This window comes from Mus caroli, unplaced genomic scaffold, assembly GCF_978045245.1.
Source record: "Mus caroli unplaced genomic scaffold, Mus_caroli_1 scaffold_14, whole genome shotgun sequence".
NCBI lineage: Eukaryota > Metazoa > Chordata > Mammalia > Rodentia > Muridae > Mus > Mus caroli.
In genome coordinates, this window is record NW_028227269.1 from 48,304,060 (window position 1) to 48,376,148 (window position 72,089).

Sequence of the window (72,089 nt, forward strand, 5' to 3'; positions counted from 1 at the left end):
TCTTTCCAGGAATCCAGCCTTTAAAAGGCTAATAACAAAAAAACAAAAACAAAAAACAAAAAACAAAACCAACCAGCCAAACAAACAAAAAAACCAATACAAGGACGGAAACCATGCCCTTGAAAAAGCAAGAAAGTAATACTTCAACAAACCTAAAATAAGACAGCCACAAGAATAGAATGCCAACTCTAACAACAAAAATAATCGGAAGCAACAATTACTTTTCCTTAATATCTCTTAATATCAATGAACTCAACTCCCCAATAAAAAGACATAGACTAACAGACTCCCTACACAAACAGTACCCAACATTTTGCTGCTTACAGGAAACCCATCTCAGGGAAAAAGACAGACACTACCTCAGAGTGAAAGGCTAGAAAACAATTTTCCAAGCAAATGGTCTGAAGAAACAAGCTGGAGTAGCCATATGACAGTATATATAAGTGACCCTAAAAATTCCACCTGAGAACTCCTAAACCTGATAAACAGCTTTGGTGAAGTAGCTGGATATAAAATTAACTCAAACAAATCAATGGCCTTTCTCTACAGAAAGAATAAACAGGCTGTCAAAGAAATTAGGGGAAGAACACCCTTCTCAATAGTCATAAATAATATAAAATACCTTGGTGTGACTCTAACTAAGGAAGTGAAAGAAGTGGGAGTGGGTGGTTGGCGGAGTGGGTGGGGGAGCGTGTGGGGGACTTTTGGGATAGCATTGGAAATGTAAATGAAATAAATACCTAATAAAAAAGAACGTATTATTAGAAGTATAATTACGGAACAAAAACCATAAAATATAAAAATTTTCCAAGAAGTAAAAGTACAGTTCATTTAATATCATAGGAAAACAATTTACAAGAGGACAATAATGTTTTCTCAATAATAAGATGCACTGTGAATAATAAAGCTTAGTATAGGTTGTTACACACACATAAATGGGCTAATTTTTATGTATAGGTATTCTTTTAATTTTGTTTCAAATTGCCATCAATATAATACAACCATAGAATATCTACTCTATTTTCATCAATAATTATCTAATGTGTTATTTTATGTATGAAATTACTTTGTTATATGAACTTATTTTTAAGATTATTCCTACTTGAGATATTGTACAGTGCTGTGGTAAGATCTTTTGGAGATAAATAGTATACTTAACAAAGAAAATGCTAAGTGATAAATTTTTGTTCAAAAACCATTGAGGAGTGAATGTGAATACAAACGCTACAGATTGTAATGTCATTCATTCAAGTTTAAAATGGCTGCATAGAAGTTTTAACATTTTTCTTTAATATTACATTTAAGTGTCTGAAATTTTGCGCTACTATAAAAATGAATAAAAACTACATCTTTCCGTATATGCTATCTAACCTATATCCTTTTCATAACAACACTGTGAACATTCTTTACTAACATTTTAATAGAAAACATTTTTTGTATAATATATTATGATTACGGTTTCCCCTCCCCCAATTCCTTTCAGATCCATCCCACTTACTTGCCCTCCCAAATCAGCTCTTCTTATTTTATTCCTCATCTGGTTTAAACCTGGGCAGGCCTTGTTAACACTGACATAGAGCTCAGACATGAGTTTGTATGTATGTGCATCAGTCCTGGTGTATCCAGAAGGCTTTGCTTCCTGGGAGTCTTCCATCCCCCTGACTTTTATAGTCTTTCTGTCTTCTCTTCCACTGAATTTCCTGAGCCCCGAGGGGAGTGATTGATGAAGTATCCCATTTAGGACTTGGCATTTCAAGAATATTTTAGACATCAACAGGCCCAGGGAATCTAACAAATTCATGAAAAGAGTAGAAACTAAGGCACAATCCAGAGACAACAGACTTTTACCTATTGTCTTTCTTGTCCCTCTGTGTTTTTCAGAAGGTGCTGTTCATTGTTTATGGACACTTATAAACATACATTAATCATTCTTCACCAATGAGATGAACCCAGTGGAAGTCAGTGAATTCTCAACCATCTAAATGGAGGAGTATGGTAACTTTGTACACAGTTCTTAAAAGCAATAACTCCTTACAGGGATTTTGTTTGTTTGTTTTTTTACTTTGTTTTTCACAGCTTTTTCCCAAGGAGAAACATTTGTCAAAATTTAAGTGAACCTTATTATTTTGCCATTTACCTTTCTTGTAATAAACAGAAATAGTCATTATTTATAAAATTCATGCACCATTTAAATTAATTTAATACTTTTGACACTATTCACAGATATGAAGGAAATAGAAAAAGTAAACATTTAGCTCTCTATGATTTGAACCATTATTATAATAAGGTTCATTACTTAGAAAAGAGACAAAAGGAAAGGATACCAGAATATAGCACAAAATTTTACTGGTATTATTGGATAGGAGAAAGGGTTTTAGCTTGTGATAATGGTACATTAATTCATTTTGAGTGCCAATCATTTTTATAAGAGTGCAGCATATTTATGGAAGAAATATAAAATTCTAAAAAATAATTGTGGAGAAGAAACAAAACAGAATTCTCAGTTTTAAGTGGTCCATTGTGCTTTTTAAATATAATATACAAGTGGTTTTATAGAAACATTAATTTATCTTCCCCCTATTTTACAGAAATAAATAACCTTTATGTATAAGAAGTACATCAATACAAGACTCTGAAATTGTTATTTTCATAAAGATATTAAAAGGTAGACACTGCAAAATATTAAAGAAAACAACACAAAAGAGTATACTTTTAAAATACAATTGCTAACCATATTTGAGGTTTTATAATTTTCCATATGTGTGTGTGTGTGTGTGTGTGTGTGATTTCCTAAATGATTATTTTCATTGTTGCCTATCTTAGTCTATCCAGATAGACTAACAACTCTCCTTATTATCAGCTTAAACGTTCTTCCCTAAAGCGTTTTTAGATCTCAAAGTTAATTGAGCTTCAGAACAAAGTCATGCAAGCAATTCTAATTTACAGTGGATTATCTACAGCATGCTTGATGATGTCTCCCTGGAGACAAAGCATCAGGTGGTTTTGTCAATCAAATCAAAGTCATCCTGTTCCATTCTAATTTATTATAGATATTTATGTGTTTACATATGTCTGCAAGGGAGATTTGATTATGAATTATTTACTGTTGTTACTTACTTGTAATGCACCAATCACCATATCGAGACCAATTTAGAAATGATGTCTGCAAATTTCTAGATAAAAAATACTAAGCAATTTATGTGATCAACTAATAACACCATAGAGGTGAGAATTGCTCTACCTAAAATCTTTTCTTTATATTACTTCTAAATATTGCTACTAAGAGGTCCCTCTTCAGTAACAAATTATTTCTTTGAATATGCCTAATTCTTGCCTATATACAGTTTCCTATATTTAAGTCCCAAATAGGATGGGAAACACATAATGAAAAGGATGATTGGTCTGTTTTCCTCTAATTATATGCATTATACTTAGAAAGCATTGTATAATTACAGGGGTCAAAAGAGATTTGGGTGAATTAATTGACTAAATAGTTCAACGTAGATCACATGCAATACTGGTTCAAATTTTTATTTTTATTTTCCTTTGTCTATATCCTTTGCTACACAACTTATAGGTAAGTACTATCTCTTGGCTTCATTTGCAAATGAAAACAGCTAAAGTAGTGACACTTTTGTGATCAGTGCACTAGAATATGTGATTGCTGAGTACTTAGTCTAAATGAAAGACATGGAAGAATGCTATGAAATGTCTCTTGGATATGGTGGTCTGGTCTTCGTACTCACAAACTCACAGCCTCTGTGCTTCCTGCATAGGATTCAGACAAGATTCCATCAGTGATGGGAGAGGATCTTGAAAGGCTTCAACCTTTCCTGAGGACCCGTTGACAGAGAGGGGCTGCTGGGGAGGGCAAGGCACTGTCTGCAGAAATAAAGTCATTAGTAAGCTGTCCATTGTCTAGTAAATCATTCCCAACTCATGCTCATGTAAGCAATCCTTATTAAACTCAGTAGGCTCTGTCTCTGTCTGTCTTCCCTCCCTTGCCCAACACACACAGAAAACAAGGGTGCAGGGAGAGTGAATGAGAGAATAAGATGGAATGGGAACAAGAAGATATGGAAAAGGGATCAAGTGGTCAATATGAACAAAATACATTATATATGTATATAGGTCTTTCAAAGAGTAATTTTTAAATGTATTATAAATGGGTTGTAAAGTGTATAGTCTTTTGTGACCAACTCCTCCAACTAAGTGTAGTGCATCAGAGATTTAATACTGTTGTCAGTAATTTGTAAAACTTTATTAGCCATTTTTTTATTAAATAAATCTAACATATATTTTGCTACAACAACAACAAAAAAGTGTTTTCCCTTGGAATGGGAAAACAGGTAACTTGCTTAAATGTAGCCATATTTATGTACTGGTCAATTAAATACTATCAAATGTGTTATCAACAGGATCCAGGATTACATATGAGCCATCAAGCAAGATCAGTATAGCATCCCAAGAGACTAGTCAGGATGCAGGAGCAATAAGTCCTTGCTGTGCTATGTTATGCCACAGGATTTCTGTGATCATGTAATATAGAATATGTTTGTGATGATAGATATTAATTCAAAGACTAATACGATCACATTAAGAGGGTCTACAAAGTACAGGTGTAAGAAAGAAGGTATAAAGTTTACTGAAGGGGATGGGAATATTTCAGTCAATAAAGTGCTTGCCACTTACTCAAGGGGTCTGAGCATCAGTGGTCCACACCTGTAATCTCATTGTTAGGAAAATGAAGACAGGAGGATTCCTAGAGCTGCTGAAATTTGGGGTAGCTGAATTATTGAGCTCTGGATTGTAGGAACGACCTTGTGTTCAGAGCAAAGATAATGAAGAACTGAGGAAGACACCCAGTCAAACTGGTCTCCACATACACATGCACAAATATGAAAGTACACACACACACACATACACACACACACGGGGTGGGGGGAATGGAGAGGGAGAAACAGAGAGAGGGGGGAGGTAGGGAGAGAGAGAGAGAGATTTAGCACTAGCGAAAAAATGACATAGTTTCTATATTTAAATAAGTCAGTGACTTTTCAGTATTAGAATATGATTTATGTTGTGATAATTTCACGTCTTCAAAAGCCATATGATACATACAACTCAAATCATACCACTCAACATTTTTTCTTAAATATATTTGAGATATCAAAATAAATTTTGTTACTAGGTAAAGGTAAATATGAATCTTGAACAAAGTCTGGAGTATTAGGCTAGCTCAAAGCAACATACAGCATTAAAATCCTTTTTAGACGTGATAGAATTTGTATCTTTATTTAGTAAATGATGAAAATTTATTGTAATTAGTTTTTTAAAGAAAAGCGACTTGAGAAGGTTTCTATATTTTGGGCTTAGGTCAAGTCTATGCTTGGATGCAGTGCAGAGATTGGCAGATCACAGGAATACCAGGCCCAGCTTATGTATCTGCACCACAGAACTTGTATCTATTGCTCAAGAAAAACCATGAAAGACAGAGTGGGTTGATTGCAAATCAGCATAACAGACATTTGTTATGTGACTGCTTCTCCTAGAGAGGACTACATAAGAACCAAACAATCACAATATCAATAGACACACTAAAACGTAAAAAAAAAAAAAAAAAAAAAAAAAAAAAAAAAAAAAAAAAACCAACTCACAGGGCCCCAAGGAATTTAAAAAAAGAACTAACGTCACTAATGCCTGAGAATTTGCCTCTCCCATAGAAGAGTTTCTGATTAGTAATTCAGTACAAAATGATTATCTCTGAGACCATCTGTGCATAAACAACAAAAAGTGGACTCAGGAAGTTGCGTTTGTGTATTTGTGCATATATGCATATCTGTGCAGCAATAACAATTTTAAAAGTGTCTATTAATTTACGAGGAAAGGGCACTGCACTGAATAGAGAAAGGGGAGATGGGAGGGTAGAGGGAGCAAAGGGAAAGTAACGTGAAACAATTATATTTTAATTCAAAACAATGATAAAATGTAAGGAAAGATTATGATAAACCAAGGCAGTCAGCATTATATGAAGGATGCCTAGAAATTAAAAGAAAATGTACATAGTAAAGAATATAAGATGGAAGGTGTGCAGGCAAGTAAAAGCTTTTGGATTAACGAAATGAAATGGGATATGAAAACATGCTTTTGGAAGTGGAAATATAGGTGTTGTTTGAACACTACATGTGTCATGTGTTTCCATTGGGGAGAATATGTACATAAGTTGTAATCTGGAAATGAAAGGTTTGCAGTGATAGATCTGGTAGAATTTGGTACATCTTCATATAGAGTTGAAATGTGGGCGAAATTAAGATGTATATTGTGAGGAATTGCAGGCTGGTATCCAGTTGAGCTGAGGTCTGAACCCCGATGGTATTAATTCACCTACCTGACACGACACAGTAGGCATTCCCTCTTGCTCCTGGAACTCTGGCCCCTGCCTAAGGTAACACCTCCCACAGCCCCCACAAGAGAAGCATGGTCAGTAGTCATGTAAGCAATGGCCCAAGCTTCTGATCTTCAGGCTAAACTCCTCCCCAGTTACCTAGCAACAGTGAAGACCATAAAAAGAGGTGCTCAGCTCCTATCGTGCTCTCTTACTCTCTCACTTCTCTGTCCTCTCACTTCTCTCTCCTCTTTCTCTTTGTCTTGTTCTTTCCTCTCCTCTCTCCTTCTCTCCTTCTCTCCTTTCTCTCTCTTTCTCTCTAGCCTTTTCTCTCTCTCTCTCTCTCTCTCTCTCTCTCTCTCTCTCTCTCTCTCTCTCTCTCTCTCTCTCTCTCTCTCTCTCTCTCTCTCCAACCTTCTCTCTTTCCCCTGCACTTCTGTAATAAAACTCTTAAACCATCAAGGCCCGCTGCACACTCTGGTGAGTGTTGGGAACTTCTTCCCCCATTCCCTCTCTCCCACAACCCTGGTGGCTATAAAAAGTAGCTCTGGGGGGTCCCCAGGCAGGGCTGCCCCTTGGCCACCCCATGAAGAGTGGGTTAGAGGAATGCCCACCCAGGGATGAGTGGATAGGGTAGATAGCAGCCCTCCCACACACGACTGACATGAGAATAGGGAAACTCTGGCAGGGCGTGGGAATCTTTTTCCTATCCCACTTCTCCCCGGGACCCCTCCCTTTTATTTTTTTCCCAACAGAATATTTCCTAGTTTGCTATTTATTGTTGAGATAAGCACCATGACCAAAACCACCTGATGGGGGAAAGACTATTTTAGCTTACAAGTGATTTTAAAAAGGAAATAAAAAAGGAATAGACATGGCTGATGGTGGAGAAGAAAATTTGTTATAGATAAAAGGGAGAACATAGTGAGAAGCAAAGACATCTGAGAGAGTCCAGAGTTCAAATGGCCAGACTGAGCTGAGCCATGAAAGGAAAGAATGGGAAAGAGAGCAAGAAAGGAGCCACTGACAAAGAGGGACAGCCTTAGTCAAGAGACTGGCTAAGAGACTAGGATGATAAAGGGTTGACAAAAGACCAGATAACCAAATGGCTGAATTACATAGAGGAAGGGACTTTTGTGGGGAAGGGTGGCCCAACCCCTGGGCTGAGGAGATCTGGGGTAGGGGGCATTGTATGCCAGCTATATCCTGTAACAGTTAGGAACTGAGGGATGTTGGAAGAACCTCGTGGCCAGGTCCACTTTGATATATTAAATAACCTCAACCACTTGTGCAGGGTTTGAGAAATAATAATAAGTTACAGTCCATTAGGACAAGAGTTTCAGCAGGAACATGGAGGCAGGAACTGAAGCAGGGAACATTAAAGAATGTTACTTAGTGGCTTGCTCTCCATGACTTGCTGAGCCTGCTTTCTTATGTAGCCAGGTATCATGTGCCCAGAGGTGATACCATCCACAGTAGTCTGGGCCCACCCACATCAGTAATTAATAATTAAAAAAAAAACTATAGACATGCCCATATGTAAATCTGATGGAGGAAGTTCTCTAATTGAAGTTCCCTTTTCTAAGGTATGTCAAATTTGCAAAACCCAACCACTCAAAATGAAGACAAACTCCTACTAAAATATTCAAGATAAAATCCCATTTCTGTGCAGTTGTTGATTGATGAGCCCATAAGATGCCAATGACTCAAACCAGTCATCAAACAGGTGAATTTGGTTAAACTCAGTTACAAAATACATTTTAAAAGACAAAAATCTGAGAAAGGTACTTACAGAGAGGAAAAAGTTAATAAGTATAGGAAGGAGAGAAGAAAGAGCATGGGGGGAAGTAACCAGAATGTATTATGTGTTATGTGTGCATGAATTATGTGTGCAAGTATTATGTATGCAAACAATTGTCAAAGAATAAAACTCTGAAGATTACTTAAGAAGATTCCATGACAGGATAAGAGCTACCATGAAGAAGGTGGTTAACGTACGGTCCAAATGGTTATGTGGAATGCAGATGAAATAAAATTGAATGATAAAGTTTTCTTGACTGTGCAGGCAACGTTTGGTTGAACAATACATTATAAATTGTTCTACTTCACTTAGAAATCAGACATAAAATGGTCTAGAATCTTGAGGCTAAATATATAGATTCTTAAATTATAGGAACATTAAATTTATAAGAAAAAATTGTGGCATTTTCTTTATTTTGCAGTCCTAGCTAAACCAAGATGGGATGTGTTCTTTGCAGCTGAAATTTCTTGGCAGTTTTGATGAGTGTGGCAGATTGTATTTTCCAAAAATGGTCACAGCAATATTTCCAGTTCTTCATGCTTCTCCAGCAGAATGCTGCTCTGCAGGAGTGGAAGGGCAGTGCTCCTTCTCCCAAATTGAACAAAATATGGCAGGAGAGATTTTCTGAGACCCGGAGAGCTAGCTTATACCAGAGATGGAGTTTCCATTGGCCCTGGGAACCATGCCACTGCTTATTTTTTTTAAAAGAACTCAGACCACATGCAAAAGCTACATGAAGATGTTCTGTCCAACAACCACAACTGTGATGTGTAATGGGAGCCAGCATCTAGACATGTTAACACACCAGCCATCAGAAAAATCCCATCTCCATGTCTTGGTCATGTACCAAATGATGCCAAGAAGAACTGAAATGAGCTATCTCTAGTAAGTCCTGCCAGCTCAACATTCTCTATGGCGGTTACTGACATCTTAAATTCAGCTCATCTTTCAAAAGAAATCACTGTCTGATGCTATTTTTCCTTATTCTGATCATTCTTGTAATAAAATTTTACTCATCACTTCAGATCATAGTATTCTACATGATTTTATATAATACTGGGCTTCATAAAGATTTTGTTTTTCAAGTTATCATATCCCCCCACCCCCCGCAACATTGCCTTTCTGCCCTTTAGCTAGTCCCATCTTCAGACAGTCTTCTTGGCTCCCATACTGACTCTTCTGCATTCAAGTCATACCTACAATTGTATACGTAATATATGGAAAGATGATGGGTGGATGGATGGATGGATGGATGGATGGATGGATGGATGGATGAATATAGATATGTGTGGCCTTATGAATTGATATCTCAAGTTCCATCCATTTTCCAGCAAACGTCATGTTATTCTTCTACCTTTTTTTTTTTCATGTTTGCTCTCCTTTCTCATCAACGTAATCTTCCACTGTTTCATAGGTCTCTATTAGAAGTGTTAGCACAATAGCTCTTTGTTTCCTTTTGCGTCCAGTTCTTCTCTTATACACAGCATCACATCTGCCATTAAAAGAATATATTCTCGTAAGGCAAGTCCTTAAACATTTTCCATAAGTTTGTCTCAAAATATACATGAAATAATGCGTGTATTTTTGCTCTACTGTTACAGGACTCAGATAGGTTGTTTCAGCATGCTCTTGTCAACGTACAGAGAAATAATAACCATTGAATAAGCAAAGACTTTCTATCCCCTCATTCTTTGGTCCTTTTACTCTTTCTTTCTTCTGCGATGGAGTGCTATCTCCTATGACAATGTATGTTTAATTAAATTCAATATATCCAGATACTGTGATTTTTTATGTATGATTTTTTAATGTAAGAACTTTCTTGATTCATTTAACTAAACAATTATTCATTTCTCTCAATGCCTAAGTCATATGACATATAAAAATGAAACATCTTTGTTTTTATGTACCTATTGATTGTTCACTATATAAGATTTGTATCTTCATGATCATGAGTCTAACATGTTGTATTTAAATAGTTAGAAAATAAATCAGCACTCTAAATTGAGCCCCCAAAAAATGGAAAAGAAGAAAGAGAAAGATAAACTGTGACAATTTCTCATGAAACAGATTTAAGTTTTCCATTTTCATAAAGCTATGCTACTTTCAAATAGCGCAGGTATCATACCAATGAGTCCTAGTTGTTTATCTATAACTTGGCATTTCCTGCCTAAAACCTGGTTTAGCACATACAATGTAATGTACTGAAATGAAGTTTTGAAAATTTACTTTTAAAAGAAAGAAATCCCAAGGGATAATTTCAGTCAAACCTATGGAAAAGACTTTCCTAACAAATATTTTAAGTAATAAAATAGTCAATTTTAGTTTAATTTGTGTCTTATTTTAAAATACATATTGTACAGCTATTAAGTATGAAATAATAGCAGTAACAAAACTGTAAGAGTGATGAGTCATACAGTGAGCAACTGTTGTTGCCAAGAAAAATATTAAGCAGTAAATTATGAATATCACCTGTACAATCTCCTTTAAGACCTATAGAATTCTGAGGTGTATATTTTATACTAACTCCATTCTACATATAGAATATGGTCCATGGACATTTAGAGAAATGGCAGAGCTTGGATGATGAGAAGAGTGAGATTTTTCCTATTAGCTCATGATGGCAAGTCTGGGAACTTAAAACAGGAATTCAAAACCAATTTGAATGTCTGCTTACTTCACCCCATTAAATCTGTCAAATTATGCTAATAGTAAATTATATCTAAACTAAGACAATGTACTATTTATAACAATGGGAAGGTACCTCTGATCTGTGCTCTTAATGGTCACTCAAATTCCAGGCATTTTTACATAATGTAAAGCTAATCAAAGAAATATTATATATCTGAATATGTAACACGATGTTGCATAATTTATCAACTAATATACTTCAGTAATTAATAAAGTGAAGCAAAGCACAATTTGAAGGTATAAAGTCTCTCCATTGAAATCCAGACTTTCTCGATTGAGTGCATGTCCTTCAAGGAAGGATCCTAACTAGAGAATGTACCCAAGGAGCTGAAGGGGTCTGAAACCCTATAGGAGGAACAACAATATGAACTAACCAGTACCCCCCAGAGCTCATGTCTTCTGCTGCGTATGTAGCAGAAGTTGACCTTGTCAGCCATCATTGGTAAGAGAGGCCCCCGTGTCTTGCAAACTCTATATGCCCCAGTACAGGGGAACACCAGGGCCAAGACGTGGGAGTGGGTGGGTAGGGGAGCAGGGCGGGGAGGGGAGAGGGTATAGGGAACTTTTGGGATAGCATATGAAATGTATATAAAGAAAATAATAAATAAAAAAAAATTAAAAAAGAAATTGAAAAAGAAAGAAATGTGTTTTTAAACCTACTTTTACCCAGGCTTGAGCTACTCAGCTATGTATCAGCAACATTTTTTTTTAATAATCAAAAAAAATTTTGCAGCAACTACATAGCATCAAGACTTTCCATCAGGAACTACCCTGCATGCATCTAACTAGGGCAATGAGCAAGTCTCGATCCAAAGATTTACAGTTTTTAGTGTTTGCAATAACATTTATTACTAGTGATGTGATCTATGATCACAGATTTTCAAATACTTACCATGTCTTTACTGTTGAGAACAATCGATGGAGATAGGAAGAAGCACTACCAAACAGGGCAGAGGGAGTTGGAGTCACACCCTCATCCACAAGCACAGGAGATAGGTGTGGCTGAATAAAATGAGAAGAAAACAGAAGTAGCAGAAAGGAAGCCATTGGAATCAGAATTGTGGAGGTTTTATTATTCTAAGTAGCTTCAACTCCAAAGTACAGTCATCAAAGAGATGACTAGTGTCTATAGCACTCAGAGTTAATAAGTCGTTAGCTAGAGTTCAAAAGTGCTGTATGCATGGACAAAGAGTTCAGGAGATGATCATGGAGAAAAGGAGGTTGAATCAGTTGCCAGAATCTTTTTTCATGACCCTGTGCATTTACAAAGGCTGCTTCTTCTGCCTGGAATATCTTTACAACCACCTATTTGCCTGTCAATGTTCTATGCCTTTTTTCAAGTACCTGCTCAAATCTCAACCATTCTATGAATCACTGCCTATGAATCATGTCAAATTAATCCTTCCAAACTCTGTGATCCATAGCATTTTATTCTCACCTTGATTATAGCATTTAACATATTGAACTGTATCTATATTTTCAAAATACTTTTCTCCATTGCACTGTGAACTTCTCAATGGTAGCACCACTCTGTACTCTCCAATAAGTTCTATAACAAAAAACACAGGCTATATAGCCAGGTCTTATCCATATGGCTTTTTTTAAAGAAATAATGAACAAATAAGTAATAGATCCCATGAAAATATATAAGAAGACAATTAATTATTATACAAAGGCTGAAGAGTATGTCACATAAAAAGATTCAATTGTAATAGATATTTAAAAGGGAAAGTTTCCGACTGTGTGAAAACTTTAGGAGTATTTGGCAAAGGGTGAATTGTCTGTTGTACATTAGTGCATTCTGCTAGTTTTTATTCTTTCTTCATAAAATATTAATTTTAACAAATACCTATAAGATTGTGATACATTGTTGCTGTATGGCTGTATGATTAAGGAAATATTCTGCATATGCATATATGTGTGTTTTTGGAGAAAAGGTTTGATTTGACTCAGGTTGACCTTGCACTTGGCCACACAGCCAAGAATTGAACCTTCAGCCTCCCATCTCCCAAGTGCTAGGGTTGCAGAAGTGTCCCCTTGTGCCTAGAAATATATTCTTCACAAGAAAGAACAACATAAAATTATTACTCAATATGGGACTTTTGTTGCAGAACTATGTACCCAAACCTGAAGAAACATAGAGAACAAATAAAAACTCATTAGGCAGAGGGGTTCCCTGAGGCTCTAATAGAGTGGTGGTTCTCTGATAATTCTACGGTGGAAAAGGCAAAGGTCTCTTCAACATGAAGGCCTCAGTGCTGTTGTACTGTGGAGTACCTCCTTCCAAGCTAAAATACTACAAATGGCATTCCCTATACAATAGTAAGCTGATAAAAAGCTTTTGAACTAAAAAGGCTCCATGAGGAAACCTATTTAAGAAAGATAAAATGCAGGTGCTTTAGTGGAAGTCTGAGCCGAATGGAACCATATTTGAAGTAGAAACCACTTAAGAGATTCACTACTCAAGTATGCAGCAATGGATAGGGAAAACGTATTACAGACCATCCAGATGATTCAGTGCGCATGAGCTTGCTCTGTAGATCTGATAGCCTGAGTTAAATGTCAGGGACACACAGAAGAAGGGAGAAGAAAAGAACTGACTGTACATATTGACCCTCTGACCCCCACATGTGTGTCATGGCCTTATCACCCACATTTACACATACAACACAAGAACAGCAACAATAACAATAACTAGATTTCTCTTAATATGGAAGAGATTTAAAATGGGAAACAAGATTTTAGCCCCTAAGTGATGCCAATTCATTTTAAATTATTTAAAAATTAATTAAAACAAGAGATAAAATAACCTAATTTTACCAATAAACATTTTAAGGAGATATTTCTTGTGGTTGAGAATTAGTGTGGTAGAAAATGAAAGAGACACAAAAGACAAAGATCTGTTAAGAATTTATTACAGCAACAAGCTATATCGATGAGTCACACTAGAATTGTGCAAGAGAAAGCAAAGTCAATAGAGTCAGAAACAGAACTATGAATGGTAGGGAATGTCTTTCACTTACATGGCAAATGTTTTCAAATATTATTTACCAAGTTCTTGGCTTGGCACAAAGAATTCAAAGTGAACATAATCAATATCCATTCCCAGAACACAAAATGTAACAATAAATATTTAAAATGTAATACTAAAAGTAGACTACTATGTGCAACTTCAAAGGTGTAGAGAGTGGTGCAGAGATATATACCACCAGCCCTTTAAGTAGTCACAGCGTAGAAGTTTACGCTGAAACCTAAAGAATAAATGGACAAGCTCCAGTCTGAATCATGCACAGAAAGGAAATTCTGCATAAGGAGAGCTGTGTTTGGTGGGGGTTTTACTGTAGTGAATGACAGAATTGAAAGCTGGGAGAGTGAGGAAATCAAGAATGCAATGGAAGTATGTTATTCAAGAAATTTGGCTGTTTAAACAGATGGTTTCTTCAGATCAATATGGAATCAAAGCAGAATTTCATTTTTCTTTCTTTCATTGAGTTATAATTTACATACAAGAAAATCACTGATGTCAAGTATACAATTATAATAATTTGAAAAATTGCTCTCTCTTTATAACCATCACTTCATCCGAGGTATGAAATATTTCCACTGCCCCAGAGAGTTCCCTCACGTCTCATTCAAGTTAACCTCTTAATGAACTGATTTTCATCACTGTAGATTCATTATGTGTGTTCTGGGATTTTATATTAATGGAAGCAGATACTATTTTTATTCTTTTTGTCTAACTTTATGAGATTTGTTTATTTGTGATGTCTATCAGCAGTTTGCTTCATTTTGGTTCTGACAAGTACAGAAACACCTTGGCTTACAAAGGGAGTACCTAGAGATTATAGCATTAATGAGAAATGTCACAATCAACATATAGTTAGCATGCCTAGTATATTGAACACCTTATATTATCAATGCAATATGTTATAGAATATCGGCATAATAGTCCCTGAACGTCTGAGGCAGGAGGATGTATTGTTTGTGGTCAGCCTGGCCATTTTATAAAGCAAACTCTCAAGCCCTTTGCCCCAGTAAAATCTAGTATACTGTACAGTGTTGCTTTTCTGTTTGTAAAACTCTGTGGATAACTGGGGGCCTAGGCCCACTCTATCATCATGCAGTATGCTAGCACTTGCTAGCGTGAGGTAAATAAGAATTCAAATGTTCAAGTCTTGTTCTTTCCGAACACCATTTTGTAAGGCAAAAGTGGTTAAATTATCAAGATTAAAGTTGAGAGTCACCTGCATTTTTCTTTCAATTTTTATTATTTTATTTCATTTAAATTCCGGTTGCTGCCCCCACCTCTGTCCCCCCCTCCCACACTTCCTTATCCTATTCCTCCTCCCCCATGCCTCCCAGAAAGTGCTCCCCGTCACCACCAGGTGTCCCCCTTCCCTGGAGCCTCAAGTATCTCAAAGATTAAGCACATCTTCTCCCACTAAGGTCTGACCAAGCAGTCCTCTGCTATATTTGTGCCAGGGACCTCAAACTGGCTCTTGTATGCTCCTGGTTTTTCGCTCACTTCGTGGGAGTTTCCTGGGGTCTGAGTAAGTTGAGATTGCTAGCCTTCCTATAGGGTTGCTCTCCCCTTCAGCTTCTTTAAACCTTCCCCTGATTCAACCATAGGCTTCTCTGACTTCAGCCCAATGGTTGGGTGTAAGTATCTGCTTCTGCCTCAGGCAGCTGCTTGTGGGGTCTCCCAGAGGCAACCATGCCAGACTCCTGTCTGTAAGCACATCATATCATCAGTAATATTGTCAGACTTTGGTGCCTTCCCTTGAGATGGATTCCAAGTTGTCTGGTCATTGATCATCTTTCCTTCAGTCTCTTTTCCTCCATTTTTGTCCCTGCAGTTCTTTTAGACAGGAACAGTTCTGGGTCTCTACTGGATGTAGGCTCTTTGAGTCCCCTCTCCCCAGTGCTGGACATTTTAGCTAAGGTCATCCCCATTGAGTCCTGAGAGTCTCTCACTTCCTTGGTCTCTGGTTCTTTCTAGAGGTCCCCCTCACCCCACTCCCATTCTCTTGACCCTCTGGGCTTCTTTCCTGTTCCCCCAATCTGATTCTGTTCCCCTTTCCCCCTCCCCTTCCCATCTCCCATTCAGGTCCCTCCCTCCCTCTGCCTCCCATGATTATTTTCTTCCCCCTTCTAAGTGGAATTGAAACATCTTCAATTGAGCCTTTCTACCTTTTACACTTCTTACAGTCTGTAGGTTGTGTCCCAGATATTCTGTACTTCTTGACTAATATCCACTAATCAGTGAGTACATACCATGTATGTCTTTTTGGGTCTGAGTTACCTCACTCAGGATAATATTTTCTAGTTCCATCCACTTCCCTGCAAAATTCATGTCATTGTTTATAATAACTGAATAGTATTTCACTGTGTAAAGGAACCACATTTTGTGTATCCATTCTTTAATTGAGGGAAATCTGAGTTGTTTCCAGCTTCTGGCTATTACAAATGAGGCTGTTATGAACATGATAGCACAAATGGTCTTGTGGTATGATGGGGCATCTCTTGGGTATATGCCTAAGAGTGATATACCTGGGTCCTCAGGTAGATCTATTTCCATTATTCTGAAAAATTGCCAGATTCATTCCTAGAGTAGCTGTCTCAGCTTGAAGTCCCACCTGCAATGGAGGAATGTTGCTACTTCACCACATCCTTGCCAGTCTGTGCTGTCACTTGATGTTTTTTGTCCTAGCTTTATCTAATGGTTATTTTTGTGTTTCTTCCTCCTCCCTTCTTCAAAGCCATCCTCCCTCTGCCGGCCTCTTCCCATCAAGCTGGACTAAATTCTCCTAGTTTCCTCTCCAAAAATCCCCTATTTCCCTCCTGCCTCACCCTGCTCCCCAACCCACCCACTCCTGGTTCCTGGCCCTAGCATTCCCCAATGCTGGGGCATAGAACCTTCACAGGACCAAGGGCCTCTCCTCCCATTGATGCCCAACTAGGCCATCCTCTGCTATGTACACAACTAGAGCCATGAGTCCCAACATGTGTTTTCTTTGATTGGTGGCTTAGTCCCAGGGAGCTCTGGGGGTACTGGTACTGGTTGAGTTTTTGATAGTTGCTATTCTGATTGGTGTAAAGTGAAACCTCAGGGTCGTTTTGATTTGCATTTCACTGATTACTAAAGACTTTGAATATTTCTTTTAGTGCTTCTCAGCCATTCAAAATTCTTCTGCTGGGAATTATGTTTAGCTGTGTACCCCACTTTTTTCTATTGGCTTGTTTGGTTTGGGGGAGGTTAACCTATATACTATGTCACTCTTTTTCTTATTTGACTGTTAATACCTATGTTTTTCTTTTTCTTTCTTAAACTAGTTTTTATGGACACCATATGTACTCATTCTAGAACTACTAGGTATATGATTGGTGCATATTTGATGTTATGAGAAAATTCTAATCTGTTTTTCTCCCAGGTGGTTGTTATCACTTTGCTTTTCCATCCTCAGAGTTCACTACCAGGTCCTTCCCAGGAATCAATGCATTTTTACTTTAGTAATTCCAGACCATTAAGGTTTGATTTATATGCAGTACCTTTGTAGCTAATTATGTAATCTTTACTTTATGGCCTTAATAGTTTTCTCTATGAATGTGATGAAGAGCCTGTTCAAGAATGTTAACAGCAAAGTTGCGGGTCTTTAAATATGAAAAGCCAAGAATCATTTGTGAGTGAGAAGTTCAAATATAAATGAGAAAAAATAATGTACCACTGCATATAATGTCTCTTGGGAATGTTAGATTAGTAGCTTAATTTTTAAAATAATGTTGGGGCTGCAGACACAGCCTTACATTACTACTGATAAGAAACCTTTGGGAACATTTGGTTTGCGTTTTGTTTTCTTTTGTTTTGTTTTAACTATACATCATCCTTTCCTGATTTGGAAACTGCAAATGATTTTGTATTTGTTCTAAAGGTTACAGTTGTCCTATTTGTAACAGGTACGATGATATTCAGATGGATCCAAACTAATGGGGTATAAAAAGCAATGGAAATGAGACTACTTATATTCATTTAGTGAAGTAAAACTAAGTCAATTTTCTGTGTCAAAACAACTTGCTTATAAAGGCATAGAATAAGAGGTCTAGGCCCGATGGTAAACTCCTCCCAGTGCAGGCATGAGGACCTAGGTTTGAATCCACCCCCAGCACTCAGATTTCAGTCCAGGCATAGTGTTGTAGTGTTGTGCACTGTAACCTTGGCAATACAAATGAGGAGGCATAGGATCCTTTACTTGCTAACCAGTCAGTCCAACCAAACTGGTAAGCTCCACGTCTTTAAAGTATAAGGAAGAAAGCAATTGAAGAATAAATAAAATATCAACCTTTAGGTCTCCATATTCACATGCGTGGAGTGTGTGTGTATGTGTCTGTGTGCAAGCACGCACACACACACACACACACACACAATATATATATATATATATATGCATATATATATAGACACACACATATACACACACACATCCCATGTACCACATGTTTATAAAAGCATGAATATATGAAAATATATGTTTAATGATTAAGACTATAAGAAATATGATATTTGCCAGTATTTCATAGATGATTGACCCTTGTTGAAAGGCAAAACACCCAAAATGGTAATCTTGCATTTTAATAACATATATATGTTCCACTTTAAAATAGCTGTTTTCTAGTAAAGATATGAATATTTATAGGGACTCCCGTCATCTAAGAACATTTGGGTTGTTTTTTTTTTATTCTTTACAGGGTCTTAGTGACAATGTAATTGTATGTAATACAGTCCACAACTAGTTGATGTATGCAGAGGACAAGGGAAAGGCTTGTCTCTGTTAGAGCTGACTTTTCTGGGAATGCTGTTTCAGTCAGCTACTCATCCACAGCCCCATCCATGGTCCACTGGCCATGTGTTACTGGTGACCCTTTCAGCTCCCCTGTGGACTGTAAGAAAGTAAAGTTTCATGAGGACAAAGTTCGGCTGCTTTCTCATTCCTTCCGTCTGTTGCAATGATCCTTCTTTAAATCAAATGAATAAAGAAGAGAATTATAGTCTGTATTTTAGGATTGTTAAAGGTTTCTCTGTTTCTGACAGTTTGGCTTTCTTTTGTCATTTTCTCACTTAAATGTTGTAAACTCAGAAAGTGCTAAGCTAAGATGCTTTATGTAGTGTTACACATGCCATAAGACAATATTATTTTACCATGTCAAAGTTGTTTTCACCATTTGGAGCACATCTATCATCAAAACTCAATTAAATGGAGTCTCTCTATCTTCAACTAAAACAAACTGTTTACTTAGATTTTCTCAGTGTTTACTTCACAAGAGGTAAAAGACCCAAATAGTGCAGGAACATAGGTGTCTGGGGATATATCAGGGGTCAAAAAATTTAACCTAAAGAAGCGGGCCATTGAGGGGGGCTGCAACAGGAGACATCCTTTTTCTTTTGCCCAGTAAATGGAGGCATTATAATGTTATTCATACCTCACTGGTATCTGAACAATTCCTCTATTCAACCTGAAAGGGAGAAATGCTCTTTGTTGCAAAGTATTAAATTTGTCTATTGAGCTTAGTGTGTAGGCAGTTTTAAAGGGTAAAACAGGATTGGATAAGGTTTCTTTGTGGAGAGAGAGTTTTGAAACAGTGCTGCAGAAACCCTTCTTGTCTTACTTGTTCTGAAAAAAAAAAACCAAAACTCTGTTTTAGCACTTCAGATCACAAGTCAAATTTATTAAATTATTAGTTGACAAAATTTGTTTTTCATGGGGTTTTGTATTAGGTAAGCAAGTAACAAGTAGAAAATTTGACAATCGACTCAATTGTCTTTTAAATTTTGTAGCTTCAAAATCCTTCCACTGTATTTATAATTTAAACATGTCTTAAAAGCTGGTATGAACAGATTATAGTTATGGCACTTATCTGCTTATGGCCTCAGAATGCATGATGCTATTTTAGCAGGGGTGTGAATTAAATGTCTATTAATCTGCAATCTTTTTCGAATGCAACAGTGTCATGTAATTATGACAAGGGCATTGCTGAGAGCTAGCAGAGGTGTGCACTTGAATCTCACCTACGTTTGTGCTTGATGTTGTTTGGCAGAAGAAGACAGGAAGTATTCAAGTAGAGCAGAGGGACAGGGGTTCTCTGGAAGAGAAGGAGTAGCCTGTATAACACATTGCTTCTCTATCTATGCAGCTCTGATGCCTTCAACATTTCGAAATTTCTAATAATGTTTAAATGAAGTGTAGTGATGATGTGTGTGGTGGATTTTGTTGGTTGTTTTTCATGATCAGATAGAAACTAGGTAAGTTTTTTTTAGAATGTTTAGAATGTTGTCATTTGTTCTCTTTTAATCTTATCTTACCAATATTTTTGTGAAAATATACTTACTGTAAGGGAAATCTTTTTTAAAGGGAGTGTTACAGAGTCCAAAATTCTTAACATTGAGCAGCATGTTTTTGCCATGTGTACATATTTTAAGCTAAAAACAAAACCAAAAATAAGTTCCTTTGTGTTTTATTGACACCTGCCAACCAGGAAAACTTCTGAGTCTCCCCTCCACCCCTCCCATTCCTGCCAATTTTCCAACACACCAAGGTCTCTGCTAGGCTTCAGGCAGGCTCTGCTCACAAACCATATCCAGAAGAGAAGCCATAATCTGACTTGATGTTCAAAGCCTTTTGACAAACTTCTCTAAGCCTCCCACCACCACTTTCCTGAGTTAATTGTGTGCAGGCTCCTTCACACCCCCCAGCAGAAACTCCCTCTGAGTTGTATTCTTAGCAAATCCCCATATGCATCCCGATGCTTTGAGCACTTCACTGCGTCATCCATACTTTTTTGGTTTGGGTTCATTCTTGGCTTCTCCAGTCCACTTTACCTTTTACCTGCTGTTCCATGGGATAGGAATTTCTCCCCACCCCCGCTCCTGTCAGCCTCTTGGATAGATGCCAAGGTGCTGACTCACAGTGGGCAGGCACTCTGATGGAAAACTCCTTCTTTTCATGGAAATTTTAAATCCTTTTAAATGTGTTTTAATTTCAAACTTTGTTGGATGGCTGAGAATATATTACTTTTTCTCCTGCTTCCCAGTATTCTTCTAGGTCAAAAGAAAATAATTTTTTTAAATTATGATTAACATGAAAAAAGAAGTGTACCTTAGTTACATGAAAGTATCAAGAAATTTGTAAACCTCATGATGATGCACATGTTTGTCTAATTACATTCTGCCATGTGAGGTCATGAAAGTCCAGTGTTGAGGTCCAATGATATCAAAAGGCAGAACTAAATAACCTGTGCTAACAATATGTTTTCATGGATTTGTGTCACTTTACAAATATCTTTAAATTGTAATTTTTCCTTCAATAAGATATTTAAATTTGGCACTCTTTCTGTAAAATGACTTTTTTGCAAGTAATTTAAGAATATTTTTGTAAAAGATACAAATGGTTGGGGAAAATAATTAAATATTGGGTATTACAGATAAATAAGAAAAAAAATTGAAGTAAATACTTGTCCAAAAGGTTTCTCCACTTTCATGCTCACAACAGTTCATGATGGGCAGAGCTCAGCCATGGACTGTTTCACATTGCTCTGGGTTTTCTTGAAAACCCAGAAGAAACGACAAATGAGGATATGAAACTCATTAGCTCTTACACCTATGTAACTCACGTTCATAAACTCAGTTTTTGGCAAATAATAACACAATCAACCAAGATCCACTTCTCTTCTGAACTTTTACTCTCAGTGCAGACTTAGAATCCTCTCTAAGCAAGTCAGACAGACAACATAGTTTTGCATTAATCATATTTTGATGTATTTCAACACCTCTTTGCTCACCAGAAAAGCCAATGATAACTCATAAAGCCATGGTGCATGAAGTTTATACATAAAGTAAGAGCTGATATATCAAAGTGATTAAGGAAGGAAGCAGCTTTTTACAAAAGAAAAGAAAGAAAGATAATAAAAGACATAAAAGCAACAAGTAAAAAAAAGATGATATCCACAGTGAGAGGAAATCAAACATGGATACTGAAATCTTTTAATTTTTCACATGATTTCAAACAGTGAATATTAACTTCTAATTTTCACAACAGCTACTATTTGTTGAGTATTTGTCATGCATTGTGATCTTATATTCACAGCTTCTCACCATAATGATGCAGCGAATAGGTAGGTACCCCTAGTCTCTGTAAGTGAATAATTAGAGCTCTAGGTCATACACACAGACAGTAATAAAAGACAGACTTGAACTTGAAACCATATCACTTTTAAGTAAAACATGATGTTTTATTCTATATCTATTTAGTAGCATTCATTCAAATACTACTACCTTTCAAATAAAGTCTAAATATATTAAAGATGTTCTATACTTTATCAGACACTAAACAGACTTGGTAGCTCATCTGATCTTCATAGTAACTACATAAATGTGGGCAATGTCATTTACATTTTCCTATCAGAATAGCAAAACCTAGAAAAGTAATATATTGACCCCAAGATTACTTAGGAAGATCTCAAAGCAGGTGTTGGCATGAGGAGACTGTCTTAATCTACTACTCTGTTCTGTCTCTAATGATCTACTTTTCCACAAATATATACCTGTTCTCTGTCTGCACTATTCAGAAAAGGCAGGTAATATTCAGGACAAATAAATCCAAGAAAAGTCTAGTGTCCTCAACCCAGGATTAACTCTGACATCGCCCAAGGCAAGCTGCGGAGATAAACAACTGGTTTTGTGAAGGACAAGCCATAGGATGTATATAGGAAAGAGTGGTTCTGACGGCTGGCCCAGTAACATTCATACACAGGGCCACAGGGCACAATCATGTACTCTTGAGTTTGTATGTGTTTGTCAAGATTAGTTCCTGAGTAGGAAGATATACACAAGGCAAGAGTGGCTTTTAAGAGGACTGAATCCTAAAAATATGCGATGGGTTAACTATTTATGAGAGTATCTTAAAACAGGGAAAATAGATATTAACATAGATTACAGCTGAGTAGCAAATTCACAACATCAGCTTTCAAAAATACATCTGTTAATTGTGGTGTATGTGTAATTGAGTGTGTGTGTGTGTGTGTGTGTGTGTGCACTTTGTAAGGGTGGAGCTCAGTGAGTGGAGTACTTGCCTAGGCCCATGAGGCCCTGAGTTTAATTTACAGCACTGAATGAAACCAGGAATGTTAAGTCGTATGTATAATCTTCACCATTCTGAAGCTAGAGATCTGATGATTAGAAATTCAGTGCCTGCCTGCCTCATAAACACAGGAGTTCAAGGCCACCTTAAAAAAAATAAAGAGGAAGGAAGGAACAAGGAACAAGTGAAAGAAGGAAAGACAGAAAGAAGGGAGGAAGGAAGGAAGGAAGGGAGGGAGGGAGGGAGGGGGGAGGGAAGGAGGGAGGGAGGGAGGGAGGGAGGGAGGGAGGGAGGGAGGGAGGGAGGGAGGGAGGGAGGGAGGGAGGGAGAAAAGGAGGAAGGGAGGAAGGAAGGAAGGAAGGAAGGAAGGAAGGAAGGAAGGAAGGAAGGAAGGAAGGAAGGAAGGAAAAATCAAACATTACATGTCTATAATGTTATATAGAACAGGAGAGATGAAAATCAATTGTTCAACAATAGAAAATATTAAATGAGTTAATTATGCACTCTACCCATGGTATTTTACATGTAAAATGTCGCATGTTGTAAAGAAGAATTTTAAATCATAACTGATATTAACTGCTTAACTGATATTTTGTGAAATATTATTTTATTCCAAAATCATATTTTAATATTTTTATATATAAAAATGATCAAATTAATGAATTCTGTCTTGGTGTAACATGATCCAAGAATCCAGAGAATGATACCCCAGACTCAAATAGTATGCAAACCCAAAGAGTGTTTATTCAGCTGAATTTCCAATCTTCTGAACTCTCCTCCTTCTGGAATGGAGACCCTACTGGGCTGGCAGGCCAAACTGTTACTATCAGATAGGGGAATTCCAGAGAGGGGTGTGTGTCCTTTTACCATGATTGGTTAGTTCTATCTCTAGGGGTCTGACTAATTCTACAATTGGTTAGGCTCTTAAGACTTCCCTGGAGGATCAATTATTCATTCTAGCCACCTATTCTTATTTCACACCAGATGACAAGGTGTCCTCCCAGCTGTGGTTCCTGACCTCAGGTTCCTGGAACTCGGGTCTCACTTCGAGGAAAAAGAAACTTGGCCTAGTCTCCCAAACTGCTAGTTTGCAGCCTGTCATGGAGTCAGCCTAGCTCTGGCTAACTTTGTCCTCTCAATCAGACTAGGACAAACCAAACACACAGTAGAAAAAGAGTCAGAGAGAAGGGACAGGAAACAGAGACCCACTCGCTAATCTATTCAGGAATTCCAGAAAAAATACTAGCCTGGAAGCTGTAACGTATGCAAAGGACTTAGTACAGACCCATGCAGGCCCTGTGCATACTGTTGCATCGCTATGATTTCGTTTGTATGTGCTTTGATCATGATTTGATTTAGAGGACCTTGTTTTCTTGGTATCTTCCATTTCTCTGGCTCGTAACTCTTTCTGTCTTCTTTTCTGCAGGATTCCCCGAGCTCTGACAGAAGGTATTTCATTGATAAATCTCATTTGGGACTCTGTGTTCCAAGGTCTCTCTCCTCTACATGATCTCTTCATATTAGTCTCTGTGCTCAATTGCTGCCAGAGGAATTTTCTATAATGAGAGCTGAGCAAGGCAATAATCATGTGGTCATCCATACAGAAACCTAACCAGGAAGTGTGGGAGCTCACTGACTTTACAAACCATCTAGACCATAAGGAGATTTACAGCATATTTCACCCAAACACAAATTAACACACCTTTCCAGTACTTCATGAAACTTTGTCCAGAATGAAACACATACCCAGACAAAAAGCAAGCCTCAAGATCACAAGAAAATTGGAATAACTCTGTGCATTTTGCCAGACCACCATGAATGAAAGCTGGGTATCAACAACAGAAACAGAAAGTTTCTAAACTCATGGAAACTGAGCAACTCACTAAAGATGAAAAAAAAGGGGGGGTCAACATAAAAAGTAAGATAAGGAATTAAATAATTTCTAATATTGAATAAAAATTAATATACAACATAGCCACATTTATGGGACACAATAAAGGTAGTACGAAGAAGCAAATTCATAGCATTAAAAGCATTTAAACATCATACTAAGGTTTGTTTGTTTGTTTGTTTGTTTAAGAAAGCCTACATTTAAAAAAATGGAGAGAGTGGGGAAAAAGTGGCACACGCCTTTACTCCAAGCATTTGGAAGGAAGAGGCAGGTGGATTTCTGTGAGTTTGAGGCCAGCCTGGTTTACAGAGTGAGTTCCAGGACATTCAAGACTACACAGGGAATCCCTGTCTCAGAAAAAAACAAAACAAAACAAAACAAAAAAACAAAAAAAAAAAACAAAACAAAAAAACCCTCCACATCTATAAGAACAAAAAAAAAAAAATGGAGAGATTTCATACTAGTAAATTAGAACATTTGAAAGGTCTAGAACAAATAGAAAATATCACATACAGATGGGGTACAAGTCAAGAAATTATCAAACTCAGGACTAAAACCAATAAATAGAAACAAAAGACCTAACAAAACCAATCCAAAGCATCAATGAATAGGTTCTTTGAGAAATTCAGTAATATTAACAAACTACTATCCAAATTAATATAGTTACAGATGAAAGGGGGCCCTAACGACAGATCCAGAGAATCCAGGGAATCATGAAGACATACTTTAAAAACCTGTACTCAATTGAAATGGAAAATCGTAAAGATGGATAATTTTCTCAATACCTACCACTTAGATAGCTATTGAAATTTTTTTCTACATACTCAATACCTACCACAACAAAGTTAAATAAAGATCAGATAAGCAATTTAAACAGATTTTTTTTTTTTTTTTTTTTTTTTTTTTTTTTTTTTTTTTTTTTAGACAGGGTTTCTCTGTATATCCCTGCCTGGCCTGAAACTCACTCCTCTGTAGACCAGACTGGCCTCGAACTCAGAAATCCACCTGCCTCTGCCTCTCAAGTGCTGGGATTAAAGGGGTGCACCACCACTGCCCTGCTTAAACAGATTTTTAACCATTAATGAACCAGAAAAAAAAGAAAAACAGCTCAGGGCCAGATTGTGTTAGCACAGAATTCTACCAAACTTTTGAAGAAGAGTTAAGGTCAAATATTCCTATTCTACAAAGCAGAAATGGAAGTAACAGTGTTCAATAGTGACTCTGATAATCAAACCTCATAAAGACACAACAAAGGAAGAGAATTAAAAACAAGATTTCCTATGAACATTGAAATAAAAATTCTTAATAAAGTACTGGCAGATGGAATCCAAGAACAGATTAAAAAGATCATCCACCCTGATTAAGTTGCTTCATCACAGAGATCCTTATGATGGCCTTGAGCTTGTTGGTTCTCCTGGACTATGAGAATTCTCCCAACAATTCAAATACTTTTCATGAGAATGTGGCTCCCTGATTCTGCAGTGTAACTACTGCTTATTCATTGAATATTAAGGCAAAGATCTTCACATCTCCTATTTCAGTGTGAAAGTTGAAACTATTCCAACAACTTTTACTAATATATGAAAAATAGACGATCTGAATTATAATAAAACAAAAATTATGAGACATTTAAAACACTATGTTAGATTATGTTATTAGTTTAACTGTAGTAATTGAACTTGGGTTCAGGTTAAAAAACAAATTTAGAGATTAACTTACAAAACATTAATAAAGATCCAAGCCTACTGACACAATTTTTAAATCCAGTCACCTAGAAAGTAGAGGCATGAAAATCAGGAGTCTAAAGTCAGCTAGCCTTGACTATATTGGGAGTTAAGGCAGCAAAGAAGAATTTCTAAAGAAAACAAAGTTTATAAAAATCCTAAAGTATTAAATTAAACAAAGTATAAGTGATTAAAATTATTTAAATTACCATATCAATTGTTTGCTTATGTAGATGCTGTCAGAATATTTCAAAGTGTTTGGGAATAGCTTTTTTTAAACTTTATTTATTTTACAGTTTTATTTACATTTCCTAGCCTGGCAGCCCTTTCATCATAGATCTGTGAGAGACTGGTTTTGATGTAATAAAAAAACAAAAACAAAAAACAAAACAAGCAGAGCTGTTATTTTTCATTACAGACAAAAGAAAAAATCTCAATTGATTTTCAAAATCAGATCATTAAAACGAAACCAATTTAAAATACATTGCTTGTATGTAGAGAAGTATCTTTATATAATCCAAAATCAGATATATCCTATAGATATCAAATTATAGTAAGAGCTATACAAATTTATATATGGCTGTGAATATATGTAAATTGATGTATGCATAAATATGCATGTAGATGTGCATATATAGAGCTATATATTTTTATGGTTTAACATTAGATACCCGTCATTTTTGCTTTCCTGGAAAATTTTTCCAATATAAAAATGCATTATTTGAACATAAGTAAAATACAGGGTACCTAGTACTCTGAAAGCCAATTATCCTGGGACAAACCATTCAACTGTCTTTTGTGAGCAATGCCATAGAAAAACTATCACCCTATAGAAACAGCCCATCATTATAACACTATAGAAAATGTACTTGTTAGGATGCATATTTACAAAATATAAAAATATCACAGTTTGGCAGCCTTCTTTGGGTATCAGAGAAAAAGAAGAAAAAGGTCTTTGTCCTGTGTGAACAGCCACGTATTCTAATCTCCTAGACCATATCTTTCTCTAATGGGAAGGTGAAATGAGAGCATTGTCCTTGTTACTTAGTAAAATAGACAGAACAAAGAGAGTGCAGATAATAGCCCTGAGTATCAACATTTATGTTTGAACAGAAAGCTTTGAGGCAGGCCGTGATTTTGATGCACTGTGCAAAGTGGCTTGTTTTCTGTTGTGAATAACTGAAGTAATAAACAGAGTGTCCCTGCTGACTCTGAGAGCAGTGCTACCTTCTCGCTTGGTTGTAAAAGCGCGTCAGTCAGTTCCGAGCGCACTCCGCTCATATGTTTGCTAACTCGGTTCCATGGATGCTGCTGCCTGAAATGATCACTTTGAATTGAAATATGTTTAACTGCAGTTAAAGTTTTAAAACAGCAGTGTTTTTCAGGCAAGGTGAACACATGACAACAGTAATTCCGTAGTTGTAAATGTCTTAAGTTAATAGTTGTATGTTAAAACAGCATCAAGCACCAGCCCAACTTTAGTATTTTTGCATTAAACATGAACTAGGTTACTGTATAATTTCAACATATGACATCTCATTTCAAAAATTATTTTTCCATAGGCAGTTATTTATACTCTGAAACATTTTAATTTCTTGAATTAAAGGATGCAATGTAGGTAAAGATATTCCTATATTTTCAAGTTCTCTTTTGATTGGTAAGGGACAGTGCAGGCCCATCTGTTTTGCAGCAAAGAAAGCCCCAAACCATCTGTGTAGAGCCACATGCCAGCTAAAACACAGGGATATGCACAGTTTTTTTGTTATGAAAAATTTTGCAGAATTTTTTTCTGTATTAGTGTGAATAAATTAGCAACAACTAAATTAAAGAAATCTTTGGAGAACATATTAACTTTCTAGTGCCTACACTAAATTATATCTATTTAGAATTTATGGAGCTGGTATTGTCCCCATATGAATTTTTCCTTACTGTTTTGAATTTTATACTGAAAATTCATTACTGTCTACAAGTAAACAGCTTCATTGTTAATAATGTAAGGTGATTTTTATAAAACTGATTTTGATTGGGCAATTCATTAGTGTTTGAGTTTTAATAATTCTTGGGAGATATTCATAGTAATATAGTTAAAATCTATAGACATTGCACTATTTTCACAATATCTAGTAAATGTGACTACATTATGATATATTCTGAAAAATACTTTTGGCTTTATTTTTTCAGTAACTCTGATAAACTATTTTTTGATTCAGCCAGAGTAATTTGAATCAATTGCTGTCTTGTTGGGAGCAAATAAGCATATTGAGTGATAAATTTAACATTAATCATTTTTCATAATTATATGGCTCTGAACAATTATATTAATATACTTAAAGTGCCTCTATCTTGAAAATACTTTATAGAGCATCCAATAATGGGCTTTTTGCCTAAGCAAAGTTGCCATCTGAGCCCCTTTTTCCAAAAATCAGAGAATCATGTACAGGCTGATAATCTTTCCAAACATTTGAAATATCAAATTTTATGATCTTCTAGAAAGTCTTTTATCTTCAGTCTACATTAGTTTGTGTATGATTGCTATTTGCTGCGTTAGGAAATTGCAAACAGAAGAGCCATGTGAACGCATATTAGCTCCTAACGCAGAGTGAGTACCGATGAGATATGTCACTCTCTGGGGGAGACCTTTTCTGCTACGTTTTACATTGGTGTTGAAAATGCTTATTATCTGTTTAAAAAACATTAAAAGCTTTAAATTCAAGCAGCTCATTTTTCATTTTGTTAATTGCATAACATACTAATGCTGTACTAGGTTGTTTTTTTCAGGGGTATAATGATGCAACAATATTTACATACCAACTCTGGTTTTCCTTTAATGGTTTCTATAACAAGATCATAATTTCCTTTAGTGTAATCACTGGCAGATTTATTTGGCGTCCCATCTTCCCTCTGCTCTGGCTTTGGGGCCTGGGAGAGAGAGCATATTACTGCCTTTCCCTGTACCATTAAGAACACTTTGCTCTGTGTGATTGCTAGAGCCCTATGCTACACTCTTGCCCCAATATCATGTTTAGAAAGCTTCTAAAACTCGGTGTCAGTGAAAATCAATCGATTCCTATAAACTCTGCCCCTCCCCCCCCCCCAATTAACAAATTTGCTTAGCCATCACAATTTACAGTAGGGACTTGACTATATGACATGGGAGGGGGGAGGGAAATAACACTGAACGAAGAATGTTAGTTACTTCATAAGAATATTTCCTAAAAGGATGATCGAGCTGTTAGAGGTATGGGGTGTTGTTTGTTTTTGTTTTGTTTTTACACAGTACACTATTAATCTAAATGTTGATGCTAAAAACTGTGGCTCTAACACAGAATACTACACTTCTGTCTGAGAAGTCCTGCTGTCCTGCCGGCTCCCATCACAGTAAAAAAACCCTCTTTGGGCTCCATGTACATCACCCAGCACCGTGAACTCATATTCTGAGTTGTTCGTTTCCCCACAAAAACATTGATAAGGTGTTAGGTAGGGCTTGTCTGGCTACTTTGCTCAACATACATGCCTTGGGAGCAGATGAAAACATTGTAATACAACATTCCAAATTTAGTCCCATTTGTCCTGCATAGAGAAACAGTATTAACAACAACAACAACAACTAAAAATTCTCAAGCTGTCTCCGAAATGAAGCCATTTTGAGAGAAAAATAGCATTAATCAGACCAATATGGATCTTTGTGGCTTTTTCTTTGAATACCGATGTGGGAGGTAACTTTGCAACCCTCTCATTGTGTTTCAGAGAGCTGGTGAAAAAGTCTTAACTCTTTTCCATCAACTACCTAGTGATCTGTTTTAAACCACAGCAACAGCAGAATTTTAAAAAGAGAATCTTCACATATGATGAGTCTGGGCAAAGTAGGGATGCTTGCCTGACCAGAGCACAGTCCCTGAGTTAGTTATAAGGTTACTCAATCTTATAAACTAAACGAAAGGACTCAATGAAAGGGTACGCAGATAAGATATACATAAAATGGCTCCTTAATGTTCTGAGGAACATGTGTCTGTGCATCCTCACAGTGTAGAGCCAAACTGGTTTCAACCTTGTATGAGCTCTCTAGTGGCTAACTCAAGGCTCTTAGTTCACTCTTCTGGAACACCCTGCTTCCGGTGTGAGGAGCAGTTAGAGGCATGACTCAAAACTATGGCATCATCTTGATGGAAAACCCTTTGCACATTAAAAGCCAGCATAATTATTCCTTGCAAACGGAAAATGAGTAACATTTGCTATTTTATTAAAATGTCCTTACAATAATTTAAACTCGATGCAGGATTATTTAAATTAACACGGGAAGCAAAATAAACGCTTAACTTTATAGCACACCACAATTAAAAGCTATAATCTAAATGACAGGCAATTAGTTTTCTCTTTAAAGAGACTGTTTTCCAGATACTGTGTGTAGTAGCTTTATTACAGCTACTCTTCAAAAAGGCCATTTGGTTCTGAGAGGTTTTCTTCTTTCTGCCTTTAATCTGATCAAAAAGTGTCAAACTTCCCTGCTCCAATACCTGCACAGTGAAGACTCTCTTTTCTTTGATAGTGTATGTCTGCTTATTAAAGTCTTCAAGACACTCTAGACTTAGGCAAACACTGTCCAAATGTACCATATTTAGCTTCAAGCTCAAAATCTCCCGAGCTGTCAGTTTAGGTGTTAAAGAGACCATTTGTAAAGCTTGGCTGGGAATTGCCATTATTGACTGGAATGTGTGTTTATCATTACATTCGATGATGAAAGTGGAGCGTGTAGCATATGAGTAAATGTCAGCAGATGTTTCTTCTAAGTGGCCTGGTTTCAACCTCCTGTTGTTTGTCTTGAATACAAATATTAAAAAAGGGAAAAAGGCAGAATTTTTATGACATAAGTGCAAGGGTAGTTAGATTTTTTGAAAAACAACAAAAATAATGGCTAGAATATCAGACTGATAGCATAAAGTAGAATTAAGAGTTAGTTGGCTGTGCTCAGCTAAGGGTTTTTAAACAGCTCTAGCAAAAAGAGAAACCGTGTCTACCATTATGTGTTTAGAGAAAGATTAAATCTCATGGATTCTTGTGTTTGGCAGTTATTAAAGCTTTATTGCTCACTAGTCATTGAGTGTGATTATTTTCTGAGGTAATTGAGCATGGGTCAGGGTCTTAAACCTTTACTAGTTGTCAAGAGCATAGGATAGACACACTCAGTAGCAATGGAGCCTGGTAACTTCTAGCTCTTACTTTAAAAGGCAGTGGTTGAGCACAGAAAACATACCATATACCACAGGGAGGGCAGGTAATGTACGTTCAGTGGATTAGAAATGAAAAAAATATTTTAAGTGGAAAGATGCTGCTTTTGTTAATTCTGTGGTAATTTTGGGGGGACGTAATAAATTTAGTGTCTTCCTGTGGTTCTAGGGTTGTAAATATTTAGATGTCCTTTGAAGAGGTGTAAAATGACTACAGACGAATTTGGAGGGTGGCATTCAGAACAAGAAGTATAACTTTTGAAACTGGATACTCGTCTAGCACAACTCTCAAACATGATTGGTCTAAAATACTTCAGAGAAATTTTCCAAATATAATACGTCTCCAAACTATTCTGATTTTGTCACCATTTTCATTTGTTTAAATGATAATAACTTGTACTTCTGACTCTAAGGGACACTACTGCTAATAATGTCTTTCAAAACCAGGACTAGCAAAGCCACTGAAGTCATAAACAAAGCATCTTTTTGCTTTCCAAGGGCAACTTCTTGGGTCAGCCCATCATTACAGCTTACCCATTGGTAACAGTGTTGTTTTACCTGCTTTGAATTATGCACATTGATATTGCCCAAAATTAGACATTGGTAATGCACATTTTCTTTTAATTTTTCAAGTGCAAATGCCTAATTGCTTGTGCAATTATATAGTAAGCACAAGTCTGTTACCTGTAATATAGAATCTAGTGTTGAGTATAAATCAAAACCATTAGTGTGATTTTTGAATTCTATGTCAATAAATGGTATATGTTTTCTATCTATGATATTGCTGTATGATTGATCAAGCAGATATCCTTGAAAATGGGACATGCTCACACACGGTGTTTAATTACTCCTAAGAGAGAACATTGTGACAGTGATGCTAATCAAAATGACAAACTTAATATTTAACAATCAAGCCTTTGATTTTTTAAAAAAAGAACAAAGTACTATGTTAACTGAGACTTCCTGGTGGAATAATGTAATGTTTATTTTGATAACCTCACTGGATTTCAATATTGAAGCTAAATCTGCTTTTCCAATAGTTGGCAAATCTCTCTTGTTAATTCTTGCTTCAGAAATGCCAAGCTGACACATACCTGCCTTCCTGTCACAGTATGAAAACATACCTCAACTATTGCTTCTTTCCTACCAGATGCTGCATTACCTCTTTTACTCACAAATGTGAGTGGAAGTTGCTTCACTAAAGAAACTTTACACTGTCAGATGATAGGCACCTACTTTCATTTCATTCATAATTTTGACAAGTTTACTCAATCTTTGTTCTTCTTTGCCTTTTTAAAATCAAGTCTCTGTCTCTCTCTGTGTCTCTCTCTCTCTCTCTTTCTCTCTCTGTCTGTCTCTGTCTCTGTCTCTGTCTCTGTCTCTGTCTCTGTCTCTGTCTCTCTCTCTCTCTCTCTCATGTTCCTGAAACCTGTACCTGAGTATCTTCTTATCTATAGAGACACAAGGTACAAAACAAAATGCCTACCCTATTAGTTAACGCTGATCAATGTTAACTACATTTAACTATGATCAAAATTATGCTGTGAGATATTACATTGAAAAAAATTATGAGCTACATTGAAAAAGTCTTTGGATGATTAGGATGTAAAATGTCCTGAGAAATCCTGGCATTTGTTTATACCTCATTTGTCATATTTGGAAATAGGACATAGAGAGAACAAGAGGCCTGTGTTGTGTACAGCAGACAAAGACACAGAAATTCCTTTGGTTGCCATCGCCTGGTATATTACCCATGGAATATCCACATCATCTTCTACACTCTATGAATCAAGGGTACAACATGGATACTTCCACTCTTCTGTTTACTGTATCTACTCATAGAAGTTAGGACAATGGATGGAGCTAGCTGTCCCTGTATATTGTGTCCTTATGGGAGACATAGAGCAAGAATTTATTGGAAATTGGTGTTAATTCAATTAATAGTGAATGGCACATTTTTAGATATAAGACACAAAATGGTAGAGGAGAAATTATAGTGGAGAAATTTCAATAATCCTTTATACCTAACATTTCATAAGTAGGTTAAAAAAAAAAAGGTTACTCTTGCTTCACTGTTTCAACAATGAACAGTACTTAGTGCCATTGGTGATTCTGAAATGCCTAGGAAAATGATACTTTGTTTAGGGAAGTAGATTCTAGATTTGAAGATCTGACGACAGAGTACTCTTATATTAAGGAGAATGGCAAGTGAAGTTGACAAATCATAATGTTCTTCTTAGCATTCTCTAAAGGTAGAAATTGACACAGCATTTCTTACAAAAAATATTGGAAATATGACTTCAGGGTACAATATAATTGCTATGTTGAAGCCAAATTTCCCTTTTAAGAAATTCTTAGAGACTGCTAACATTGCTATATGAGTCCTCATGGTTTGTCATGTGGACAAGGCACAGTACACAGCAGTGTGTTCTTGGGTAAGGTTTTCTATGTTCACATGTTACTTTCTAGGAAAATCTGTGTCTGTTCTGGCTTGATAGTTTAATAGAATAATTTATTGACAAGGGAACCCTGACAGCATGTTCCACTTAAACATGGAGTTCAGCAAAGGGTTCTTGGTGACTCAATCAAGAGTTCTCAGCCTATGTCTATGGGTTCACCAGGGCCATCACAGAGGCATTCTTCACTTTTTTGTGTCCTTGGTGCCTTGTGAGGAACAATTTGTAGATATTGAAAACTGTCACGTTCCCTCAGGTATCAGTCTTTTAGATTCATGTTTTGATGATAGGTCTGAAGAAAAGTTGTAAACAACCCCTAATGTTGTTTCAATTCAGCTTTTAAAGGGATCCTCAAGTCCAAGATCTCCTGAATTTTGTAGTTTGTTTTTTATCTGAACAACCAGTTAAGATTAAAGTGTTAATATTTTCCACAGGATAGGTTGTATAGAATGTATGTCAAAGGTCATTTATCTCACTAATAACTCTACCTACTGGTTTTCAAACTTACTTAAAACCAAGAACTATTCTGTAGTTTTCTATGCTTACAAAGATGGTTGTAAAAAAATTCTTTTTCTTATATATTAAAAATAAACAATTCAAATTGACTAGTCAGAAATGAAAAAGAAGTAAGTTATTTTACTCAACCAGGCTTAATCTTTAATTAGAACAGCCATGGAAAATAGTTTTTAGCACTATTAGCATATAAGTCCTTATTATTTATTTATTTATTTATACTACTTATAATAGGATTATATTAATCCTTTATTAATATAAATCCTATTACTAGGTGGAGTTCTCTTTTGTAGAGCTCCACCTAGTAATACCGAAACCTGAGGAAGAGAGCTCTTCAGCTTTAATAAAACTTTACACTTCCAATAGACACTATCTGACTCATTGTCTTTATGTCCTAACATTGTCACAATTAAATCAGTATCTATCAGATATAGGAACAAAACTTTACAACGTGGGATGAGCCAGATATGATCAGATAGTTTGTAATCTATGCAATTGTGAGTCTCATATTAATGAGGGGATCCACATCAGAAATTAGTAACAGGAGGTATCTTACAGATGGATGATAGTTAAAAAAAAATCCTATTCAGAATGAAAGTAGCAGCAATGCAAATTAGTGCAAAATGAAAATTTTTGTTCACAAAAATTAAGATGAAATTGCACAGACTTACACTTAAGTGTGTTAATTCCTGACATAGTCCATAAGTCAGTGTCTTTGAAAATCTCAACAATTCAACTTCCTGAGAGTAATAATAAAATCATCTCATGTGAGCATCATCATGCTTCCACCTTGGCATGAATATTTTGCTTGTAATTGGTTCCAGGTATGATACTCCAGTATATATAATGTTAAAAAGCTGAAATTAGCTGAAGGTACACTCATCCTGGAGAGTAAGGACCTCAGAGCTTTCAAAGGATGGAGAAAACAGAAAAAAAAATTTCCTTCCAAGTGTTTCCATATTTAAAAATATAGATAGTGAGAAAAGTGAAATTTTCAAAAATGGACGAGATATAATGAAGAGAGAGAACTGGAGAATAGACAAAAAGGAAGAGAGGGAGACAGGCGGGGCAGGGAGAATAGAGGGGAGGGGAGAGGAGGGGAGGGGAGGGGGAGGGGAGGGGAGGGGAGGGGGAAGGGAGGAGGGGAGGGGGGAGGGGGAGGGCAGGGGAGGGAGTGGGAGGGGAGGGGAGGGGGAAGGGAGGAGGGGAGGGGGAGGGCAGGGGAGGGAGTGGGAGGGGAGGAGGGGAGGGGGAGGGAGGGAGGGAAAGAGATTGAGAGAGAGAGAGAGAGAGAGAGAGAGAGAGAGAGAGAGAGAGAGAGAGAGAGAGAGAGATTTTGGTTGATACGATCCTCCTGAATAAAATATTATCTGAAACAAATGTTTAAGTCAGAAAACACCTGCCAATGTAGATGTGCCCTTCAATAAAGATGGTGTCTCTATCCTCACTTAGCATGTTTCTTAGCAATAAAATGTTGGCATTAAATTTAAACATAAGTACAGTATAAAAGAGGCATAGAGCTATGTTATGAGCATGGTGTTATAGGACTAGAACAGAGATTTCCAATTACTTGAAGTTGTAACCCCAATTCCTTTTAAAGGCCACAGTTAATACAAGATTTAATTATATAACTGACAAAATAATGATACGCACAGTGATACTAGTCTGTTACTGATAATGGAAAAAAAGATTAACCCTTATGAACAATTTTGATATTATCAAAGCATGACAGATTATTTTTACTGTCTATGGTTTGTTTAGCAAACAAACATGTAAAACATCTTCAATTTTTAAATACAAATGACATTCCATGTGCTTTGGGTATTCTAATGGATCCTGAATGCTTTTGAGATGAATATATCTTTGTGGAAGTGATGTGATAAAATAAGTTATCGATTTGAATGAAAATGGACTTCTTCTTTCATGGGGTTCAAAATAATTTGTCCTTAAACTTACATGATAAGAAGTATAATTTCCAGTGAAAACATTCAATGGTATTATCCTTGCGATCCATTGAAAAATGGAAGACACTCATACAACCTTAATTTTAAGTAAATGTCCTGAAAATGAAAAATTGAAATTGTCAGAATAAGGAAAACCAGATGCTACCTTTTATGAAGGAACACTTTCATAAAACATGATTAATTGCTATGACAATTGTTTGCCATGACAGTTGTTATGCCATATCCCTCATGTTAAAAATGAATAAGAAGTATGACCTTTAGAATCTATTCTATTTATAACTAGAAATGTGAAATTTGTATACTCAAGAAAATGTTTAATAAAAACATGTTTGCTCTAAAATGTTTATACATCATAATACACTTAATATTGTTTTATTCTAAATGTATTTAATGGAATATCTTGACTGCTGCATTTCACTTGAAAGATGGGTCTTGTTATATGTTGGTTTATCAGAGCAACTCTTTGATAATCCACACCTTACGTAGGTGACTTACAGGTCATGTGAGTTTATGTTAGAAAATTAAATAAAAAAAGAATAAGATAAAACCTTGTTGAGATTATATATAGTAAAATATCAGGGGCATTCTAATTACAGTTCATATTAAATATTTAAGATAAAGTTTTGGTACTAATTGTAATTTAAAATGTCACAGTAAAATAGGTAGTGAAGTTAGATACGCCAGTTAGATTTATGAATATCTCAAATTACAACTGTGCATATATATATATATATATATATATATATATATATATATATATAAAATTTTAAATGATCATATCCAGCTACTTCAAATATGTACTTACAATGTGAATAGCCAAGAATGAAATTCATTGTGTCCATTGGAATTTCTCGGGGTACAAAGATTTGAACAATATATCTTTTTTAAAAGAAAAAAGAATTTTTTGGCAAGTAAAATATCAATAAACAATGGCCAATCTCATTATTTCTCAAATAACATATCCACAGCAAGTTATTTCCACTGCTAAATGCTGTAAGACATAGTAAATCAAAACCATGCTGTAGCGTGCTTAGGAAAAAGTGTGTACCACTCAGATCAAATTGAAGTCTTTCCAGAGCGACTGAAGCAAGGATTGCTTGAGGAGCAAGTTTGTGAAATCTACCCAGTTTTCAAGGCCCCTTTCCATGGTAGCAAGCAGCAGTTCTTGGTGTAGGCAAGACTATCAACTAGGACATTGCTTCCTAATAGGCTTCAATGTTGAGAACAGCTCAAGAAATTCAGGAGGAAAAAAATCAATGTTGTGCTTCCAGAGAAGGACATTTGAAGGGCCATAACTGCAAAGTAAATGGATATTCTTGATTAACACTACTTTATCTACAATAAAGTTACTAAGCACACAGGCGCACTGAATAGTAGCTTAAAAATTGAAGCCAGAAGAAGACAGATACCAGGATAGACTATTTTTTTACTCTTGGTCCTTGTAAGGATCGTCATTTAAAACGTTTGGAGGGGTAGGCATGAGTAAGAGCAAGCCTTTAAGGCTGGATGCTCGCCTCTTGACAGCTCAACGCATCATTTCACTACCATGTGCTTTCTTCTGTTCCCTGACAAGGAATGGCACACATTCTTTTCAAAATGAAGCAGCAGGTATATTCTTATAGTCAAACATGAGAGCTGGACTTGTGTTAAAAATTATTGACAAATGAAGATTATAAATACAAGGAGACAATATAGACCAGTGGGTCTCATCCTGTGTGTTGCAACTCATTTGGGGTAAAATGACGCTCTCTCAGGGGTGACTTAAGACTATCATAAAACAGAAACATTTATATTATGATTCATAAAAGTAGCAAAATTGCAGTTATTAATTTACAATGAAAATAATTTTATGGATTGAGGTCACCATGACATAAGGAACTGTATTAAAGGGTTGCAGCATTAGAAAGGTTGAGAACCACTGATTTAAATGGTAGAAGTATTAAATTACTTTCAAAACATAGTTGAGATAATTTGGGCAATATGTAAGAAGATAAAATCTGAGCATTTATACCATACAATTGAAACTTATCAAAATTAAATAAAACTTATCGACCTAAAATATAGTGTCATAAACTATGACTTCAACAGATGCTTAATAATAGTTGGAAAACAGCTAAAAGAAGAATTCAAAAGGCTAAGGACAGTGAGTAGAAATAGCCTGTAAAAGAATGAAATGAGTGGGGAGGGGTTAGGAGTAATGAGTGAAATATGTTAACACATGAAACAGCAATGAAACAGCGATGACAGTGACAAAGGGCATGAGGTGTGCACACACTGAATACTGACATGAAAAAGGTAATAAGTGCAGACATGATACCACGAATTTAAAATACTGGGAAAATTACAAGGAAAATCAGGCATGCCAGTATATTTTATTTATTTTATTTTATTTATTTTATTTTATTTTATTTCTATATATGTCTCTCAAATCTTGTTTAAGGTTTAGTCTGCTAAGCAAACATGGTCAGAGGTGGAACCTTGGAGACATGGCTATATGACACATGCTGGGGGCTTCTACATCACGAGATGACTAATCTACTAATGAATTCACAGAGAAATGGGACAATGAAAGGGGTTGAAAATTTTAGAAGTTGAAGCTTGAAAAAAAATAGGCAATGGAGGTCATAGATTTAGAACAGTGGTTCTCAATTTTCTAATGCTGTGTCCATTTAGTGTAGTTCTTTGTGTTGTGGTGACTCCCAACCATAAAATTACTTTTGTTGCTACTTTATAACTGTATTTTTCTATTGTTATGAATCATAATGTAAATATCTGGTTTTCTTATGGTCTTAGGTGACTCCCATGGAGGGTCATTTGTCCTACATGTTGAAAATTTCTGCTTTAATGTGCTCTTTCTCAATAATTTATTTATTTATTTACTTTATATCCTGAGTGCCACACTTCCTCCTCTCAGACCCATCCATACAAATCACTTCCCCCACTACCCCCTCTCCAGAGAAGGGAAGCCCCCCCAACCCCCGACTTGGACATCTAACTCCAGCAGAACCAAGCACCTCCTCTTAGGCTGAGGCCCAACCAGACAGTCCAGCCTAGGAAAGGGTATCCAATGGCAAACAACAGAGTCAAAGACACCCCCCCCCACTCCAATTGTTAGGAGGCCTACATGAGAAGGAAGCTACATATCCCCAATACATTTGTAGGGGTTCTAGGTCCACCCCCTCCCTTTTCTTTGGTTCAGTCTCTGTGAGCCCCCATTGGCCCAGACTAGTTGACTCTGAGGGTGCTCTCTTGGGGCCCCTTACCCCCTTCTGCTCACTCAACTGGCACAGGAGACAGATTCTTGAGCAGAACACCAGTACTCGGGCACTAAAATCAAATATTAACAAATGGGACCTCATGATACTGAAAAGCTTTTGCAAGCCTAAGGACAACATCTGTAAGACAGAACGGCAGCCTACAGACTTGAGAAAGCTCTTTAGTGGGCTATTTTGTTGATGCCTTTTTCTTAGGACGTTACTTCCTGGCTGCTGTCAGGTGATAACCTTGTCTCTATCAATTGTTCCCTACTATGGCATTCTGCGCAACCACAGACCCAGAAACAATACATCCAAATAACTACAGATTGAAAGTTCTTAATCTCTGAGCTAAAATAAATCACCTTCCCCTGGGATATTTTCTTGAATATTTTGTTGCAGTAACAAAAAAAAAAAAAAAAAAAAAAAAAACAGAACCACTAAAAAAGTGATTAGCAAAAGAATACAAAAATATCCATGTATTTTTATAAAGTGTCTCCACCACCAAAAACATAAATAAAACGGAAAAACTCACAAAATATATAGAAGGCCTCTGTCTGTAAAGCTGAGAAACATTACGGAAAGAAAAAAAAGTGTAAATGAAAGCACTTTGAATGTTTATAAACAAAATACAATGTTTAAAAGAAACCTTTTCTCCCTCAAATGATATATGGATTCAATAAAGGCACCTGTAGATATTTTAACTTAAGAATATCAGGAGAACTATTTTAGGATCCAAATGTAAATGTAAAGGGATGAGAATAACAAGATTATCCAGAAGAAGATTAAAAAGATGCACATGACCAGAGATGATGGCCATAGAAAAAGCATGGGGAATGTTGATAGCTCTTTAGAACTCTAGGAGAGAAGTAGATGACTCTACATGACAGTCATTGCCCATAGTGAAATGTCACTTCTCTGCCCATTGAGTGAGCTGTCCTGTGATATAGGGTGCTTACACAATTAGTTATACACGAGGATGAATTGTAATTAGGCCCTGTTTTATACACACATACACACACAAACACACACACGCACATTCAATATTTCATAAAACAAAAACTAGTGGTAAAAATTTTCAAATACAGAAATACAGTCTCATGCTTTGGGGTAAAAAATGTAAAGAAAGAACATGAAAACCACCAACCGCAAAGGAATAAATACTGCATTAAGATTGGGGTTCATAGTTATTCAAACACACTCTTTAGAAAATGGTCAGAAACTGGGAGCAAAGCAATCTCTAAAAGATACACACTTAAAATATGCTTGGTTCTATAGAACCTTAATAAAAAATAAAATAAAAATATGCCATATCTAATCACCTGCTGCATAAGATCACCTCTAGTGTCTAATAATGAAAAACAGAACAGCTCTCTCTTTTTTTTTTTTTTTTTTTTTTTTTTTTTGGTTTTTCGAGATAGGGTTTCTCTTTATAGCTCTGGCTGTCCTGGAGCTCACTTTGTAGACCAGGCTGGCCTCGAACTCAGAAATCCGCCTGCCTCTGCCTCCCAAGTGCTGGGATTAAAGGCGTGCGCCGCCACGCCCGGCCAGAACAGCTCTCTTAAGAAAAATCACCATTCTATGAGAGATAAGCAAGAACCAGAAACACAAATGTTACATTTTCTCTCTCCTTTTGAACCCAGGATACATATGTACTCATATTGATGACACGAATACAGAAGAGGAATATTTGAAAAAGGAATAGGACTATGGGTAGAAACAAGGGCAGACTTCCCCCTGGAAAAGCATATAGCTCTTCTATTGTCTATGGATCAAAAACTATAGTGGCTGAAGAACAGTGAATTAAAGCTTGATCCTGTGAACCTGTCCCCTTTAAGATTCCAGTGCAAACAATTGTATTTACCACCAAGTACAGGCTACTAATTCAGGAGGTCCTACTTTTGAGATTACTATACATTTTTTCCATTTTTATTAGGTACTTTCTTTATTTACATTTCAAATGTTGTTCTCTTTCCTGGTTTCACTTCTAACCCCCATCCCATTCCCTTTCCCCCTGCTTATCAACCCACCCACTCCCACTTCCCTGTCCTGTCATTCCCCTACACTAGGGCATAGAACCTTCACAGGACCCAAGATCTCTCCTCCCATTCATGTCCAACAAGACCATCCTCTGCTACTATGTAGCTGGAGCCATGGGTCCCTCCATGTGTACTCTTTAGATGGTTGTTCAGTCCCTGGGAGCTCCGGTGGTACTGGTTGGTTCATATTGTTGTTCTTCCTATGGGGTTGCAAACCCCTTCAGCTCCTTGGGTTCTTTCTCTTGCTCCTCCATTGGGGACCCTGTGGTCAGTCCAATGGTTGGCTGTGAGCATCCACTATACTTTATAAGAATCCATAATTATGACATGTAGCACAAATCCAAAGTAAAGTTAAAATGCAACATCACCATATCCCAACCACCAAAAAGCGATATCCAAAAAACATGGCAAGAATAGGCAGCATTTCTCATGCAAAACTGAAACCTTAAGAACACTTAGATTAGAGCAAATCAACAACAAGAGTACATACAACTCCTTTTTTATAAAGTGCTCCATTCTTTGGTATGAATTTAACAGAATATACAATTATCAATCAAAAACAGAATAGAAGGTTAATAGTAGCCAAAAACACTTATATTTCAAATGTAAGCCTATGTTTTTTTGTTGAATTCATATGAGTAAAGTCCCAGGAATGAACGTCAATAAGACAGAATAAGTGGGAATTTATTACATGCAAAGAATGTTCAACTCTTGAATTTTCTTTGCATCATCTACATATTATCACTATATCAAAATATTCGGGATATCTATATCTTTAACTTATGTATCTTTGGCTGCATGTTTTGTTAAATGAAACTGTTACTTAACACAAATATATCCCATGGAAAATTAAACTTTGTTCAAAGAAAAAAAATGTGCTTTCATCTTTTGTCTTCTTCAAAGATATGCAATAATGATAAGGAAGTGTCTTTAATACTGAGGCCTCTATATTGGCTTGATGGAAAACTTAGTCCTTGATCTTATTTGTGGTAAAGAAAAGTTAGGGGCAGCAGGTTATAAATACTATCACACTAAGAGCTTCAGCTAAAAGACACCATAGTTCACAACAAATTTCCATTTAGATTGACTGTATATATGACTGTACATTTTCCCTTGCTTGTACATTTTTCCTTAAGGCATCAAAAATATGATATTGAGAAAAAAAATTATCTTATTGCAAAGCTGCTGGAGTGTATAGTGGGAGTCATGATTTATTTTATACACTAGAAAGAATAAAATAAAACCATTGTTAAAATCGATTTTGGATTTTTGCTGAAGGATTAGTGATTGTTCCCTAGTCTATAATAAGTAGCTTTAATACAGAATAACAGGTTTAATGACCCCTACCCCTTCAAACATTGAATCCCCAAGCAATTCTGAGAGACCATTTCTTAATATTTCCACAGTAGTGAATTTTAAGAATATTTTTTTCAGATATAAAATGTTGTGTGGGGATGTTCACAATTCTCTAGAACTGCTTAGCAAAGAATTTTCCATTTGATTACACTGAATGGAGCCCCTGATCGATGAGTTAATCAGTACTTGACCCATTTCCATCTCACTGTCTTTGGCCAGGGGACAGCTAACTGTCCTTCAAAGACAGAGCACTTATCATTTTCTGTAATGCAGACTTCTAAGAACACAACACTGGCAAGAGGTGGGCTATGTGTGATCTTCAAGGAATTAAAGAACAGCATTTCATTAAAGTGCAGTGCATTATCTAAAGCTAATAGCAAAGCGCCTAGTGTGCAGTGGACATCATCAAACCAATCACATGCTCCTCAAAACAGAAGAGGCATGGGATTTTTACTGTGATGAGTGGAACCTGATTTCCTTACCTCATGAAAACCATGATCATCCATTTTATCATGCTACCTGTGACTCTAAAAGTCAGATTCCCTCGTATGTCACTATTTCCAACAATGGAACGCATCTGATTTCATGATATTCTTCAGCTTTCTGATGGAGGGTTTATAATTCCTTGGCCTCAAGGAAACTCTCATTTTCTCATAGCTCTATGTCTCGTGCAGCTAACAATCATTGATTTCCCCCAAATTTAAGTAGTGTGGCATGAAGGGAAATGTGATTTAGTTCAATATGAAGCCTTTTTTGGAAATACAAGGTGAAAAAATGTATCGCAATTCACTTCTAATTTCACATGTGATAACACATGTTGGAGAAGATGTGGAGAAAGAGGAACACTCCTCCATTGCTGGTGGGATTGCAAACTGGTACAACCACTCTGGAAGTATCCAGCTGAAGGTACCTTAGAAAATTGGAAATAGATCTACCTGAAGACCCAGCTATATCACTCTTGGGAATATACCCCAAAGGTGTTCCACCAAGTCACAGGGACACGTGCTCCACTATGTTCATAGAGGCCTTATTTGTGATAGCCAGAAGCTGGAAACAACCTAGATGTCCCATGACAGAAGAATGGATACAGAAAATGTGGCTCATTTACACAATGTTATACTAATCAGCTATTAAGAATGAGGACATCCTGAGTTTTTCAGGCAAATGGATGGAACTAGAAAATATCATCCTGAGTGAAGTAACTCAGACCCAAAAGGATATGCATGGTATGTACTCACTAATAAGTGGATATTAGCCAGAGAGAGAGAGAGAGAGAGAGAGAGAGAGAGAGAGAGAGAGAGAGAGGAAGGAAGGAAGGAAGGAAGGAAGGAAGGAAGGAAGGAAGGAAGGAAGGAAGGAAGGAAGGAAGGAAGGAAGAAAGAAAGAAAGAAAGAAAGAAAGAAAGAAAGAAAGAAAGAAAGAAAGAAAGAAAGAAAGAAAGAAAGAAAGAAAGAGGATGCAAGATACAATTCACAGAACTCAAAAAGTTCAGTAAGCTTAAGTGCCCAAGGGAGGATGCCTTAGTCCCACTTGGGAGAGAGAAGAAAGCAATCAAAAGTGGGAAGGATTTGGTGGTTGTATATGGGAAGGATCCCCGGGTCTGGCAGTCTCTGGATGGTTCTTTCTTCTGTCTCAGTTCTGAACTTTGTCTCCGTAACTCCCTCCATAGGTATTTTGTTCCCCATTCTAAGAAGGAAAGAAGTATCTGCCCCAGTACAGGGGAATGCTGGGGCCAAGAAGTGCAACTGGGTGGGTTGGGGAGCAGGTCAGGGGAGGGTATAGGGGACTTTCGGGGTAGCATTTGAAATGTAAGTGAAGAAAATATCTAATTAAAAAAAGTGGGGAGGGAGGGAAGGACTTGTGAGGGAAAGTGAACTGGGTGCAGGGGAGTTGGGGATAGAGGGAAACCTGATCTGGTATTGGGTGAGGGCCAGCATAAAGGATGTAAACAGGCAACTTTGGGAAATATGAGGTGGGGAAACCCCCAGAATGCATCAGAGACATATAGGGAGGTATAGACTTCCAGGACTCAAAGGGAGGGAGGGACCTTAGATGAAACTCCTTAGATGAAAACTCCTTAGATGAAACTCAAAGGGAGGGAGGGACCTTAGATGAAACTCCCGAAAGTAGGGAGAGGGAACTTATAGAGCCCACCTTCAGCAGAAGACAGGACATCAGATGAGGGATGGGGTTGCCATGCCACAGTCACATCTCTGACCCAAAATTGTTCCTGTCCAACAGAATTACAGGGGTAGAAATGGAGAGGAGCCTGAGGAAAAGAAGATCCAGCGATCGGCCCAAAGTGGAATCCAGCTCAAGGGGAGGTTCCAAGGCCTGGCACTATTACTGAGGCTATAGAGAGCTCACAAAAAAGGGATCTATCATGACTGCCCTCTGAAAGACCCAACAAGCAGCTGGAAGAGTTAGATGAAGATATTTGCACTCAACCAATGGACAGAAGCAGCTGACCTCTGTTGTTGGATTAGGGCAGGCTTAAAGACGCTGAGGAGAAGGGTGATCCTGTAGGAGGACCAGCAGTCTCAATTAATCTGGACCCCCCCCCCAAGTTGGAGGGTGGATGGGGAGGGGTGGGGAATGGAATATGAAGTGTAAAAAATGAATTAAAAATTAAATTAAATTTTAAAAAGTAAGAAATAAAAATGTTCTAAGAACTTTCTTAATTGTATGCTATTAGGAAAATATATAGATTGTGGTCAAGCAAATATAAATTCATTTGAACTCAGAGTTTACCCATTTGACCACCTGGTATGGATACATTTTCCTACAGTGAATACTACCTGTCATCCCAATAACTCTCATTCACGTCATAGTGTTCTTGAAAAGCATTTTCTTGTTATATACTTTCAAGATTGATTCTGAGGTGCCCAAATGAAGACCATGGTGAAGTAATTTCTCTCATTCTTTCTCCATTACAAGATTATGGCTATTCATATATGCATTAGTTTTTCTCCATCAGTTGGAGGAAAATTTTTATTCACACACACATATACACACTCACTCACACACACACATCAAACTTTTATGATATAATAAATAGGATATAGAAAAATATTCAAACAGATTAACTTTCACTATGAACTATTTGAATATGTTAAGATTACATATGGGCCTATTATTTAAAGGTGAGAAGTCAGATGCTTTGTGCAAAGAAAATCTTAGTAGAACTTCAGAGATATTCTTACCTGTGATATTTCATTGGCCTAGAAATTATCAGAAATTCTACACTTGTGAAGGCAAGAGTGTCGATGCCTGGACATAGATAACTAATTTTTTTCAGATTATAAATTCTTAACCATACTTTTACTCACAAAATCGGTTAAGTGCAAACAACACATAGACGCTGGCAATCAAACAGTGTTATAGCCCTTCACCCCAAAATTCAGTTAAGACATTTCACCACTGGAAGAAGTGACCATGAATAACCAAACATTTTTTTTAATTTGTTAATCATTTTATTTGTTTATGTTTCAAATGTTATCCCCCTTACTGGTCTCCCCTTCACAAACTCCCCACCCTATACACCTCCCTTTGCCTCTAAGAGAAGAGGGTGCCCCTAACCCCCACCTAGTCTCACTTCAGCATCCCCCTTCTCTGGGGGTATCAAGCCTCCATCGGACCAAGTTTCTCCCCTCCGTTTGTTTGTTTGTTTGTTTGTTTCTTTGTTTGTTTCTTTGTTTGTTTTTCGAGACAGGGTTTCTCTGTGTAGCCCTGGCTGTCCTGGAATTCACTTTGTAGACCAGGCTGTCCTTGAACTCAGAAATCCTCCTGCCTCTGCCTCCCAAGTGCTGGGATTAAAGGCATGCGCCACCACCGCCTGGCTCTCCCCTCCTATGAATGCTAAATGTGGCAGTCTTCTGCTACATATGTAGCTAGAGCCGTGGACCAGGCCGTGTATACTCTTTGGTTGGTGATTTAGTCTCTGGGAGCTCTGAGGAGTCTGGTTAATTGATACTGTTGTTGTTCCTATGGGGTTGCAATCCCCTTCAGCTCCTTCAGCCCTTCTCTTAACTCTTCCACTGGGTTCCCTGGGCCCAGCCCAGTGATTGGCTGGGAGCATCCACATCTGTCTTAGGCAGGTGCTGGCAGAGCCTCTCAGAGGACAGCCACACCCAAACACTTTTGGTTGAAAACTGTCATTATCAACCAGAAGCAGAAATAAACTACTCATTAGAAGTTTGCTCTTGAAATAAAGCACACATTCAGAGGTCCTTGGCTGGTATACTGGTTATCCAAGCTGAATGTAATATAGTAAGATTAAATTGTCTTTTGGTACCCAAATTTTTGTTGGTTTTAACTTTTTATGCATCTAGATATAGTTTCTGTCATGCTGTGGACCTTGAGCATTGATTTTAATTATAAAGATTAAGGAATAATGTTTCGGTATATAAAAACCGTAAAACCCAAGAGTATATGAAGAAGAGAGCTGAGAGGAGTTGTTTTTAGAAAGAGCAGAAAGGCCAAGTGAACAATTTAAAAACAGAATGAATGGAATTTAAAAATGCAAATAAATGAATCATATTTTTTCACAGAAACCAGATGCCCACTTGCTTCTATGTTACAAACCAATAGAAAAACATTATTTATTGCACAACAAAAACAAAATGATGTATTTAGAAAAACAGTCTATTGATCCATCTGGTTTCCATGTCTATATAAAAAATGGAGTGTGCAGGGATGGCACTTCAGTTAATGCCATCTCCGTTGTCTATATCAGAGTTGCTTAATCTTCCTCCAGTTTGAAAGTGGGCAAAATATGCAACATTTTCAAAAATTCTTTGTGTATCCTTCATAAAGTTTATCTGTTAAGACTTTAAAAAATAATCTAATTTTTAAAGCCTATAAAAATACTCTTACCTACATGTATCATGATATCTTATTGTGTATAACTTCTTTCAGAACCATATCAAGTGATTATGTTTGAAAGAAGTCAAATAGCCTATGATAACAGTTTTCACTTCAAATAATGTAGATGGGTGAAGAGATAAGGAACAAGTGCCTTTGCCATTGAAAAGAGACAGAAAGGGGAGTAAAGCATTTGATTCTATATAACTATTCAATGATAATCATTTAAATGCAGAAATGATGTTGTACAACACCAAACACGAGGAGCATAGATGCTAAAATATGTCTATTCTAAACTCTGGTCACATTTAAAATGTGATAACATTGAGATAAAGAGTGGTTAGTTGTTCTGTCACGTTTGAGTTCTATAATTGGACCTGGTATTGGACATTATCACTGTCACAGCTAATTTATGCCATTTGGAAAGAGTGATCCTCAATTAAGAAAATGTTTTCTTAAGATTTGCTTGTAGTCAAGCCTGTCATCCATTTCCTTAATTAGTGATGGCTGTATGAAGGCCCAGCCCAGTGTGGCTGGCACTCTGGATTGGTGGTCCTGGGTGCTGTAAAAAAAGCAGGCTGAGAAAGCCATGGAGGAGCAAGAAATTGAGCAACACTCTTCCATGGCTACTGAATCAGCTCCTGCCTCCAAATTCCTTCCCTGCTTGATCACCTGTCCAGACTTTTATCAATTATGGACTCTACTGTGTAAGTTGAAATAAATTCATTCTTTCTAAGTTGCTTTTGGTCATTGTGCTTTAAAGTCACACCCATAATAAGCCTAACAGTGACAGAAATTGGTACATTTGAATATGAAGTTCAGAGGCTTATGAAAGCACTTTAGAACTTTGTGCTTGGCACTGTGAGAGACCAGGGTAGCACATTGGTGAAGGACTAAAGGTGTCATGATGAGAGGTTGAAATTTGGCACTATGTGACAGAGTTAGAGTGCCCAAGGCGAACACAAAGGAGGCTCTCGGTGAACATTCATAGTTCACTTGCAGTGGAGACTTGAGAATTTTGGACATGACACTATCATGGGAAAACCACCAAGGACAGCAGCATGTGCAGAATGGAGCTTTCCTGAGCATAAGAGATAAGCTGCATATACTGTAGAGGACTTCCCAAGCATGTTAAAGAAACACAAAAGAGTGTGCATCAATGCCAGAGGTTTGTCTAATAATAATCTTTACACTGTTGGATTTTGGTTTGGCTTTGATTTGATTGTGGTCATTTGCAGGTTCTTCACACAAGTAATAATAAATTATTTGACTTGTTTTTTTATGTAACAAGAGCCCAAAGTTAGGATGATTTTTGAATTTTACAGAAACTTTGGAGTTTAGAAACACTTATGGATATTTTAAAATAAGTTTTCATCATTTAAAAAATATTCTGGATTTTTAGAGAGATTGGGTGTCTTAAAGTTTCAAGTTTTAAAGATATTTGAATTTGAAAGCATTGGAAATTTAAATATTGGGAATTTTTAAGTTATGCTATGTTTATATTTTGATATTAACATGAGAAATTGGGATGAACACACAAGAAAGGTTAGGCTTTAATTGTCTTGCATTATTGTGTATTACTGTGCCAACTGAACAAGGGGTCAATTGCCCTGGCTAGTTTATGTCAACTTGATACAAGATAGAGTTGTATGAGAAGGGGAAACCTTTAGTGAGAAAATACCTCCATAAAATTTACTTCTAAGCAGTTCTGCAGTGCATTTTTTAAAACAGTGTTTGATGAAGGAAGGCACAACCAACTGTAAGTTGTGCCTACCCTGATATAGTGGTACTGGATGCTGTTAAGCAAGCAGGCTAAGCAATCCATAGAAAAAGCAAGCAAGTCAATAGCACCCCTTCACAGCTTCTGCTGCAGTCTCTGTCTCCAAGGTCATATGATCTTTGAGTTCTTGACTCAAAGTTGAAACTTAGTATCAACTGTGCAAAAGTCATTTTAAGTCACTGACTCACTGAATTGAATAGTATCATATCATTTAAAAATGTGTTCAATAGGAGGCCACAGAACAGAAATATGTACATCTCTGGGGGGCTTAAAAAACATTCAGAGTTTGCCAATGGATATAAACCTGAACCCTGTTTTTATTTTTATTTTAATATTCTCTTAAACACTTCTACTTCAAATCTATTAATACATTACCATAACTATGTGTTCAATTATATGCTTTTAAAAGGGGTTAAACCATAAGAAAGAAATTGAGAATTATTACTCACTGTGGAACTGTGGGTTGAAAGGTAACAGTACACAGAAGGAAAGCTTGCAAAATCTCAAATACATAATTCACAGGGAATGTTCTCTGATAAAATTATGGATATTTTTTAGTTTGTTTCACTGGATTTAGAATAACCTTTTGTTTTATAGAATCAGAAGTTGCCTAAGTAAATACCCTGAACTCCTTGACTGATACATTTTATTTCTTTGCTGCTGAGATATTAAACAAGAGCTCTTCTTTTTTTCCTTTTGTATTTATAAGCAATTTGTCAAATTGGGAAACACAATGGGGTCAGAAATTTGTCAATCTGACTACTACTTCATTTCAGAAGTGTAAGACGTTAAACACACACACACACACACACACCATTTACTTAATTTTCCTACAGTATCTAAGGCAATTATTTCATGGAGAGTAAGTGCTAAGAAAAGACTTTGGCCTATTGAGTTGCAGTGTTTATGCACAAGCAAAATTCTGATTCTTTAGCTCTTATTGATAAAGATACAGTCCTCTTTGATTGGGAAATAATACACTCATTTTCTTCTGAACCACCAACTTGGCTTATAGTATAGAAAATCGCCTGAATCCTCATACCTAATTATGTGATTTGTAGACCAGCCCCATCAGCATCACTTCTGAGTGTTTTCAAAATACAAATTCACCCTTCAACCCTAAGACCATACTATGTTTAACAAGATTCAGGCAACTCATATACATATGAAATTTAGAGGGATGGTTATATCAGAAGCAATTCTCAAACATGATCTTCAGTTATATCAACATCACCTTTAAACTCATAAGGAGTGAAAACTCAGGCCTCCTGCCTAGCCATACTGCAAAACTTCAAAACTTCTTTGGACATTACACTTTAAGAAATGTTGACCTGGACCATTAAACTATAGTGTGCTTCAAATATTTTCAATGTTTTGAACCCTTTGGTTACCTTATTTTTCATAATATTTCTAAGACATTGGATACCTAGAAAAATGAAAGTGCCCATGTACTTAGCTGTTTCTGGAGAGTTCTAGAAATATTTTGGAATTTTAAGATAATTTAAGTATGTTTTTCTACCTGCAAATATTATTATATTAGGAATTCTTCTGCTACCTGTTGCTTCATCAAACTTTTCTCATAATTACATGAATATGCTTATTCACAACATACTTAACATTTTCTTAAACTTATCTACCAAACTGGTACAAATTAACCTTGATTATAGTTGTTGATTTTTATTTATTATTTTATAATATCATTATGTAATATAAAAAGACAAAAAAGGCATACCAGTATAAAAACAAATTTACAATAGTATAACTTCACTATAGTAAATATTTTTGTAGTCAAAAGAAAATATCTTAAAAGAGCTTTCCTCAAAACCAAACATTAATCCTGGAACCCATTATGACACTCTTCAGTCTGGGGCAGGAATTTAAATTGTTCCCATCTTTATTATTAATCTAGGTCAGACATTGATTTCCCAATGGAATTTTCTAGTATCTTTATTATAAAGTCCTCCATTTCCCTAAACAAGTTGACATACAGTTACCAGCATCCTTGTTCCATTGTGCTGTGAATAAGAATCTACTGCATCATTCACCAGGCAAATAATCCACACTTTAAAGGTCTACAGCCTTACGTCAGTGTTCTCTCAGTTACTGGTTTATGACAAGCATAGTTGTGCCCTTTGGTCAATATCTGGTATTTTTGATTGAACAATTTAATAAATGAATGAAGTGGTAATTGAAAAAAAGTGCACAGTTTTGGAGAGTAGGAGCTCCAAGAATGATGGAAACATCAAGTGTCAAAAATAATTCTGCCTTCCTTCTTATGTCAGTTTTAATAGTGCTAGAATTTTTTTTTTTTTTTTTTTTTTGCTTTACCCAAATGGGGACCTTTGACAACTATAGTTACAACACAGAATAGTGCCATAGTCACATCCTGAAGAACCTTGATTAAAATCAAATGGACCTAAAATTTCTATAATTTCCAAACAAAAGAACATATATGGCATGCTCAAAATTCTGTTACTGGAAAACCGGAAAAACATTTTCTTCTCCTTTCCTATTATGGCCTCTTGATAGATCATGAAAATGCCAACCAATTAATTACATCTTGCACTTCAATAATAAAGATCATCATGATGTATTTTATTTTATTTTATATATTTTCAATCCTTAAAAATTAGTTTTCAACATACTCTATAACTTTTAAGCCTCACCATTCTATTTTTCATTGGTTGGTTGGTTTTCTTTTTGAGACAGGGTCTCTCCTTGTACTCTGGTTGTCCTAGAATTCACTGTGTAGACCAGATTAGCCTGGAAACCTCAGAGATCGACCTGCCTCAGTCTCCCTAAAATTAAAGCTGTACAAAACTAGGTATGCCAAGCTGTTTGGGTTTATTTTTTGGTGGGGGTATTCTCTATAGGAGTATCTTTGAAATTTTTTCAGACCATAGTCCTTCTGATGAAACCCTTCTTTTTCATTATCCATGCTTAGTCACCTGATGATTGACAAGAACAGGCCACTTAAGGGTTAATGGGAGGAGTCACCATCCAGGCTTTGGTTCTAGGCAAGTACATATGATATTGGGCTACTTTGGCTCCAAACTTGAAGTTGCAAGTATATGGTTGTACAATGGCTCCTCCCTGAAGACAGAGGCAGAAGTTCAGGCTTCAAGTATCTGAGGTGAAGCATCAATTTGTTATATCAATAGCTTTGGATCTATAGATTCCACAAATATTCTACACACCATGACCTAACTCAAAAATTAATTCCCACAATAATTTATTAGCTCAAACACAAGTGAATTTTAGAAATCTACTCAAGTATCAAAACTATAGAAATTTAGAGAAATATGGATAGAAGTGAAAAGATATATGTATATAATATTCTCAACCATAGTCATTAACTATATACTCTTTTATTTCACATCTCCTTTTCAAAATATCTGAGTAATCAATTAAATAATAACATTCCTAAGGCATGTAAAGCATTTCAGGGCATATATATATATATATATATATATATATATATAGAGAGAGAGAGAGAGAGAGAGAGAGAGAAATATCAAAATGTTTTTCACTGTGCTAAGAAGGAATTCTCTCCTTTTTGAGTCTCTGTCTCTCTGTGTGTCTCTGTCTCTCTTACTCTTTGTATGAGTGCATGTGTGAGTGTGTGTATATAAAAGCTCTTATTATGAAATTAAGTACGTAATATTGATTTATAGAAAGCCTCTGTATATTGTTTGTGTGAGCTCTCTCCCCAAGTATAAGTACTCACAAATGACTGCATAATGTTAAGTCCAGGTATTACTTTCTTAACCATATAAAAGGAGATTTTGGGAAAAATGAATAAATATTGAAATATGCCTTAAACTTCAGTCCAGAAAAACATCTGAAATTAAGAAATTTAACTTTGAATTCAATTACTTAAAATATTATTTTCATGGAAAATATATAAGAGATCCACAATATCTGATCACATACTTTTATTTTCTGAAATGTGTGAATGAGCTTTAGGGTCTTACTGGGAATGAAAGGATAGGGCTAAGATGTAGGAGGGAATCACACTGCTGTAGGATGGCAAATAGCAGCTTGTGCAGTATCCGACTGGCTCTTCCTGTTTAGCTCTCATCTCCCATTCTTTTTGCTATAAATGTTGTTACTAACTTGTGTTATTGGTATAAAGACTGTTATATCCATGCTCAGTTGTAAGAAAAAATAGATAGCTAAAGAGCTTTGTGTGCTAAATTTAAATCATGCTCAATTTGTGACTAGACATCTTTCAATATTTTTTTTTAAGGATCTGTAACCTATTCACAAACAATGAGTTGTCTGGTGTGTATGAAAGAGTTTTTAAACTGAAACTTGCAAAATTGCAATGTTTCAAATTTATCTTTGTCTATGATTTACGTTAGTGCTATATTTCTATAATGGCACATGTGCATTATTTTGTTAATTCCCAATCCTGTCCTCCAGGAACATCAGATTGCAGAAGATCTACTCAAATCCTCAAAATATATCCTCAAAATCCTCCGAAAAAATATTTATAATCATGAATGGTCTAGGAAGAACTCTTCCTCTATGTGTCCTGATGTATTAAATCAGCATATTCACCATTATACATTATATTTACTTTACTGAAATATCAGTATGCCTCCAGCAACGTTTTTAATTTTTCATATTGTTGAGTATCTATATAGAAATCAACAATATGTTTGGTGACATAACTCCTCAAATCTCCAAAAGCTAGACATTGATGAACGTAAGGCATTTTGTGTATGTGTGTGTGTGTGTGTGTGTGTGTGTGTGTGTGTGTATGTTTTAATGCTCATGATTTGGTAATTGGTGCAATCAGAGAGCAATAGTTCTATGGCTGTCACAGCAGTTTACAAACCTAAATTACAAACTAGGTACAAAGCATGAAGCACACTTAATAAAACTGTAAGACTTTGCTGATCCATCTAAGAGAATAGGCAGTTGTTTGTGAGTTGTCTGCTCTAGCCATGCACTAAAATGCAGTCATATGGGATCTAACTTCTATACCCTCCAACAGACAAATCACAACCAAATCATGGAATGCAGACAGAAAATACAGGTGCCCCTTCTGCAGCCTACCTATGATTATTACAGGGCTTAAAATTTTTAAAAATTATATCAGCAAATCTCTATAGCATCGATAATTCAAAAGCTTGTAATAAAAATGAAGACCTGTGCGCATTTTGTGATATAAGACTTTTTAGTGAGCATACCTTTCTTTACATGCCCACTCTATAACTCAAAAATATACAGACTCTAGTGAATGGATTCAGTTACTCCTGATATAGGAGCAGAAATCTGCCAATTTACTTATCTTTCTAACGATAACTAGAAATGTACAGTAGCACTCCCCTTGTAAGTTGTGCTATTAAAGACTTTGTAAGGCTACCATTGCTGTATTTACATAGCATGACATGAGGGGTGTAAGAAAGCAAGCAATCAGGAGCTTCAATCTGTGGCTCCAATATGTGTTAAAAATTTCCCTCTACTCCCATTATCCTGTGATTGTGTTCAGAGCTTGAAATTTTAAAATGAAAAAAAAAAAATCCCTGATAGTAGCAATCACCATTTTTCCTGTAATCAAGCCCATACTTCTTTCCATATTCTTTTGTTGAATTGCTTTTCTCTGTTTATTGTTGTTGCTAAACAAGGTGAGGCAACATTTTGCAACGATGACTTCTTTTACACTAACAAAATCTTAAATGCAGTTGCTCGTTTCTTTCCTGCTAGGTGCTATCAAATCCATCTTTATATGGGAGGCACAGACCAAGATGAGTAAATTGCTCTTAGTAGGTAGTACTCTTTTCTTGACACTAGGAAGTAAATTGTCTAAGAGTTACACAAGGTTTTACCTGCATGAGTCCCATTGATGTTAATGGGACTTAAAAGGAAAACACCCCCACCCTCAAGCAAAGCTGAGAAAAAAATAGAGTTAGTTTCTTTACGGTCTCCTCTATATTTTATGTTGCTAAGCCTGGAATGCACGCTCCTCACACACTTCTCAGTCTTCCCCTTTCTTTGACTATATCCTCCAAGATTATAAATCTTCAGCCTTTCTTTAATCATCTCTATAGACATGCTGTCAACACACACTGTTCTCAACATCATTTCCATAGTAGTGTAATTAAATGTCTCATTCTCTCATTCCCTAATGCCAAACCATGACTACTATTCAGTTATTGTACCTAGATTGGAAAATTTACTGTTGTGGTTTTAGAGAATTGTAATAAATGCATTAGATATAGTAAATTCATTGTTTATAAATTATTATAATGTTAGTTGAATATTTTCTAATCTTGCACAAATCTTAAATATAAAATTGACTAAATTATATTTTTTATTTTAAAATATCCATTAATACTATTAGCCTCATTATTATTTAAGCCTTGACTGCTTTTAATATTTCCTAAAAGTTTCATAAGGCACAAGAAGGAATAAGATCTTGGAAATGCATTGTAAGGCACTTATAACCACTTACGCTTTGGTTTCTGAAAGTGTTTCATAGAACAACCAGTGAATAACCTTATTTGCTTCTGGCAGAGTGAGTTCATGATTCCATAATGTCTGGGGAAATGAAGGACGTTCTTGTACATATGATGGAGGCAGCAATACTACAATTGTCTGATGTCACCCTTAAATAATACATTGCAACACACACACACACACATACATACACATACAAACACACACACATTTTGGGTTTATACTAATTTTTTCTCTAGCAAGTTTTGATTGTGAAGAAAATCAAACTAAACTAGCTTTGAGCAAGATTTTTATGAGTGTTTGCTTCTGTATAGAGTTCACAAAAGGCCCAATCTTGGTGCCTACCACTTTATTTCATTACGGTGGCATTAATTACTAAGCAAGATGCCAAGTAATTGGCAAGGGAATGCTCCGTGCTTATTTATCTGGTACCTTTATCCTATGCTCCTGGCTTCTCTCCTTTACTGCACTTTTACAATAGATTACCAGGGTAGGAACATAAAGAGCAAAGAGTCTTTCCTTTGCACTTTTATAACTCAACTTACCTTGAATTCTTTGCCTAATTTCAAACCATACCAATCAGAAAGGATTTGTACTAAACTAACATGTTAGTCACCACCACATATTCAAGGATCTAAAGTCTAAAACAAGACAAGACTACAGTCTTCTAAAAGCAAGTTATTTACCTCACCAAACATTCTCAATTCATTCTTGTACCTATGGATTCATTATTTCTTGGAAGCTCTGTGGGAGCCTGCCATAAAGACCGAACACATCAAGCAAACATCCTGAAGTCTCAACACTAGGGGCATCTCAAAAAACATACCAGGATGTATTTTTCTCAATTTCTTTTTATTTGCCCCCAGCTATTATCAATTGCTACGGTTTTATATCTATGTTGATCATGACAAAAGATATGTTTTTCATAAAATAACACATTTGGACATAATAACGAGAACCTTGGTTTCTATCTTCTTGTTGCAGAATAGCACGACTCGTGCTGTATAGTCGCAGTTGGCTGTCCAAGGACCCTGATGCCAAATTGCTGAGGATATTCTTGTCGCTATGACAAATTGCTTGCTGGTGGGCTGTGCAGAGTGTTGTTCTGGCAGCATCAGAGTTGTCTACGTGTCTGTCACTTGGTTAGGCTGCTTCAATCTTAGGTGATTCCACCCCACCCCACCCCCACCCCTTTCCGGTTTCCTCAATACATTTTTTTCAAACTTACCTTTGCTTCTCAGTGAATGGGGACTTTAACAGTCACTCGTAATGAGTCTATAGAAATGCCTTCCAAGCTCTCGGCACAGGTATCTGTAGGGTGAGAGGAGGATTTTTTTCACAGTACCATGCTTGTTTTCCATACAAACCTACAGGCTGCCATTACAGCCACCCACATTCCGGTTGGCAACACACTCATGCTCTGAGAGCTTTAATGAATCTAGACAAAATTGAACAGCACTTCTGACACGCAGGAAAACGGTGCATTTTAATGATATGTTGTGGGGTGATTTATTTCTTTAATCTGTAAAATATTAATGGGCAATATTTTAATTAACAGTTCGTTAAGAAAAGATTATCCTGCATTTTATCTGATTTTTTTGAAAACTAAAGATGTTGCTTTGCAAAGTTCTTATATGAAGTGTTCCTCACTAAGACGACTTAAAAAATTACATAAAAATGTACATAAGTAGGCAATAGTCAGTAAACAGATTGGCCTGGAAACCACCTAAAGGCAATCCCAGTCATATCTGTTGGCTACCTAGGAAAGCAGATAATTTAATGCTTCCAGATAATTTGAGGACAAAAATCTAACCAACTGACAGTTTTAGATAAACACTACTCCTATTTCATTACTGAGTTTTTAATTAAGTACAAATGTAAAGAGCTTTTAAGAACCATAAGGGATTCAGTATTTTTAAATTGTTTTCAAAAACTAAAAAGGACATGGCAAAAACATTTTTTTGTTTTGTTTTGTTTTTTAAAAAGCAGATATTTTTCTTAGTCCACAGAATGATAGTGAGGCTTCTCTCTGAGACATAGTCTATAGTGTTGGTTTGTTATTTAAGAGTCTAGCATGTGTAAAAAAAAAAACAGCTAATGGAGCTTTTCACAAAAGATAATATACATTGAAATAAAAGGAAATGAACAGGCTTTTAATCTTATGTGGAAAAATGTTTGTTTTTACTGCTTTTGAATATAAATGTACTCATTGCTCTTCTTGTTCAAACTGTAGCCCTGAATTAAGTGGACTTTAAAGCTCTTCTAAATACATTAAAGATATGAGATTTGTTTTCAAAGAACTATATTTATATTTCCGAATGTGGGGAGGCGGGAGGTGCTGGAATGTGGAAAGAATAAAAGCTATTTTAACAGCTCAACTCTCAGGGACATAGGTGAAAATTTCAGGACAAGGTGAAGCTTGAATTATTTTTTTTTCATTCCTATTGATAGAATTTGTCAACCCTCTGGACTGCATGGGTATTTCCAAAGTGAAATGTATCAAATTATCTTTCCCTGATATGTTTGTATTTAGCTATACTCTCTGAAGCCTTAGCAGCACACATTTCTGACACTTAGTAGCATCCAGTCTGAGGCTATTGATCCTAAAATTGCTAGGATTTTCTTAGAAGGCTGGTTGTTGGTTCTGGGCTGTTGTCACTGAAGTGGTTAAAGCTTTGTTTGTTTGTTTTGTTCTGAATGGCTCTTAATGGATTAAGCTTTAGGCTTTCACCAAAGCAGTAACTGATTGTTAAAGTAGCAAGGAGTAAACTAACCACAGGGTGTGGTGTGTGTGTGTGTGTGTGTGTGTGTGTGTGTTGCCAAGGTAAAATCAATTACTAACGCTTATGCTCTGAAACCAAGCTAGTACAATATGTGTTAAATAAGATATGTCTTATTACACATCTTTAACAAGTCTATCTCTCTAACTGGCAAGAAATTATGCTAACCCGAAATCTCAACAAATTAACTCTACTTACTCAAGATTAATTGAATTGAGTTGACTATATCTATAGCTACTGAAATAGATAATAGTACCTGTAGTTGCAAGATCACAATGTACTATGAAAATAATGTGTCATTATGCTTTGAATGTAGAACTGCTTTTCATAATTTACCAACAATACTCAAATAGTGATTCTAATCCGCTTAAACCTTCAAAGCTACCACTGGAATATTAATATATATATTAATATTATATAATACATATATAATATTAATATATATAATGCCTTCATAATATTGTGCTGTGGTTTTGGACTCTCATAATTAGGTTTTGGCTTAAGTGGTATTAAATAGGGGATTAATGAGTTGACGAGTAAAGAAACACCCATATCTGGAGAAGCAGATGGAAATGCATTAATTTATGGGACTGTTTTATACAGTGCAGTGCCAGCTCTTCTATAGTAAGGACTTATTAATGTCTTGATATCAATATATAATGACTTTAAAATCTACATCCTCAAATCACAAAGTGGTATCCCTCTGGACAATTTTACGAATGTATGCGTGATAAAAATGGTGCAGACTATGGTGTCCTTTCTAGATTTGCAAATGATTCCCAAGACTACCTTCTGAGTACCCTCTGCCCATTGGTCACAGATGGTACCTATCTCTGCCTAACTGACTTTTGATATTCTACAAAGTGTGCAAGCCTTCTCTCCAATAAGCAAATCATGAACCTGAAAAGAAATATATTGAATAAAATAATTATGACCTCTACGTCAGTTTCAAATAAGCCCAGGATCTATTCATTAAAAAACCCTGGGGTTTGGGAATTTTCAACATAGTTTTTCTATAGAGATGGACATAGCCCCTGGCCTCTCTAAATACATAATGGAATATAGGAGTTTTGTAAGTAAACCATATTGAGGTTTACTACTATAAACATGTCAATTAAGAGCCCTCCATTATGTCTCTGAACTAATTGTGAACATGAATACTCCATTACATATTTGCATTTTTAAATAATAAGCATTTTGCTTTGCTTCTCAGGATATTAGTTCAATTCACTAAATTTCCTATGGAAAAAGAATAGCAAAATGTTCTCTTTTTCATGTGTTGCCCACAAAGGTATGAAACCTTGCAGTAACTTTCTAATTTCCATCTTATACTTATAATAAGTTCAATAAGTTGAAATGAATGAAGGGCTGTATTAAAGTCAATATGTAAGCTTCAAATGAGGGTACATTTAAGATATAGAAAGAATGATCAATTCCACTGCAGGTCAGCAAAGTCCATGTAATTTTCCAAATTCAATTCACCATCCTGATAATTGTGACGACAGAACTAGCTGCCACTATAAAACCAGAGCCTAGCATGAAGAGAAGGGCTTTTAATGAACATACTAAAAAGAGGGCAATTTTTCTCCTTGCGTGTAATATTCTAAAATTAAGGTGGGGGAAAATCCTTACAAAACCTAGATGAATACTCTTAGTGAATGACTAATTTGGTAATTGTGTGATACCCCAAAAGCAAATGTAGTTAATACTATTGCGCACACACACACAGAGACTCACACACACACATTGCACATTTAAAAATCCATGCTACTTTATCATACTCCTTTTTCTGAGTCACTGTACCCTAATAAAAAGGATAGGGGGAGGTTTTGAAGAAAAGACTTCCACCCCGCACCCCCACCCACCCCACCCCAACCCTTTCATTTTTCAGATCTGAAATCCTTCTAACTGACCTATTGCACTCCCCCCATCCCCAACACCTTATGGAAAACAAAACAGACAAGCTGTTTATACAGAGGCTCTGGGCTTCTCTTTGGTTATAAGTATTTTCTATCTTTTCCCAGTCCTTGCTCATTTCACCTCCCATGCCCTCAGTCTCATCGTGCAGCTCACAGGCCACTATTGCACCTCCTTCTGAGTGCGCTAAAGCCCTGCACTTCTATCGCCCCTTTGTGCTGGAGAGTGGGGGAGGGGCTGTGAGGGAAGCACATGGCCTGTGATGGTCCCTAATCTTCCCTGTTTACACCACCACCTGTGAAAGAGGAGGAAACTTTCCAGGGTTTGAATGAAAAGCTTTGGCCTCTCCTATAGACTGGGATGCACCAGGCGGAAATACTGTTTGTTAGCCCAGCTGAACTTTTGAAAGATCACACACGACAGAGTAGCTATAGGCCATACCAGATCAAACAAGGAAGAATTCAATAAATGAGATGAACTCTGCTGGCCCTCAGACCTCCAAGAGGCCAAGGTTATGAGAGCCTTGTAAATAACTGGATTATGAAGATTTTTAGCATACTAGAATGAAAGAGAGTAGGTGCCACATTGGCAACCTTCCACTGTAGGACCGAGCTGTTTACTTTTCTGGTAGAGTCTGATGACCAAGATTTGGTTCCAACGGTATTTGAACCTCAGATATGACATTAGAAGGATGTCTTTTAAAAATATGGTTCTGTTGGTTTTCTTTTGATTCTTATTCAGATGAGAGAGAGTAACTAAATTGGAAAATAAACCTTAAAGAACTGAGGTTAAAAACAGTAGTGTAGTCCTAAACCAACACACTGGTCAATCTTTCTTTGTGTGGAAGACTTGGGTTCATAAAGGTATATTGATTCTCAGATAAGAGAATGATCTACATATATCAATAAGCTCTATTGCCTTTAAATTGTCCTTTGCCATAAGAGTTTTCTTTTCTATTTTGAACCATGAAACACTGTGAAATAAATATGACAGTGTTTATCTTTGTGGTATTTTAATGTTCTACTTTCTCAATCTTCTACGTTTTCATTTAAAATATTTACCTCCCTCTAAGACGTTGTCAGGGCTTCCATTTTCATATCTATGCATAGCCATAATATTGACAGTGCCAGAAATGTGGCAGGATATCCAAACCCCAATGCTAATATTACAGATTATGAGTTTCCAATGGAGGGGTGTGTACATTATTTCTTAAATATTGTTGTATTGAAACTTCAGTGAAATCATATTTGTGGCTTAGGCATAGATATTTAAAACCATAGCACTACTACATCCTAAGCTTGCATAAGCCAAGGTGATCCTTTCCTTCCTAGAAACATCTGCACTCTTAGCTTACTATGTAGAAGACATGTTTCCCAGAACATCAATTAGACATAGCAATTTTGTACTTTGAAGTACTTACAAATCAAATAAAACATGTTTCATCTTTGGTGCACATAAATGCTATGTTTTAGCATGAAAAATGGCTCAAAGTATCTCAAGTTTTCTATAAGGAGCAGAAAATGATCAAGTGTGATATCAGTATGCCATGAGAGTATAAAACATGTACCCCTAAATCCTTCTAAGGGAAATTTTGAACATATTTAAATTTCTTAACTATTTTACCACTTCCACAACCATATCCTTTGGGCACCAATGAGCACGGCTCAGCTCTATTGTTCCTAGAAGGAAAATTCTCTCTAATGGAAGTTTCATTGCTATAAAACTCAGCATTTTACCCTTTAAGAGCTGAAATTTATAAGTACCGTATTGCACACTCCACTACATTCAAAAGTATAGCATACATGTACTCTTGCCTGTCTCTACATTCATCATCATGCGCACACACACTCCACAAACTATACTTTAAAAATTAAATATTGAGCTCTATTCCAATCCTAACTATTCACTGTACAGTTTCCTCCACTCTGCCCTTTGCTCTCTATTTGTCAGAAGGATTCAAAACTTATTTGCTAACCAAACAAAAGTAGTTGGTATAGCCCTTAAAATTAATGATGTAAAGGCTGGTGACACTCATGCCACTGAACAGCAGGAATCAGAGGGTTTCCTTCCTTGAACAATACAGTAGTATAGAAAAATAACCGTATAGGGACAATGGGGAAAGAGACACCAGCATAATATTCAAAGCTCCTACCACACACCAGCCACCAAACAGAAATTAATTAGGATAAGGAATTATACAAAGTCTTGGAATGTATTTGTAGTTTATGTTTTTGTCTGTGTTTTCTACATAAATTGCCTTGATCCATGTAAAGTGAAGACATCTTTAGCAAGAGGCTGTTAGGCATTTTATACTATCAGAGTTTGATAATGTAGTCAGAAGAGAATGCCAGGCATAGAGTCGAATCTTAAACATTTGTTCAAAGAATGACTCGTTATAACTACTTTTCAAAGACAGAATAAATCAGTTGTCACCCTTAATAGGTTTGGAAAACCATCAGCAAATGGCTATTGGAGATTGAAGATGCTAGATGATAGATTCCACTGTGTAGTAGTTTCTTTACTCTACTGTAGAATTTTGTTGAGATCCCCTAGGGGAGCACTCTTGTTGTGATTAGTCCTAGGCTGGCAGGCAGTGCCTCTACTCCAGAGCAAGATCTCAAAGCAATCCTGTGTCCTCTCTTCATGTCCCTGCCATTTACCCATCCAGTTGTTAACACATTTTAAATTCTGACAGGTTATTTCACTTCCAAAATGATACTAAGAGTCACACATGTCAGAACTCCACTTGATAAGTTGTGTTCATTTCAAATGTGGTATGTGAGTACTGAATCCTCACTCTTTGAATCCTGCAAAGTGTATCAATAATTATGCCAAATCCATCCAACAGTTGATTGAGGTGTTTTCAGTTTGATATGGGTGTCAAAATGTGAACATTATTCAGATCTTTGCCTGGTGTGCTGAATGGAAAATATCCATTCATACATTATAGATTTATTCCTAATGTGAAAATTAGACAAAAGTGTCTTGGATTCCCCCACATTTTTTTTGGTGTGGTTACAAAGGTGACTTTGCTACATGACACCTGGTCCTTTTAATTGTATCTAATTATTCATTTCATACATTAAGGTTCTAAGAAAAATGCAGATTTGTATATTTCTTGGATAAATGCTTTGTAAAGAAACACTTTGCAACTTCAATTTCTAATCTATTTTGAAAATCTTTTGAAGTAACTTTACAGTTCTACTATTTAGTTGTGATATTCCCAATTTGTGGCCCAATTTGTGCCTGAACAGACAGACTGATATAAGCAATGAAGAATATGAACACTGTAGTCATATTTTAAAGTTGGTGCTATGAGGGATGAATGTAGTAATCCAGAAAAACTCAAAATGTGTTTAAACCAAGTCATTGCAAACATAAAGAAAAAATAATAATAATAATAATTTCTAAAGAATAAACTTAAAGGCCATCATTCTATGTATCAAATTTACTTCAAAACTTACTTTAATTTTATTTTTAATCATAAAGTCTATAGTAAATATATTAGCTAAATATTTATATAGGCATATACACACACACACACACACACACACACATATATATATATATATACACACACACACACACACACACACACACACACACACACAGGTGTAGATATTTACTAGTATAGCTGAGAATTATTTTCTACAAGTTGAAACATTTTCCAAGGCCTCTAATCATGAAGAACAGTGGCCTTAAAATCTGTTCATAAATTTGCCATCATCTTTCAATTTTATTCCCTTGAGTTTTTGACCCAAAGAGGTGGTACACATTCACAAGCCAGGACTAAATGAAACAAACACTTGTCTTTGAAGTCTAGGCACTGACCTTAGAAATATAAAATGAATCAAGTGCTCCTAAAAAATATTGTTGTAATCAGATACAAAAGGGAGATAATGGGAGAAAGGAGAGACAGAGACAGAGAGAGACAGAGGGAGACACAAAGATTTGAAAAGCAAGTTTTGCAAATTTAGTACACATTGAATATATATATATTTTCATCCATATCCTGCTCTTATACCCACAGTTAAAAGAGTCGAGCTTCTGACTTTTAATGAATCACTGTGAATTTTGATTACATACGTTACTCGGGACAATTATAGTTCGTTATATGCATCTCAAGTTGTTTATTCCTTATGATGCACAAGGATGTTTAAGGACTTGTTACTGCCAAGAGCTTCCCCCCACCACCACCAAATAATTTCACAACAGAGTAAAAACACATGGACTTTATATGAAGCAAAAATAGAAGTGATATAAGGGTTGTATTTTTATAGCTGTATTTGAGTACATTTCAAATGAATGTTTGTTAAACAGGGGGAAAAATCAGACTGGCATTGTAGGGATTCTAAGCGAATTAGGTGAGGCAGGGACAGGAAGAATCCGAGTAGCTTGCATTTAATTAGCACTTACTGGTACAAAATAAATTAGACAGATTTGTCTTGTTTTATGAGCAAGATCCTGTTTTTCTATTTCATTTTCTTTGTGCTTTGGGTGAGGACGGATCTGGCGCTCTGGATACTAACTAGGCACTAATTCAATTGGTGCTTTCTCCGACGGTCTGCTTGCATACCGGTGCCAGACCCACTGGTCCTTTGTGTACTGCCCGCCCTGCATGTGTCTGGGCTCCCCTGGCCAGTCCGTTTTTTTGTCTCTGATGGTTAATAAGCTTTGAGCCTAGTAGTCAAATGTGGTGGGAACGGGGACAAGACGAGGGTCCTTACTGAAGGTGTTTGTTGTTAAATAGAACAATTCAGCTGTCTCTTTAGAAAACTTGACAAAAGGAAATGCTCCCTGCTGAGAATTTTCTTAGCCTGTTGCACAAAAGATGAAGTTTGTTTAAGAAATTGCTGCTAAAGAAAGCGTCAACCCATTAAGGTAATTATATGGAACCTGTGCCGTATAACAGCTTAATTGATGTTAATGTTTGTCTAATTGGTGATCGGGAGAGTGCAAAGGACTAAAGGTCTTCCGAGCACTTTCAGTCACGGCTCTGAAAGGGCTCTTCTGGTTTTCACAGCTATAACAATGCCCGCGCGTCTTTCTCAGATTACGCCTTGTTTTCAGCCCCTTACAGCATTCTGCTCCACTACTTAAAGCGTAAAAGAAGGGTGAAGAGCCATTGTCTAACGCAGCCTTTTTCAAAGAGTGTTTCTGACAGGAATTGTTCTAGGAATCAGGCAGGAGAGAAGGGAGTGTGAGAGGTGAAAGCCACTATCACCCACTTGGGCCACCTCCCCAATGAGCAGCAAGAGCCAGAGCCGCCTAATTGCTGCATCTGTTTTTCCCCCTCCCCTCCAAACCTCCCTTACTCTTAAACAAGATCCTTACACCATTGCCACATGTTCCTGTGGAATCTCAAACAAAACAAAACAAAACAAGAAAGAAAAAAATGCACCCCAACCTTGCTGACATTAAACAACAACAACAACAAAAAATTGGCATAAAGGGAACCATTAAGAAAACACAAGTAACAATTAAATGCATAGACAAAAATCTGTGAACTTCTATCTTTTCGAAACTTTCATATACTGTATGAACACATTTACAAACATGTTTAGATAAACAATACACATATGTAAGTAGGCATGTATGTGTGGCTTTTTCTGTGTAATGATACTGTGTGATTATTAAATAGAGACTTTTAATGCAGATACAAAGGTATAGGTTTGGAAACCCTGTATTTGTCTTCATATAAAAATTCACCAAAGATGTCATCCATCTTTATAGTTTAATTAAAAAATTCATAGTAAACATTGCTGATCCGGGTTATAAAATGCAGCCTTCAATATTTTGCATCTCTAATTAAGTGAATGGAGAGCCAAGACTTGTCTTCTAAAAAAATTCTCAGCTTACACACTCATTCACACACACATACAAACACACACATACACACACATACACACACACACAAATACGCACACACACTTCACTTAACATGCCCCCATCCTGAAAGTTATAGTTCTCGGGCTTTTCCATTTTTATGGCTTACGTTCCTATATTTAACAGATTGATATTTTCCTGTTTGCTCTCTATAAGATTCCTTTTCTACATACAGAGTGCATTCATGTGCTAACTTAATGAGGAAATGACGAGTTTTTATCAACCTTATTAAACATACACCCAGAAGATATCCATTTTAATAAGGGGCCAATTACTAAGTGTGTCTTCAGTTAGGAGAACTTAGCTTTTACCTTGTTCTTTGGCTCTCCATGTCTCTAATTAATTGAATCTTGAAATCGTTGGACTTTCAGCTTAAGAGAAGACTGAAGAAGGGAACTTAACAACACTGCCTATTCCTTTATGTCTAAAATAGGGGGAAAAAACACCTGTAATGCTAAAAGACTCGGGCTTTTGTCTGTTTCTAATATTACTTTTCTGCCTAATTGCCATCACTGCCACGTACATTAGGCCCTTTTTCAGCAGGGTTAAAACAGGGCCAGTGATGAATGGAAAACTGATTGTACTGCTGTCAAACTTGAATGTGAGGCTCATTCTAGAGATAGAAGTACGAGGAAAAGGACAGAGAATTGCACTTCATTAAAGCTCCACCAAGCTGATTGGAGTGGAGGAGGTAATTGAGATTTAAAGTGGCATTCCCATCACACTGTCCCTTTTTCAACTTAACAACTGTCATTCAAGCCACATAGGGCAACAATTGGCCAGATTTCCCAGCTCTTCTGAGTAATAAAACAGACACTCACCTTCTGGCTATTCGTTTTACTTACTTTGTTCTAATTTCCAATTCATGTGTCATTAGTGAACGAAGATTGACAAGAAATAGCTTTGACCTCACAGATTTGACCTTCAACCTCCAAGACCCAACTCTAGTCTGAACATAGGTTGGAATATGCTAAGAAACACCTTTCCTTTGCACACACATGAATGGCAGTTTTTTTCGTCATTGTACCACCCCCTGCTTGCCACTACATTTAGACTATGAGACATGTCAACTGCCTGTCACAATTACAATAGACACAGCAAACCAGAATTTTCCCCAAATCCAAGGGGAACTTCCTGAACAAAGAGTAAATTTTATTGCACAGATTTTGGAGACCCCCAATTTGTAGTGCCATAATGAATGTATCCCATGGACAAATAGGTAGTTGTTAATTATCCTAGTCATTTCTTTCTTTCTTTCTTTTCTCTCTCTTTTTTTTAATGTGCTAACAACATGGCACATAGAGCCTCATATCCTCCCTGTTACCTGATGATCTCATCACAGTTGAAAAGCTGGCAGTCTGGGAAGAAGGCATTATTACAGCCACTCTGCATAACAAAGCATTGCATGAGCATAATCCTTTATTTTCATGATTTAAAAAAAGAAAGTGTGATATTTTGGAAACAGATGGGTTTGGCTACACGGTACTCAACCAACTGAAATACTTTACCTCTACTATCACTGTAAGATAAACATAACCCTTATATTTTTCTGAGTGCATTATCTTAAATGACTATGTTCCAATTTAGCATCATCAGTATGTAAGTTGAATAAGAAAATAATTTCCCAAGGGCAAGACCCATGACCTGAACAAGAACTCTTAATGAGTTTAAAAGTAATTTTTTATCTTGCAAATATTTGGAAGAGAAACCTGTGGTGGCTAGGCAATTTTTAGGATTTCTACATCTTGAGTGGCAATTCTAATATAAAACCCTCTGAAATAGTGAAATACACCATGTTAGTGGCCCATATTTCGAAACTTGACTCGATCTACTTTAAGATGAAGCATTTTGAAAATGCTGCAAAGTGATGCCTTTGGCTTCATATTGATATACTGGTGAACTTGAAAGTCACTTTTATTCCATTTCTCTGAAGTTTTCTTTAGCATCCTGGCTGCGGGACAGCACTGATTTCATTTGAAGGGACAATACAGGTATCTTATGTTACCAGCAATATTCTCCAACTGTAACAGGGGTTTGTAAACCTCTCTTTTATTCCACTGCATTTTCTGAGTCTCTTCCTGCAAAAGGAATACAGTGAATACATTTTTTAAAATTATTTTTTAGGAAAAGGCATTTGATTTCACGATCATTCATACTGTTACCATTTATTTCATCTGTGAATCCTCACAAAGCCATTATCTTAAGAACCTTCAAATAAAACTCAAAGGACTATAGTTTTTGAGATGTTGATTAATATATAAATATGTGCCATTTCAAAATAAGACACATTTTCAGAGTTGGATATAGTAAGAGTTTATAGATAATTACAAATTTTCAGAGTCTAGTATCAACAGCATAGGCTTTATTAGATATATGCCAAAGTTATGTGGGCAATATGCTTCCGGGATAGAGACATCACGAAAGTGCTTCGGGCTGTATGAGCTTTCCTGTTATAATAAAAATGTTTTAAGCCAAATACTGAAGAAACCTCTGCATTTACAGACTTCCTATTGAATGGGTGAATTCTGAAGTTCTTCCAGGTAAGAGAAGGTCCAAACTTTTGGTTTTATCTCAACAGCAAATTAGGGGTCATCAAAAGAAATAAATCTCTGACTGTTGGTAGTTTCTGTAAAGCTGCCTTTCATCCCACACCTGCGACAATTACCCTGTGTTAGTGAAGCTAACAAGAGTCAAGCCACAGGTCAAGGGTCAGGGCACTGTCAGAAGGAAGTTATTCTCCAGTCCACTAAATCTCTTATCATTTTCATCTATTGTGATATCCACCTGTCAATCACAGAGTGCCAGCCATTGTCTTGTTTTATGTGCTGTGCCTTCCCTCCCAAAAAGGACACAGTTCATTACTTTTCTTATAATTGACATGTATTTTCTTTAAAATTTTATTTCTAAAATAAATACACCAATCATATGAGCATTTTAAAGAGCTAATATTTTTATATTAAAATAGAGCAAGAGGGACACTAAAACACATTTCAGGCATTTATGTATGTTTAGCTGATTTAATGAATAATTAACACATAGCAATGGAGAAATGGCAAAGACAAAACTTTACAACTTTGAGTTCTCTTGAGTCTTTGTGGGTACAAGCTCACCTTACACATCACAGGCTAGTACAACATCCTCCTAATACATGCATTTTCAGAGAGAATAAAGCATTTTGTGGGAACAGTTTTAATGATGGGCTTCCATTGAGTTACATATACACAGTTATGTCTATGTCTACTGTGCTGGGATGAGATGAAAGCCATTTTAGAAGTGGAAGCTTTGAAAGATTCTGGTAACCCAACCAGGCAGTAGAAAATCACAATGCCCTTTGTCAGGAGCTTCAACTTAACAGGAAGTTCTTGTCTTGAAGTATCTTCCTGAAATAAAAACACAACAAGCAAAGAAAACCCCTCAACATATCAGAGCATTGAAAGAACTGGTCAAACGTTAATAAATCACAAGGAAATTTCAAGCTGCCCTTTTCTCTTGACAATTGTACAGAAATTTCCAGACACCCCTGCTCTTAAGAAAAATTATTAAAAGCATAGTGGAGTGATAAGTTGTGGAATAGAGCACAGGACATCATAACCTTCAGCCTTGATTCTATTATTAGCTTGTTGAATAACCTTGGGTTCAGTTTCTCTTTCTGTCAAATGGGCTGATCTCAGTATTCCCAACTCCACCCATTTAGACAATATAGATTGTTCCATACCCCAAGATGATAAGTTCTCTTTGTTGCGCCTAGAAGAGTTTTATGCCAATTCCTAACAAAACATACATGACCATGTGCAAACCTATGTACTGTTGAAGGCAAAGGCAGTGTCTTCATTTTTCTTAATTCACGGTGAATTAAAAGGTGCCTGATGAACTAATGAGTGAATGAAAGAGTCCTAGAGCAATAAAACATCCTAACCCACCCTGCTTCTATCTTTAATTATTAGTAGAATGCATTTACTTTCAAAAGTATACCAGTTTGGATGACAAATTCTGTGAGAGTCATTATTTCCTCAATGGAAGTTGAACCACTTAGATTGCTAATTTACTTAAGCTCAATTAATGTTGCTCAGACTCATTTTTTCTTTACAAAATAATTCCAATTCCTCTAATTTTTTAATTTTCTACTTTAAAGTTTAGTGATTAGTCTAAGAAACAACTGAAGCATAGATTTGGGCTTCCATGTGTACTGTCATTCAATATTTCAATCAGCAGTTCTCAAAGGCTCTATAAAAGGTTATACTAGCAGCTGTTTTGAGCTACACCTGAATGCCTTTCACTGTGCTAGTTATCTTACAGATAATCAACAATATATACAATATATAATATTATACTATGTAATTTATTATATATAAATACTATTGTGATATATATATGTATGATACATACATATATACTTACATATATGTGTATATCTACATATATACATATGTGTATATGCACACATATAAACATGTGTGTGTGTGTGTTTGAGTGTGTTTCATGACATGGTTTCTCTGTGTAACCCAGGCTGTCCTGGAACTCACTTTGTAGACCAGGCTGACCTCAAACTCACACAGATCCACATGCCTTTGCTTCCTGAATACTGGAATTAAAGTCATGCACCACCACCTCCTGGCTTCTATTATATTTTTCATGTGTATTATTACAAGTTTGGTTTGTTTGTTTGTAAAATTACTGATGTAGCAGCAAGCAAAGCTATGTTGAAGACACCATGTTTCAATAGACTTGGGAAAGACTAATTTTGTAGATCAGAATATACTTGAGGTAATGAGGTTTGGAGACCTTTTTCTTGATGGTAATAAATAAATACCTTAAAGTAGACAGTACATAGTTAAAGAGTTGATGTGGTTTTTTTTTTTTTCTTGTATGTGAAAATATATGTTATAAACATCATGAGCTATGATGGCAGTAAAAATAATGTTAGTCAAAGCCATTCCTGGATTCAAAATCGTAATCCTTTTCTTTCATCACATG

At 36.3% G+C, this 72,089-nt stretch overlaps 1 long non-coding RNA gene across 1 annotated transcript; it reads right to left on the bottom strand.

The window, feature by feature from the left end:
* Positions 1 to 3,488: 3,488 nt before the first annotated feature.
* LOC115032757 (uncharacterized) lies at positions 3,489 to 57,892 on the bottom strand. Its single transcript, XR_003838357.2, has 4 exons — positions 57,761 to 57,892; positions 11,764 to 11,873; positions 9,538 to 9,675; positions 3,489 to 3,882 (listed from the first exon to the last, which is right to left on the bottom strand). It is a non-coding gene; the product is annotated as an uncharacterized LOC115032757 (long non-coding RNA).
* Between the last annotated feature and the right edge of the window lie 14,197 nt (positions 57,893 to 72,089).